The 72,089-nt window shown below is 32.4% G+C and overlaps 3 protein-coding genes and 2 pseudogenes across 6 annotated transcripts in view; all 5 read right to left on the bottom strand.

The window, feature by feature from the left end:
• LOC100803672 (uncharacterized) overlaps window positions 1–305 on the bottom strand; it is a 4,545-nt gene extending 4,240 nt beyond the window's left edge. Inside the window, exon 1 of the mRNA XM_006582072.4 lies at window positions 9–305. The gene's annotated coding sequence lies outside the window, so the exon portion shown is untranslated. The remainder of the gene's footprint in view (window positions 1–8) is intronic.
• Window positions 306–16,936: 16,631 nt separating this feature from the next.
• On the bottom strand, window positions 16,937–21,980 carry LOC100776220 (UBP1-associated protein 2C). 2 transcript variants are annotated; one of them, XM_006582071.3, is made up of 2 exons: window positions 20,488–21,980; window positions 16,937–17,383 (listed from the first exon to the last, which is right to left on the bottom strand). In XM_006582071.3, the coding sequence occupies exon 1, from the start codon at window positions 21,824–21,826 to the stop codon at window positions 20,492–20,494; it is 1,335 nt and encodes a 444-aa protein (XP_006582134.1). In that variant the 5' UTR covers window positions 21,827–21,980; the 3' UTR covers window positions 16,937–17,383; window positions 20,488–20,491. The 2 variants fall into 2 exon arrangements, with proteins under 2 accessions (XP_006582134.1, XP_006582133.1); XM_006582070.4 differs by lacking the exon at window positions 16,937–17,383 and adding an exon at window positions 18,438–18,763 and having other exon boundaries at window positions 20,488–21,962.
• Window positions 21,981–33,522: 11,542 nt separating this feature from the next.
• On the bottom strand, window positions 33,523–34,579 carry LOC106799064 (uncharacterized; annotated as a pseudogene).
• A 4,131-nt stretch (window positions 34,580–38,710) lies between these two features.
• Window positions 38,711–42,153, bottom strand: LOC106799063 (cytochrome P450 703A2-like; annotated as a pseudogene).
• A 3,803-nt stretch (window positions 42,154–45,956) lies between these two features.
• On the bottom strand, window positions 45,957–49,918 carry LOC100801735 (cold-responsive protein kinase 1). 3 transcript variants are annotated; one of them, XM_006582069.3, is made up of 7 exons: window positions 49,780–49,918; window positions 49,119–49,229; window positions 48,635–48,750; window positions 48,045–48,255; window positions 47,725–47,962; window positions 47,454–47,604; window positions 45,957–46,842 (listed from the first exon to the last, which is right to left on the bottom strand). In XM_006582069.3, the coding sequence occupies exons 2-7, from the start codon at window positions 49,189–49,191 to the stop codon at window positions 46,462–46,464; spliced, it is 1,170 nt and encodes a 389-aa protein (XP_006582132.1). In that variant the 5' UTR covers window positions 49,192–49,229; window positions 49,780–49,918; the 3' UTR covers window positions 45,957–46,461. The 3 variants fall into 3 exon arrangements, with proteins under 3 accessions (XP_006582132.1, XP_040871993.1, XP_006582131.1); XM_041016059.1 differs by having other exon boundaries at window positions 49,775–49,796; XM_006582068.4 differs by lacking the exon at window positions 49,780–49,918 and adding an exon at window positions 49,541–49,740.
• Window positions 49,919–72,089: the final 22,171 nt, after the last annotated feature.

The following is a 72,089-nucleotide window of genomic DNA, read 5'->3' as shown; positions in this document are numbered from 1 at the left end:
TAACCCACCCAGAAAAGCCGTGATCAGTTTTCAATGGAAACCGGTATATGGGTCGTGATCAAAGAAGAATATATATGGCCACAACCGAATTGAGGTGAATTATGGGATACGAAGCAAACAGAGAAACGGTGATCATCGACCGGCAACGTGGATAGCCAGTTAAAGGCCAAGCACAATTGAGAGAAGCAGGGAAAGGTGAAACTGTAAAAGGGTTATGAATTTGAGGATGAAGAGGAGTAGAATCAAGAGGGTTTTGAGAAACAAAGAAACCTTCAATCTAATGAATTTTTTATTGTTATTATTATAACCAACGGAGGACGTTCTTTTCAAGATAGAATGCTATATTTTTGGAAATATTCTGTTTAGTATTATCATAACTTCATGAGTATACTTAGTTAATATTTAGTAATTTTAGAAAATATTTAATTTGAAATGTGAAAAAATAAAAGGGGAAATATATAGAAAAATAATTTGAAAATCCTCTGTACCTATAGATTTTTTTAGACAGCTCTGTATAGATTAGTGACTTTTTTACGAAAATATACTAAAAACCAAAAAAAAAACAACTACACAATTAAACCATGTTCCAAATTATTTAACTGAATGACCCAAATTACTGTTTGCTCTGTGAAATCTGTTGCCACAAACCGATTACATACTTGTAAATATTTTTTTGTTTTTAACATTTGCCTATGAGAATCGGTTGGCCCAGACGGATTTCTCAACAAGTTTGTTTTTAAATTTCTGTTTTCTGTTTTTTTCTTTATTTTTAAAATAGTTTCATTATTTAATTTAAATTTAAGTCTTAAAATGTTAAAAATATTTTTGGAAATGGTAGTTAATTTGTTTTAAAATATTTAAATTTAAGTCTTAAAATGTTAACAATATTAATACAAAGAATTGAATTCTTAATAATATTTTTGTTTTAAATATTTTTGTTAACACCGTTTTATTAATATTTTTGTTTTAAAATATTAATAAAACGGTTTTAAATATTAACTAAGTTAATAATATTTTAAAACGGCAGAGCTAATATTTTTGTTAACAATATTTTAAAACAAAAATATTAACTAACATTTTATTGTTTTTGTTAACACCGTTTTATTAATATTTTTGTTTTAAAATGTTAGTTAATTTGTTTTAAAATGGTTAATTTAAATTAAATTTTTGTAAAGAATTTTTTTTTAAAATAGTTAAAATATAGTACACTAAAAATAAATAAATAACGTAATATAATATTAATATTAACTTTAATCAAAATAAATTATAAACAGTATGATGAAAATTACAAAGAACATGTTTTAACATTAAGTTAATGTTGTTGGCTTGTATTTGTGCGTTTATCATAATTTCTGGATATTTGTTTTTTAATGACGTAGAATTAAATAAATTAATGTGTATGGTAGTACATTATTTTTCAAACCAAAAATTCTATATATGAATAATTGAAAAACCGCTAAAACTTACCATAATATATAAAAAAAAAAAAACTTTAAACAACTTCAAAAACTTTAAATACTTAAAATTTAATTTAAATTAACTATTTTTTAAAATTAATTAATTAACATTTTAAAACAAAAATAATTAATAAACTATTTTAATTATGATTTAAATATAAATTAAATAATTAAAATATTTAAAAATAAAGCATAAACAAAAAATTAAAAAAAACTTTTTGAAAAATCAGTTTTGGGACAACATTTTCGCATGCAAATTTTAAAAAGAAAGAAAATATCTGCAAGAGAAATTGATTTTTGGCCATCCGATTTATCTAAGCAAACCGTAATTTGGGTCATCAATGTAAATAATTTGGAACTAGATTTAGTTGGGTAATTTTTTTCATTTTTGGTTTTATTCCGTAAAAAAGTCATAGATTAGTAGAATATAGCTTCATTTTTTCACTCTCCCACATTTGATTTATTTTTTATTTCTTCGCTTTCTTTTGAATGCTCACACTACCCTTCTATACAAATACTTAAAACTTCTGTTATTCTCTTTTATCTTTTGATTTAAATTTTTTTCAACTCTTACTCAATTACTTCATCCCTTCTTTGATAAACTATTCTGTTACTCTCATTTCCGATTTCTTGGAGTTAAATTATTTTAATATCTTTATGTCTTTTATCTTGCATACGGATAATAAAAATTCTCTCTTTTTTTTCTTCCTTTTTACTTAGCACTTCAGTTTTTTTCTCCGATTTCATGGAAACAGATTATTGTTCATCTGTTTGGTTTAGAAGCCGTTAATTGACTTAACTCATTTTTACTTTCATTATTTTCTAATATATAATTTTATTATTTGTTTTAAAAAATTAAATATTTTTATTATTAATTTGATTAATTTAAAATATTAATTTTATTATTTATATTTTTAATATGAATATTTTTACAGTCACATATTTTTTATTGAATTTAATTATTTTAATTTATAATGTTGATAATTGTTATGTTTAGTTATTTAATATTTTTTGTAAATAAATTTATTATTTCTTTTACTTTTATTATAACCAAAAATTCTAGATGTCTTCTCTCTGTGTATAAATGCCCAAGTCTATATGTTTTCTTAGGCATCACTCTCCCTTAAATTGGGACGCAAGCCATTATCATCTATGTCTTTGTATTTTATGAATATCTATTTTAAGATTTCAAATATCATTAGTTCTAACTTAAATTTGAATACTTTTAAAAAAGAAAATATCAATAATTAAAAATAAAAATATATAACATACATTATTTATTGTAGATCTAAAATATAATTTACATGTTAAAAAACATTTATTATATATTTAAAATATAATATAATTTATAACTTTAAAAATACCAATTTATTATAAATTATAAATTTTAGTAATGCAAAATAAACATTTATTATGTACAATGCACGCATAGGCATAGGTTGTGTGTTTAGGTGAGAGAAGGTCCATATTAAGTGCAACATGATAAGGCATTTTGAGGGATGTTTGGGTAAGTATGTATGATTTTTTGCAATTGAAAGAAATATGGCCATCCATATATTGGACACAACATATGAAAGCACAAAAATGCAATTGCAATGGACATAATTTCCATTGGACAATAAGTCCTTTGGATGAAGTTCCTATTGGATGCAAATATAACAAGCAATATTCACTGCCTTATCCCAAAAGTGTTGAAGAGATTAGTAATCATTTAATATGGTTCTAGTCATTTCTTTCAATGACATGTTCTTTTTCTCAACTACATCATCTTGTTGTAGTGTTCATGGTGTAGACAAGTTGGGGAAAATTCCATTCTCATTACAACACCTATGAAAAATTTTATTTTCAAACTCTCATTCATGGTCACTTTCCATTGAAGTAATACATACTCCTTTTTTCATTTTGAACATGTTTACAAAAGTTATAGAAGATCTTTAGTGACTCATCATTGTGAGTTAAGAACATAACTCATGTCCATCTAGTGTAATCATCATCAACAAGAAGTCCATATCTTTTAACACTAACAAAGGTTGTTCTAGTTGGATCAAACAAATCAATGTGTAGAAGTTTTAGAGGTATAGAAATGGTGTTAAATCAAAAATACATCTATGTCTTAAAACAAATCAAGACTCCTAATAATTTTGATTAGATGTAAATAAATACAAATATTAAAAGATGTGTCTGATGTGTTATCAGATTATGCTATGTGAGTCAGTGTCTAATTGTTCAGACGGTTGCAAGCTTAAGCCATCATCTGATACAAAATTTAAGAGTGACATTTAATACTTTGTGTCTAGATTCATTTTGCAGAAACGTTTTCCTAGGATTTTTTGAAATCCTATGAAGAATAAATGAAGCCCAAGATTTGAAAGTATTGATCTCCATCAAAATGTGTGCTTTGATGTGCAGACTTTCTCTGACGAATGAGAAGTGACGAATAAATGAAGTGACTTTTCTGACGAATGAGAAGTGACTTTGGGATGGGTGACCTTCCAGGAAGTTTCTCGGAAAGTGTGTGAATGAGGAGAAAGTATCCTAAAACGTCTTGCGTTGGTTTGTGGGATCAATCATTGATTCTGGAAACAGGTAGAGCTAATTTTCGAGGTCTTGGAAACCAACAAGAATGTTGAGTGAAGTGACACCATGTGAAGTATCGTAGAGTGCAAGCCATCGAGAAGTCGACAATCAAGGATGTTACACTACCCAAGTATTATCAAAAAGTCTTCTCAGGCTTCACCTGAGTATTCTTTAAGTCTTTGCAAGCTCTACCAAGTATTCTTTCAAAAAATTATATTCATGCTTCACCCTAGTATTATCTAGGTCTCTACAGGCACTACGAAAGTATTGTTTCAAAGATCTTTTCCAAGCTCACCCTCACTAGCACTTGTTGTTGGACACACACAACTACCTGTTGTGTTCCCACTTAACTTCAGAAGCAACAATTCCTTGACTACTCTCTTGAGTTCTTTCCCTTTAAACCTTAGGGGTGGAAAAATACTCTTTCCAATTTGGCTCTATTGGCTCCACATAAAGTGTTTTGGCTAAGGAAGTTCCTTTGGCTAGAGAGTTTGTCAACCTTGACCTTTACCTTCTACTTTGGCAACCATTCCTTGCAAGTTGCTCCTTTGAATTTGATAAATTTATAGACTTGATCAAGAGCTAACCATTGGAGGTTGAATTTGATTTTCAAATGTTGCATGAGTTATCGATGTTCTTATAGCTAGCCATTCTGCTTTGATTCAACCTCTCTCACACAACTCTTTTGAGTTGTCTTCTTCATCTTTGTTCTTGCTCCATTGTTAGTCAACTTGCACATTGTATTTGTTGAGATAGATCTATTAGGGATAGTTATTGTCCTTAGTGGCTTCCTCGTGATTTCAAATTTCTTATCATGGATTTTTTTGGAGTTGTTTTTGCAACATGTCTTTTGTAGATGCATTGGTACTGCAATGCAATGTGCTACAATCTCTATTCTACTTGGTTATTATTTCTTTGACTAGGACAATTGTCTCATTTGAGTTCCTATAACTTAGACTTTGTCAAGGATCACAAAGAGCATCAACTTCATAACAGTGTTGTCCAAGCACTGATGCATTCTTGACTGGTGTGTGCTTTTGGAGTGTAAGACATGTATGCTATCAGGTTCTAACTACAATGCAACTTTTAATGATCCTTAAGCCATGTGTAGCTTTTGATATCTACCCCTTGGCACAAGTTATCCTCATCATTGAAATACAATAAATCACACTAGAATAGGTGCTTAAATAGTGTGTTAGATAAACTTTTTAAAACCTTTTGCAATGAAAGTGATTGATAAACAACATAGTTTATAGAGACTATCCTCCATTGACAAAACTATTTTCTTAAGAAGAAATGAAATGTCATCTATTGGTTTTTAAAAAGCAATTTTAATGTAAAAACTCGTGTGCAAGGATGTATCAATAATATGCTTTGGAAATATTATGAAAAGCTAGAGGAGAGTAGTAGAAACACTTAGTTTTATACTGGTTCACTTAACATGAGTTACATTCAGTTCTCGTTTACCAACTAGTAAAGGGTTCTACTAATCAAATTTACTTACAACAAGTATTTTATCTTGTCACTCCTGGTTTACAAGTATTCTCTAAGCCACTACTGGCACAACCCTAAAACTTCCCCTAAATCTAAGAGCACCCAAGTATTATTTAGTCACTCCTAGTTTTCACAAACAATAGTTTGAAAATAGAATCAAATATTCTAACACTCACAAAGTGTGTTTATAATGAAGGTCCTAATCTCAGAACATAACTTTGTTAGACAAAGAATAAACTTTATAAGCTCAGTGTTTTTCTCAAAAATGATATTTTTTTTGTTTCTCGTTTGAATATATGATATCACCACTTTTCTCTACTTGTTTTTTTTTTTTGTGTGAGGCCTTGATGCATTCTTTATATTAAGAGATGAGTAAACCAATGAAGGATATTGAGCATTTGAAATATGACTATTGTCGATCTTTGATTTTTTGTTTTCAGCTAATGGCAAATGATGTGCGTCTGGACTAATTCTTGATCAATACTTTCTAAATTTGTCTTTCATATATCATATAAAAGGAAGTATAATATAGCTTATCAGATATATTCCTTTTAATAAGATCATTTTATTATAGCACAAATGGATTTTACTTTAATAAAGACGGATACTAAGATGTATGTTTGGATTGATTGGACGATAGCCAATTTATGGAGAACAAGTATGTGTTATACCGGTGGACAAGTTATGAAAAAATAGTGTAGATCTTACCTCGTGTTGCTTCCACGAATTAATCTTGTATACTTACACTTAAACAATTTGCTAACATAAAGTTATATCTTTGTTTTCATCAAAACCTTAAGAGATGAGTGGATCACCCAGTGATGGATTGTCCAATTCTTACAAACATCATGCTTTTTATCATATAAAATGTTTAATATCTAAACTTTGACTAGGAAAACATGATTGTCTTTCCAACTTCTAAATAACTCTCCTTCTAGTAGTCCTATTTCTGATTGCAAAATCTATCATGGAAAACTTCCATTGGAGGCATGTGCTTCACACATACGTTATGCTTCTGAATATGTATTGTCTTAATAAAGAATGCTCAAAGCAAGCATTCGTAGCTAAGTTAATTCACTTTTATTTTGCTTCATAGTGGTTTATCATCATTAAAAGATTAGCTTCTTGAAGGACTTTGTTTCAACATACCTATCTTACCTACTCCAGCTATCTTGCCTTTTTTATTCCCTCTGAAAGCAACTAACCCACCATTCATTATATGCATGTGTTGGAAGATTGACCTTTGTCTTATCATGTTTCATGAGCATCCACTTTCTAGATACCACAATTGGAGTTTTTTCCTATTGTTAAGTACATTTACAATAGGAATAATTTTCTTTAGATACCCAAATGGACTTGGGTCTTTTCTTGTTAAAAGAGGTCTTGGATAAACTTCTTTTAGGCATGTGTTTGCATTTAAACGTTGCATGTCCAAGTTTTCCACAGAAATATCATACATTGTAGGACTCATTATGAACAAATCTCTTTCCTCTATAAACATGACCATATTTGTCAAAAGGATTTATGTTGTATTTCAAAAACTTGTTGAGATGTTTGTATCCTTCAACAACTTTAGAAAGATTCTTTTTTAGAGATTAAATCTCCCTATGAAGTTGTATAACATCAACAGGTTGATCCTTTAAAGAGAATTAATTTTCTTTCTTTGAAAGTTCTTTCTTTAAGTTTTTTATTTCTCTTTCAAGTTTCAATATCTTAATTGGATTTTCATCCAATTTATATTATTTGAACAAAGGCTTAAAAGATTCATTTTCTAACCAGAGATCATGTTTTTATTTCTTTAAAACTTCATGCTCTTTGGTTAGTGTAGAAAAAAAATTTTAAAACTTTTATAAGCTTTCAAATTTAAGGATGAGTTAGAAAAAATTTCTTGATAAGCATTCTATAAATAAGACAAATTAGAGAAATCTACCTCATCTTCATCTTGGTCATCTTCTAAGAATTCTAAATTAGTGTCAACCATCAACATACATTGGCTTCTTCATCACCTTCCTCCTTTGAGGACATTGTTGCCATGTCTTCCCATGTTGACATAAGACCTTTCTTTTTCTTCATGAAGAAGGGCTTATTTTTCTTCTCTTTTGTCTTTTCAAGCTCAGGGCACTCAAACATGAAGGGTTTAGGTTTCTTACATTCATAACAAATCATTGGACTATGGTCTTTGTCTTTTTCCTTTAAAAAATATTTGTGATTTCTCCAACGAGAGTCATCTTTCTTTATCCACATTTGTATGAATCTTCCTTGAGATGAAAAAGGTTCCATTTTCTTTTGAATCATCTCATTCACTCTACTCATCAGAGGATTCATCCACTACGAGAGCTTTGGACAAATAAGCTTTTTTTACCTTCTAGATGTTAAGAGCAAGAGATTTTTATCTCTTTGTTCCTTCATCATGTTGTAGTTTTATCTCATAGGCTTTTAGAATGATAATAAGCTCTTCCAGGCATAGGTTATCTAGGTTTTTGGGTGCCCTTAAGGCTATAACCTACGGTCTCCATCATCTATGCAAAATTCTCATGATTTTGTCAATATAATCAAAGTTATCATAATGTCTACGTAGATATATGAGCTCATCTAGTATGGTCTGAAATTGTTCGAACATACATTGCATGTTTTCATTTTTGTCCATGTTAAACATCTTGTATTGTCTAACATGAAAAATGATTTTGTTACATTTTACCTCAATGGAACCCTTATATGTTAACAAAAGAGTGTCCCATATTTTATTGGTACTTGTGAAAATAGGCATCGTTGTCTATTCTTCTTCATACAAAGCACATATAATGGCATTGCGAGATTTTGAATTTAGCAAGTATCTTTGCTTCTGTTGATCAATTCATTTGCTATGAGATATTTTGTTTAGTTCTACATCGTAAAGTATGTGGTTGTCCTTCTCCACTAAATCCCATATGATAATGTGACATGGCTCAAAAAACAACTATTTGTTGTTTCCAGCGGTCATACTTGACACCTTTGAAATGTGGTGGTGTGTTCACAACTTGACCTTTGATTTCCATCTTTTCTTCAAAATCTTTGTTCCTTTGTAGTGCTAAGTACTCAACCTCAAGAGACCAAGCTCTAGTACCAAATGCAATAAGCAAAACACACTACATGTGTGGGTTGAATGGTGTATTTGTGACGAAGAAAACTTTTTTGAATTTTTTTTCAAAAAGACAAGTTTCAAAACTAAGTTCGAAATCATTTCGTCCAAGATGAAAACATGAGGGATAAAACAATGTTAAAAAGAAAGAATACTTGTTTTCATATCAATTCACTCGATATGAGTTATGTACAATTATCTTTCAACCTAAGAAGGATTTCACTAATGAAAATTGATTACAACAAGTATTCTTCATTGACAATTTTGGCTACAACAGGTATTATCAAGGCCACTTTTGGCACAACACCAATATCCCCATGAGATTGATACATCTAAGTATTTTAAATTACAAAGTCATTCTTGGATTTATCTAATAGGAAAGGTTTGAAATATTACAAGTGATCAACACACAGTAAAGATATGAAATTACAACACAAATGAAAAACATTGATCTTTGTATCATAGTGTTTTGTCCAATGAATTTTCAGCTATGTATCAGAGTGTTACTATTTTATTGATTTTCAGAATTTCACTTGTATGCTTGATAGTCTCACACATCTTCAAAGCTTCAATCTTGCAATATACTTGAAATATGAGAGGTGACTGTTGTGAGTGTGAGAGCATGTTGAAATCTTCTCATTTGGAAACATGGCATGTGTTGCTTTTGACATGTCCATTTCTATTGAGGAAAGAGAAATGAAAGGTATTGTCTTTTTTTTAGTAGTGTTTCCTTGTCTCCACTACTTGTATGAAAGCATATCGAATCAAAGCATATTCTATTAGTGATCATGCTTACACTACCTTGTTACAAATACTTGAAATTCAAATGTTAAGGCAATTCAAAAAGGTAAAGGGAATATAAGAGCATATGAAACTTTTCGAAGCAAACCATCATAGATAAGAAAGCATCTACAAGTACACCTTTTTGGACGAAGAAAACTTAAATATAAGTAGAAATAATAGTGTAGTTTTCCTCAACCAAGATGGATGAAACAAGAACAATACATTGAATGTTGGGTTTTCAAGTAGAAGCTTTGGATGCAATTCACTTATAAGCATGTTAGAGGCTATGTGTTGTTTGAAAACATTGGATTGAGTCCATTTTTTGTGTATTGGATGCATCTTCAATTAAAACAATTTTGGCATCTAAGTTAAGAGATATTTTACCTATAGCATCATTGGATGCAAGTAAACTTGTACAACGATCAACAAATTTCATTAGTCCATCAAACTTTATTATCATCATCATCAAAACTATGAGATTTTGATGTGTTAGACATCTTTCTCATCTTTAGTTTTAACATCAAAGCCTTAACCAGTTGTGCATCATCCTTTGAACTTAGGAGTTTCCTCAAGTTTCTCACCTAGCACAATAGGTTTCCTCCATGTTGCATAAGGAGCCCCAACATTTGGGATGAACATGATGCTAATAATGAAGAGTTAGATATTCATCTTTAATGCATTTTTAAGTGGAGATACATATGATTATATTTAGTCTTGGTAGGCTTGTAGATCCAAACATCATTTCTAGGTTTGAAACTTCTTATAGTGGGACGATATAGGCAGATAAGGTCATTCGATATTGTACAATAGATTAGTTTCCATTCATAAGGGTGATTAAAAGGCTCATAGTATAAAGTTCACTTTTTGTCCTTGGGATCAACATATCTTGAGACATAATTCATCATAGATTCAACAAATAAGATGCTTTATCCATAATCTTTATATAAGTTAGAAGAAAACAAAAAAGAAATGAGGTTAGTTTGCATTTTATAAATTTTTGCATTTTTTTTCCTTAAGAAGGTATTTCATCTTGAAATATTATAATGATGTTTCAACATTATATTTTGAGTTCAACTAAAAATTGTTTACTAGTTGAATTTTATAAACTTATTATAAAGAGCATAGAAAGACAAAAATACAAAAGGATTTTATATCTATCGTTTAAAACTAAGACTATTTTATTCCTTTGTATCCCACCAAAAAAAAAATACAAATGTTCTGTTTGATTCATTAAAATTATGGTATTAAACAAGATAAGAAAAATAATGCACGACAAAGATACAAATTATAGGATTTTTTATCATATACATTGTTTGACGAATAATGAACAACACAAATAAAAATAACATAAAATTTACTAAAATACCTAATATTAATTATCTTAATATAATTTATATGAAATTGAATGTGTTTATCAAAATAAAAAAAGAAATTAAAATAAAAAATGGTGTTTCTTTTTAAGATGATTACAATGATTAGTTTTTATTTTAGTTAGGGAGTTGCTAGGTGCACCCAACATTATTAAAAAATCTCACAACTGCCCCTGCCTTCTTTTCTTTTGCGGATCAAGTTGATCCGCAAAAGACTTACGGATCAAGTTGATTCGCAAAAGACTATATTTTTTATATTTTAACCTTTATTTCTTTAAATTTGAATAATAATTATTTTAACCAATTTTCATTATATTTAAACCAATTAGTTACTTCCATAATAAATTTAAACCAAATTATTTAAACCAATTTTCATTAATAATTTCGACGAATTTCAAATGAATTTCGAATCAAGTAATTTAAAAATAACATTTAAGCGTTAACACTAATATTATAAACTAATATTATTAACCAAAATAACTTAAAATATACAAAATTTTCAGTCAAATACATCGTCCAAAACTGATAATATCTAAAGTGTGAATAAACTATTGTTGATATGTGCGCCGCCTACGTCGAGACCTCACATACACATTGTCGTCTTCTGTGACACCCCTGGCAATCTTGAGGCATTTTAGGATGACCTCATGTGTCGATGTGCCTAGCGTGACTTCATTTAGGGTGAGATGATGCTCCAACGTCTTAGCGATCGCATGGCAAGCCTCCTGTTAAATAGAAAACAAACGAATTATACAAATTAGTGTTAAAATAATTGAAGTAAATGACATACATCTAACCAAATAGTAACACTTATCATTGCATGTCTAGCCTCGTCCACATCAGAACTGACAAGTGTCGATGTTGCTGCTGCCTTTGGGACCTGAGGGATATGTGGCTCTCGCGGAGGATCTGATGTTTGTGTCACGATCATGAATGGATGCGAAATGTTGAAGAACCAATCGATGTAGTCGACCGCACACTGACCTGGCACAAGACACATCTCACTTGCTGCCACAAGATGGTCTGAGTAGTGCGTCCACCTATCGTCTACGTCATCAAATGACACCCATGAATTGTCAGGGTGTGCAGGAATGCTCTGGACGTAGTAGAACTGGCGCATAACCCTCTCCAATCTGTACCTGACAGCAACGGGCCCCTAGCGGAGCTGTCCTAAAAAACATGAAATCAGATGAAAGTCCTGAACTGGACGGTGCTCCCCATATGGCATCCAACAGACATCTGGAATCCTGAGACGATCCAGACGCGACCTGTACATCGCTGTAAATATCTTCTTGACAGTCTTCTTCGTGGCAATCCAACGACACGCATGTGGTGACACCTTGTCGTACTTTGGATCAGTGTTGCACTCTGCAACTGACGAAAAGTACTCATATATCCAACACTACAGAGGTTACATGAAAATCCTACAAATTTCAAATGAACGTCTAAAATAAAATACCCTCATTAAAACATTTTTGTAATTAACTTCTGAAAAAAATGTTAATTACTTGTAACAACGTGACGTAACCAACAACCTGTTAGCTGGTGCTGATACTATCATCATTAAGGTGATCGTACATATGCACAAGCCCAGCAACTCCCCATGCATACCGCCTAGTCTGAGTGAGGTCACGCAGGGCGTCTAAGAACACCACATGAACATGGGTTGCACACTTATTAGCAAAAAGAGTGCAACCCAGAAGATGTAGAAGATAAGCACAAGTTGCAGCTGTCCAGTGCTGGGTCTAACATCTTCGCTGATATATGTCTCGTAGCCAAGACAGGCGTACGTATGGTCCACAACACTGTCTTGTCTCGGCCATGGCTACCTCTAGTGAGACCATCAGTAACTCAACCAACATCAGCACCGCCTCGTCGATGCGCAGAGGCTGGAATGCATGCAAGTCACCTACGATTGGTAGATGAAGATATGTGACATCGTCCAACATGATGGTAACCTCCCCCACAGGAAGATGGAAAGTACTCGTCTCCCGGTGTCACCTCTCGACAAACGAGGATATAAGTTTCTGATCGTCGGTGTCTACTGAACACACGATCAAAGGACTTAATCATGTCCCAGCAACCATGTCCTCAATTGCAGGAACAGGCTTGCCTAATTTATGCACCTTCCTCCCATGGGAGGATAACTTCAACTCAGAACATTCCTAAATTGAAGTATAAAGGAACAGACAATTTATTAAAATAATATCTTAAAGTAACCAAAAACTCAATAAAAAAGAATACTTAACAGATAACTTAAATTGAATATTATAAACACCTCTTCGGACCATATGCTAGATGCAAAATTCTTAACATACTCCCTAAGCACTGATAGGTCCCTAGGTCCACCAGGAAATCCCTCAGCCTCATCTGCAGCAGCCTCTGCACCAGTGTCCTGTGCGTCAGCCTCTACACCGGTGTTCTGTGCGTCAGCATCTACCATCGGCTCATCGATAGCTACAGCAGGCTCAACCGCAGGTACGACAGGCAAGTCCCCAGGTACCACAGGCACTTCATCGGCAACAGTGACAAGTACTTGTTGCCTGCGCGCCGATGCGGTCGACCTTCGACGCTGGGGAGCACCGTCAAAATCATCACAATCCCCTCTCCCCCAGACCTCTGTCAACAACCCTACCTAAGGCATGGCCTAATCCTCTAGTCTTAACCATGTCTACCACAAATTCCATCACTAAACCACACAATTTCAAAGGGTGTTTTTCATTTTCCCTTCTCAAGGAGAAATTTAGAAATTTTATGTATGTGTGTGTATGGTTTCGGAAATTTGATTTGGTTTGGTTTGGTTTGGGAGAGGTTTTGAAAGTAGGGATTTTATATTTAAGGGGAAGGTTGGAGAAATTTGGTGCTTTGTGTTTGGGTTTGGACTTTCGAATGATTGACCAGTTTGAAGAAGACTTGGTAATGGAATCGTTAGGTTTGGAGGAGTATCTAAATATATGGTGGCGAGTAGGAAGGAATGAGTGACCAAAATGTTTTATTTGCCCAATACTTATTTGGATATAGTTCAATGTGTGTTTCTGAACATTATTTGGATATAGTTTTTGCCTAAATGTCACTCTCGACATATTTCTTTGCTCATTTTCTCATGTGCCTAATGGTTGGGTTCAGTCTTAACTATGATCTATCGTACAACAATTTCAAAAAGTCTATAACCAAGGTTTCAGTCACTACTTTTGGGTATCTACAATCACAATTGTGGATATATTTGCTACTTTTGTCTGCAATTTTCCGCAATACCAAGAATTGCAACAAAGTCTCAAACAACAACCACAATTTAAAACCTTGTTTTACTTGTTCCTTAAGAGAGGACATACTTTCAAATCATTATTTAACCAGATTATAGGCATGTTATTCATGCATGGGATATGAAGTAGCACAGTGAATAGAATGTACAACATATGATAATGCTCAAATATCAAAGATGTGTGGTAAAATAGAAGGGAACGGATTCACTCAAAGCTTAGGGAAATAACATTATATTAAACATGAAAAGGACTCCACTAGAAATAGAATGAGGGACTTAATCCCTTGCAACTTCAAGTAAAGAGCAAACAGTATTTGGAGAAAAAAAAAACATAGAAAAGACGCCACGCCACATGAAATATTGTATCAATTACAAACAAAACAACTAAAACAAGCCTCAAAACCAAACCAAATAGCATTTTCCAAATTCAATCGTACTCTACTTCAACCTAAAAGCCTCAAAACTAACCCTAAACACTAATAAAAACCATTTTTCATAAATTATAAATTTTTTAAAATTAAAATAAACATTTACGGATCAAGTTGATCCCCAAGAAGCATGCAGATCAAGTTGATCCACAAGAAGCATGCGGATCAAGTTGATTCGCATGAAGCTTGCGGATCAACTTGATCCGCACAAACTTCACAACCAAAAATGCTTGCGGATCAACTTGATCTGCACGAACTTCACAGTCAAAACGCTTGCGGATCAACTCTTTCCTACTGCATATCATCTCACTCCTAACCTACACCACCTACGAAAGACCTAAATCCCCATGCGGATCAATACTACCCTACGAAGTACACTACAATACCAGAAATGGAGCAGAAAGGAGAACGCACTTACCTCGACGTCGCCAACAACGGTGAACAGAAGAACGCGCAAGGTGAACAACACCATCACCACCTCGCCAACAATGGTGAAGAACCAACAACCACTCCGCCAAAAGCAAGAACGTCCAGTGGTCGCGGAAGCAAGAACACGCAAAAGGAAGAAGAGGAACTAAGTTCGCGAAAGAGAAAAGGAACTGCACAGCTCGCAGAAGAGAATAAGAACAGACGCAAAATGTACTGCTGGGTGTACAATATTTTTAAAATATAACTAGAGATATTTGGGTATTTTCACCTTAAGTATTGGGTACACCAGCAATAATGTTGAGTGCACCTATCAATACCCTTTTAGTTATTAAAGAGATAAAAATAAAAATATATCATTTTAATATTTTTTATGAGACAAAAAATTGTCCCATTTTTGTGATGCCCTCATTTTATTATTTTAGTTTATCTATTTTTTTTTTCAAATCAAGTGTGAAATAAAATATTTGTCATGTTCAATTTTTAATGAATCAAACAATTCCAAATTATTACAAGTATTATTTACCTCCTCAAGTATCTTGGAATTCACGTGTTTGACTTACACTCCCAATTATTCTTTAAAACACCTTTAAGCATATGTAACATCCTCAAGTACACTTATGACAAAAGGTTAAAAATAAAACCCACTGACTTTAACGTCTTAATAAAATAAAATTAATGTAGACACTCTAATATTTTGCCTAGGTTCATTGCATTCTCTCAATATTTTACATTATTTAAATAAAAAATACCAAGTAATTGGACACAACCAAAGGTTTAAGACTAAAAAGAAAATAATAGGGAGTACTTATGTAACAGATTCACTAGCAATTTCGAACAATTTTAACTATCCTGCTACCGAAAATTTACACTTGTATCATCTGCCATTCGAAGAGAGTAATAAACTTATGCCGGTTATAATACAAAACAAGTTGTGTAATTTTTCAAAAGATTTGTAGTAGCAAGGCCTATCACAAGCTTAATGCTTCTTAAGTATTGTTATGTTTACGCTAATGTGAAACATACAAGGGTAATTAACACAACCATACGTAACTTTTTCCGTCAAATCATTTTAATTTTATCATAAATGTGGCTGTACTCTCATTAATTCTCTTAATGTCTTGTAACATATTAAGAAAAATAACATTTTTAAACCTTATCACAAAACTGACTTCACTGTACAAGTCGACACATGCATAGATACAAGTGCAGCACCAAAGTTGCGTTAAGTCAGTGGCATCGGGGTCCGTCATCTTGGTTTAAGCTTCCAAGTCAATTCTGCCATGGAAACCATGTTCGAAGACTCTGATACGAGGCCACCTTTTCTTACTTTAATTACTCGGTTATGCTCCACCACATCTTAAGCTCACGTTCAACCAGTGTACAAAACCAAGATGAAGTGGAAGAACATTTTACCAGAAATACAGCCAATGACAGTGATTAGTATAATAGCACTAATTTATTCTGATTTAGGTACCGACTATATATAGATAAATATTCTGATCTGTAGCCAAATTAATTATTAAAAACTAAAAACAAAATCTGCATAAGGGTTAAGATTAATATGGTTGAGATACCATTTGTCAATTGAACGCAAATGATGTTTAATAAGATAAAGTTATTCAAAGCATCGATATCCTCATGCAACAACTACAGAGAACATGAAATTTGACCAGAGTAAATCCAGCTTTAGTTTTTAACATGTCATTATTATCCTCTCGCGGGGTTAACAAAAAGTTCAATTTTACAAAAAGAATCGATCTCTAAGAAGCACAACCTACATAAGAAGATTTGGTAAAGCAAGCATCACCCAAAAGAGTGAAATATCGTAGAATAGAATACAGCCAAAATTAAAAAGCAACTAAACATCAGACAAATTCCACAAACGTGCATAATTAGGAGAGAAGGGTATAGAAGCAAAAGGAAAAAAGAAATCCAGATAACAAATTGTGGGGCAATCAAGGCTCAGTTCCAGAGAAAACAAAAAGAATCACTGAATTAATCCATATCCAAGATCAAACTAACATAAAATTGAGTATTTATAATCTCAGATTTAGGAGAGCCTTGTTTCAGTATGAAATCAAGGGTCACAAGTTTGACTCCGGAATCAGCCTCTTGCAAATGCAAGTTAAGGCTGCCTACATGGATCCATAAAGGGTACGACACTTGATCATGTCAAGGCAAGAGTTTAAAAGCACCAGGTTGCCCTTTCATCGTCTCATTAAATCTAAGAATGCATTATTTTTCAACTCTAAATACTAAAAGGATTTGGGTACAAGAAGCAGAAGGAAGCAAAGATGTCCATCAATCTTCTTTATCATTATAAACATAATGTCGAGCTCAAGTAAAGAGTGTTAGACAAAGTATGTTTCTCGTCCAGTCTCCATATTAGCAATCAACAATCTCAAGCCAAAACACTGAAGATGATGCAAAGGCCTTCGTCATCAACCAGCAAAACAAACTAAACCCTATCAGATTGAAATAACAGCATCAATTCATTGAAGTTTACAATTTCACAGCTATCTTTCACAAAACAGCCCCATGCCGGGACTTGTACAAAAAGGGTAAACTCGTACAAGGTGGTTTGACTCATACTCAAGGCGAGACTGAAAAAGACAATAATTCAACAATATTCAAGGAGCAAGAGAACTACAAATTAAATTAAAATTAAGTACAGCTCAAGAATATTAACAATCCATGCTAGTGAATAGCCATCTAGTGAAACAACTTGCCACTCAGCGTAGACAATAAATTCATACAGCACAAGCCTGATACAATTAAACAAAATAACTCATATTTGCTATCTTATCATACTCATATCTGCTATTCCCACAAAAGAAAGGACTAGATATGGAATGATTATATGCGAGAAGATATTGGTTTGGTACCTATCAAGGAAAAGATGGGAGAAAAACAATGAAGTTTTGCCACACCAAGAGGCCACTCAGGGAACCAGCTACAACTTTTAGCTATGTAAAAAGAGGTAAAAGGAGACCAAGAAGGATATAGAAGAAATTATCAAAAGGAACCTTAAGATAAATATAAAATTGGCTTTTAACCAACTCCAATGACATCGTGTAATCCTTGTAATTGACCTTATTCTAATGGGACAAGACTTTATATATTACAGTTAAAACACCTATAATCTATAATAAAAGAAATTAGTATAATCAATCTTGCACATAATGTTTTTTAAAAGATTAATCTTGATAAGTGTACCCAAAATGTATCTGTACTCAATAGGTGCTGAGTATGTATATTTTAACAAAATGAAATACCCAAGCTTAAAAGAATATCACCAATTCCCGTTGTCAAAAACCTTTTGCAAAGACAAGGATTTATGCATAGCATTAGGTAGTAAAATGGTCATTATGACAAATTACTTTCTAAGTTCTAACAGTGGAAAAAAAATCTTCGGTTTACCACTACATTAGAAAATTATTAGATAACCATGGCATCTAAATCAACAGCATATAACAATCAATTAGAAAATATTGACACACTAAATAAAACAACCACAACTTTGAACAAATTTTTGTGAACACTAAGCATAGGAAAATGTGACTAAATACAACAGCTAATAAAATTCACCAAAATCCAGGACTATATAATTTAAAACAGGAGGCTGTATCAGCCCAGAAGAACCAGCTAAAAGTACAAAACTAGTCTATCTCAACGGCTTTAACTAGCAACATCCATATGAATCAATGCTTAAAAAGGGGGCAGATGAAGTCAAGAGGCTGTAAAAGTACAGTCTAACAAATTCATTACACCAGAGCACATAGTCTGCAATTCACGCAATCACCAGAGGCACACAAAGCATCTGCGCCCAATAAGCGATGATACACCTGAATCAAACATTCATTCAGCTCAATTCATCATTTTACAACCATCATTCAAAGAACATTATTGTAAAAGCATAGGCTTATTGACAAAAGAAAAATAAACAAATTGTTGCTCACCCTTTCTTAGGAACTACATGAACAAACAGTCCATGTTTAGGCACAATGCACAAATAACCAGCAATACAATTTTCAAGATAATTTCAAGCAAGAAAAAAATATGAAATAAGAAGTGAAAAAAAAATACAAACACACACAACAAACATGAAATTAAATAGGCAAGCAGCTGGGGAAGACAAACAAAAAAATAAAACAAAATGAACAAAGAAATTGAGCGAATAAGCAAATTAAGCAAGGCACAATAACAGATCACAGAAGACAAAGACCAAATCACAGAGCCGCCACTCTCAAGTCAGCATCAATTAAATTCTATAAATTAGAAACCAAACAGACACAAAAACGCATATTCTATGCTTGATAATCACTGTACAAGATTTTTCATAAATCAGAAATTAACTCCAAGTTTCCACAAATGACACCAAAACATGAACACCCAAAGTAACTCCAGATTTTATGATCTCCATCATTCCATTGTATGATCCATGTAGCAGACCTCACCTAGTGGAATACAACTTTGTTGTTATTGTTTATCAGTTCACACGCTTCACCTCTGGCCTCACAATTCAAAAATACCCAATGACAACATACTCTCATCAATAGTTTCTATGTGTAGATTTGATTTAATAAAATGAATAAGCATTGTAATTATGAAATCTGTCCATGTAATTACTTACTTAACACATTAACTGTTGTCATTTTAGAAAAAAAAGAATCTAATGTCTAAGGCAATCCAAGTTATTTGGTACTTAACTCAGAGAGACCAGTATCTTGACAAACTACCAATAAGATAAATAAAATAAACCAGACTAACACGTGAACAATGACAGTTATAACATAATTCGAAATAAAATATAAAATAATATAGAAAAAACCAAAAGTTAGAAAGAAATTAACAAGCTCAATTGAATTTCACGCTGAAAGGATTCAATTAATATGCAACTTATCAAAAGCTCACCAACTACAACCAACTTCAACATATGATTTGTCAAGTTACTGTTGCATCAGAGAATAACATTCATTGATCAGGCTTACAAAACCACAGGTCAGCTATATGATCTCCAACAACAACACAAGCAATTGAGGATGTTCGTTTCAATTTAATAAACATTTTGTAATATCACAGCAAGAAGGTCAACAAATGGAGACAAGTAGAACATAGACCATTATCATTGAAAAAGAAAAAACACATCATGGCAAGAAACTCAAAAAAAACAGATCAAGACAAAGGGAGAACATCCCGTGCATGTTTGGAAACTCATTCAACATGCACATACACAGTAAAAACAGCTTCACACAAACAAAGTATCCATAACATAAAGTGAGTCAATTGTTCTCTTCAAAGGGCAATAAACCTCACGGCGCTAAATCAACTAATTACAAATAAAACCAACAGCATACAACCAACCCAACAACACTAAAAGTAAAAAAAGATAGAATAGCATAGTCAAAGGAACAACAGTACAGCCAGAAAAAACAGCGCACACACACAAAACAGATAAACACACTATCAATGCAGGGCAATCAAAACTTAACAGAACGAAAACAAATGAATTACTTAGACTTACACACAACCTACAAAAAGTACTCAATAACAGAACAACCTAAATTACCTCTTCAGTAGTAAGGGGGCATATTGGGATACATCGAACCAGGCGGAACCCTAGGCATAGGTGAAGTTCCAGAAGGAGGGTGATGCTGATTCTGGTACCCAGAGGAAGCTGATAAACCATAGTGTCCACTATCCGGATACCCTCCAGTACCACCAGCAGGCATTCCGCCCGAACCCGGCAATCTATACATAGAACTACCACCACCAGCACCACCAAGCCCGCCACCAGCGCCACCACCAACACCTCCACCACCTCCTCCCATCCCACCAGCACCGCCAAAGCCAGTCGACCCCGGTCCAGGTCCACCACCGTACCCACCATATGGCCCACCCATCCCACCACCATACCCACCAGCACCTGCCAAAGAACCCGGCACAGGATTCGTCGAATTAAGAGGATGGTTATGATTGCCCATCGGAGGCTGTCCGCCAAACCCACCATAAGAACCCATCCCAACCGGGGGCCCATACTGTCCAGGTCCACCATACTGCCCAGGCCCGGACCCCGCATTAGGAGGCATCCCCATTCCCGCCCCCACTCCATCTCCATGCCCGTGCTGAACATTCCCGTGATGGGCCTGGGCCGAGTCCGGCCCTACCCGCTTTCCCTGCTTCCCATCAGTAATCGCCAACTTACAACTCAACTGCCTCCCTTCCACAGTCTTCACAGGATCTATCAATGCGGCCTGAGCACCCTCGGGAGACTTATAAACAAATAAAGCAAACCCTTTCGACTTTCCTGTTTGTTTATCAAACCCTAACGGACCTTCTTCGATTTCGCCGTACACGGAGAAGTGCGCGAGAAGCTTGTCCGCGGGCAGGTCCGGCGGCACGTTGGCGACGTAGATCTTACGGAGAGCTACGTCAGCGGGGTTGACGTTCGACGCGGAGTTCCCGGCGGCGGCGAGCTGCGTGACCGTCACGCGGCCGTCGATGCGCTTGCTGGGCTCGCGGAGGGCGAGAAGCGCGCCGTCGACGTGGCGGAAGGTGACGAAGCCGTATCCCTTGGACTTGCCAGTGGCCTTGTCGAGGATGACAACGGCCTCCTCGAGGTCGCCGAAGGTGGAGAAGAGCGAGCGGAGGCCGTCGGTGGTGGTGTCCCAGCCGAGGCCGCGGATGAAGAGCTTGCGCTGGGAGACGTCAGGGTCCGCGACGGCGCGCACGGCGGCAAGGACGTCGAGGTGGCGCGCCACCGCGTCCTGGAGGATGTCGAGGAGCTGGTCGGAGGTGAAGCGCTCGATGAGCTTGCGGACTTCGGAGGGGGAGAGCTTGAGGGGGTCGGAAGAGTCGTTGTTGTTGAAGCCGTTCTCGTCGAGCTTGCGCTTCTTGGTTGGATCCATTGGGATTGGGAAGAGGTTGTTGATTATGGTAGAGGAAGAGGAGGAACGGTTAAACCCTGATAATCTAACCCTAATTTGGCGCTCTTCTCAGAAAGTGGAGACTGAGACTGAGAGTGAAGAGAGGTAGAAAAGAACAAAATATTTGGGGAATATATATCCATTACCCAATGTGGATGTTGGGCCTTTATTAAATATTGGTCCAGTAGGTATCGAAAGGGTTTGGGTTGCGGCTGTTGCTTCGTGCATCTCTCTAAGTTGCTTTTTTTCCGTGGGTAGAATTATACAAGTGTTCTTTAATTATATTTGATAATTACTATATTCACTTTTCCTATATTCTAATACACTCCCCTTTCTCAATTTTTCCCCCAACTACCCTTCTAAAAAATTTATACCCCCTCCCCCTTTCGTGAAACTCATTCTCCCCCAATTTAATTATCTATTTGCAGCAAACAACAATGGGATTCTTGCTTCCTTTTATGATTGGTTAGCCTCTGACTTCTCATTAGCTTGTGGGGAGGGATTCACTTGTGAGGAGGTCAACGTTGACGGACTAATATGTTGGGGACTCACTTTGGCAAGTTTGGGAAACATTTCCAATAGTTTCACAGTTTTGGCGATTGGTGATAGTGCCATATGTAGCGTTTTCAGCATTTTCAACTGCCAGACCTTAATTTCATCCGGGTATGATATTTTATCATTCACCTATGATGTTTTGATCATTACTGATCGAATTACGGTGTTTGGCACCAGTTACAGCGCGAAGTCAGGGATCACTCTGGGTTTTGACCAAGAAAACAAAAAAATACAAGGGAAAGGGGGCAAAAGGGTCATTTTGTGGACTTTTTTGGACCCAAGCTCGCCCAGGCTAGCATCTGACTCGCCTAGGTCATGAAATGCCTTCAGGCCTAAGCAACTAGCTCGCCTGGGCAAGCTTCCCCTGCACCAAATGGCTTTTTCTATAAATTGCCATGCAGAGGGAAGGGTTTAGGGACTAACATTTGAAGGAACAGAAGGAAAAATACAGGGACAAAGAGAAGAAGAAAAAAGCAAAGCTGAGGTGCCATTAAATCGAACCGTGGATCGTTTCCTACATCCTTTCTCTTGCTAGCCTTGTATCCTGTGCAATAGTCAGTTAGTTTTTCTTAAGATTTTGATGTAATCTATGTACCCTTATGGGTCCTCTGTGATATTATGTGTGCATTTATCTTCTCCACTTATCGTTGGTAATTTCATTTTATTCATAAGGCTTAATTCTAGTCGATTACTATTGTCATGGAAATTGTTTTTTTAGTGAGACTGGAAGGTAATAAACACAACAAAAATGAAAGAAAAAAAATCAATTCACAACCCAACTTCTTTTCATCAAATATCACTTGAGATCATTTCAAAGTTCAACGCCTTAACGACTCTTTTTGTTCGCAATTAAAATAAATCTTTCAAAAACATAAAATCAATTTAACACACAAACATTCAGACTTAAAGAACTATGTAGGTCTGATTTCTTCATCGCACCTGGGGATACGTAGGAGCAAGGGCAACACCCTTGTCGACTCGAAAAATATTAAAAAAAATAATGTAATAAAAGCAATTCACTACTCTTGAGAAAATAAATAATTTTGAAGTCACGTTGTGCACACTCGATTAAAGGTTGTCGTCTCTTGTGACGGACACGTGAGGTGTTAATACCTTCCCTATGCGTAAACAACTCCCAAACCTGTATTTTCAAAATTCGCAGACCTCTTTTTGGTTTTTCTAACGTTTTCCTTAAATAAACATTGGTGGTGAATCCCACTCGTTTTCTTTTTTTAGAAGATGCCTTCTTTTATTTTCTTTCATCTTCCCATCATGAGATAGGTTGCGACACCGACGAGTTAAAATGTTGGAGCGATCCAAATTTGTTTTTGGATCCTCCACTAGATTATGCTCGATTGGGACTAACCATTTATGCTATGTGAGAATGGATAACCATGAAGATGAATGTTGCAATGATTTGAATTCCTCAGTGATTATAGAAAAGGTATTGGCTTCATGGTTATTGCTTCTTCGAATTTCACCACGTGCATGATCAAGGAAGATGATCTTCTTCTAGATTGTTTGGTTGGTCAATGCTTCCAAACTTGATTTTGATCCTTATTTGGAGCTTTTGATTCCTAGGTTCTGCAAAGCTAGTTCGTGTAGGGTTGATGAGTTTGCTTTCAATGTGAGTGTTCTTAACGAGCTAGTTTTGACAAGCTTGTGTGTTAGAGAGGATTTGTTCGCCTTGTGGACCAAAGAGCTCCAAAGGGTTCTTCTTGTCTAATGAATGTACTAGGAATGCTGATATAGTTTGCATTGGTGTTTCTTTTTATCATAACAGTTATTGTTTTGGTGTTTGTGTACTTTTTTCCACAGTAAAAGGATTTATATTAATATTAAGTGAAGGTTATGCTTGTCACAAGAAGTGCCAGACCCAACCTCATAAATGCATCATGGAGTTCCTTCCAAAACACTACTACTCCTTTACATATATATTGATTCTACAACATTATAAGGAACAGATGGTATCAACAATATTCCATAGTACCCTACCATGCTTCCTAGTGTTCCCTTGGTCCTTATTTCTCACCTCTCCCAGTTGCAAACTCGATAGGCCTACCTAAATTACGCCAAACAATTTTGTGAGTCAATACACGATACATAAAGTGAGCAATCAAACCCTTTTATATTTCCACAACACCAGCACCATGACCTGAATATGAGTTCGTCCATAACCATGCCTAAACTACATCTAGCACAATTGAATTTGATGTCATTCTGGTGCTTCCAAATCATCTGAATTCGATGTCATTCTGATGTTTGTGGACTTCATTCATCAACCAGGTTGCATTTGCATTGACATTGACATCATTTGTGTAAATGGGAAATGTTGGAGTGTGGTTGCAAAATTTTAGAATTGCTTAAGAGGGGGTATACATTTTTTGGAAAATAATTATATTGGAAAAGAAAGAGAGAGCGAAGTGTATTTCAAGGATAGCTTGGGAAAAAATGACAAGAGGGGGTGTTTTAGCATATAAGGGGAGTGAATATAACAACTGTCTTATATTTTAAGGTTCAATATTTGCTCCCTTATTTGTTTAAAATAAAATAATTATAAAATTTCCGTCCAATTTTAACATTGACTCATACCTTCTTCCTTTCTTTCTTTTTAACCATTCCTATAAGTTTGTAACCCTTCTCACTAAAAAGAAAAGCAAGCCACCACACACCACCACTCAAAAGAAAAGCCAACATGCGCCGCCACCATGAGCCACCGCACACCGCCACTCACGGCATGTTCGCGCGTACTCCAGGACTTCCTCTCCCTCCACAATGTCATCTCTTTTTCTAATATGTTCCTCCTTCACCCCAAACTGTTTCTCCCTCATTTATGCTTTGTGTTTGATCTAGATCTTAGAATGAAGAGTGGCTTTGCAAAATGATCTCTTCGACAACAAGAGGCACAGAGAGCGACGTGGTGGGTTTCATCGGATCTAGATCTCGAGGTAAGGCACTGTTTGGATTTGCGAAACAACAGTGAGAGCTGCAAAAGGTTATACAATAAGGTCAAAGATGGTGACATGGTGGGTTGTAGTGGGGCCGGAGATGGCGACGTGGAGGGTTGCAACGGAGTCAAAGATGGTGATTTGGGGTCCACTAATTTGGGAATTTAGGATTAGGGTTCTGATTGTGTTGATTTGGAGAGATAGCTAAATCTTTCCTTTGCAAACTTCAATTATGCTTCTTCCCAATTCAATTCAAAGTCAATTTGGTTGCTTTGGATGGAACAAACAATGAACATGCAGTGGCTGCATGGTTATCAAACTCTCGAGTTAACTTGCTAACTTTTACGAGTTTGACGAGTCCACTTATCCTCTATGAGTTTACTCGTGTGTAAACTCTCTTTTTAGCAGACTCTAGGTAAACTCGATAAACTTTAAGTAAACTCGGTAGACTCTCAAGTTTACCACCGAGTTAGCAAGTTAAGAAAATTAGACCAAAACATAAGTCATTTGGGGTTATTTTTGTTTGTTTAGTGTTCAACATAATTCCATTTAGTGTGTTGTTCCCGAATTGAAAAATTCTTACATCTAATAACATCAAACCCTTGTTCTCTAATAACATCAAACCCTCAATAGGAATGCTCTACCACTACTATAACATCTGAAAGTTATTATCTAGTAGTGATACATTACTAGGCTTGGTTATTTATGTATTGTGAAATTTATGATTTATTATTTTGCTTTATTATATTGTTGAAATGTTTAATTAGTATATTATTTATAGATATTATGTTATTATTTTTATATGAAGTGAACTCTTACAAGTTCATGAGTCGAGTCTATGAAACTCTCAAGAGTCTATATAAACTCTCGAGTTTGACAACCTCAGTTGCATCGCCTAGTTAAACTAATTGAGTGAGTGAGCTTTACCCAAATTGAGTATTTTACATCAGTTGCTATAGAAACCGGTTTAAAACACAACATTTTACATCGGCTATATTGACAACCAATGTAAAAGTACCATTTTCTGTCAATTAAATTAACAAATCTGACAAAAAGGTATAATTGTTTCATTTTAAACAATTGAAGGATCAAATTAAATCTTTTAATAATTGAGGAATCAAATTGAATCTTAAAATATAATTAAGGGACCAATTGTATAATTAAACATTTCGCATCCTTTTTGGCTATCAGAATAGTCAATTTGTAATGTAAAATTACATTATGGAATGCACCTATTGTTAGGCTTCTTAAATGACCAATCCAGAAGGTAAAAAAAAAAACTCCAAAAAGGGTGCAAAAAGTAACAATCTTGGGTTGCGTGGAAGATGGAATGTAACGTTTTGAGTGTGGGGATTGTTAAAAGGCAGCCCTAAACTACTAAGGCGACTTCCACCTTTTAAAAATATCTTAAAATTATTTTAGTGCTCCTAACCCTTTCCCTACCCTCATATTTATCTACTTTCTCTATATAAATTCTTTAGGTTGGCAAAATTACTCAAACCACTTTTTTGAAATTTTGATACCTAACTAATTTTGGGGACAAATTAGTCTTAAACCATTACTCTCTTTTAGTAGAGATAGAAACTAGGCTAGTCTCTAAAAAAAAGAAAAAAAATATATACTTAAAAATTACTCGAAGCACCTTTATGAATTCGTGACAATAGTCTATTTTTGGGGGGAAACTAGTCTTAATACATTAGGCCAATCTCAAAGAAAAAAAAATTGAAAAAAGTTCGACTCAAAAAGAGCGGACCCAAACTCAAATGATAGGGGGCCAACAAAAAATAATAAAATTCATACAATAAATATATGCCTTCAATTTTTTATACAAGATATGTATAACTATCTCATTATAATTAATCTATTTCAAATAGTATTATGAATATTATAGTATATTGTATTATATTATACTATATATATACACACATATATATATATATATATAATTAATCAAATATATTTATTTTCTATAAATATAAAATATTGAAACATCAATTTTAAAATATAAAAAAAATAAAAATATTTTTTTGTATGATGAGGTGTCTTTTCGTCTTTGTCTCTTGCGATAAATGATACTTGTTTATATGAGATTTGGAAAATAAGACCTCCTTTAATTGAAAAAAAAAATAAAGTTTAACAAAGTGTAAGGAAAATAAAATTTGATTATATAATAACTAAATTTGAAAAAAAACATTTCGATAATATTTCTTAAAAAATATAAAATTACTATTAATTTTATAATTTAAAAAAGCAAAAGATAAAAACTGATTATATGATAACTAAAATTTGGTCAAATATATCCAAATAAGATTTCTTTAAATAAAATAATATTACTATTAAAATTATAATTTAAGAATAAATCATGAGATATAAACTTAATTCCTTCAAACTTTATTGTTGCCTTCATAAATTATAAACAAAAAAATTTAACCAAATCAATATCTATAATTGGCAGTTGTAATTTCTATATATTGTATTTTTTTACTCAATCCGTATTTAATGCATAATTATGTATGCATCAATCATATTCATGTAACTCTTATATATATATATATATATATATATATATATATATATATATATATAATCCCTATAATTATGTGTCGAACATATCCTAAATTAGTTTTGCATATATTAAATTAGCCATATAACTATGATTGTTCTTCAAGCAACAAGAAATTATAAATCTCATCACTCAAATATGTCCATACATTATCGAAAGAAAAATAAAAATTTGAGGGGGCCATGCCCCCCAACTCCCCCTCCATAACATGTGGGTGCACTCCTGCGACTTATTATATTTGCACTATATTGAAGCCTACCCATCTTCTATTTGGGTTGCTTAAAATCAGGTTTTCTCTTTTCGTTTGTCAGTTCGTTTGTTTTTCTTTTTAGCATTACTTTTTTATTCTCATTTTTGAATTTTCAACTTTTGTTAGGGTTTGACAAATCAAACTGATTAGCATTGATATCCCACAAGTCAACTTCCCAAAAGCGAAACAATAAGTTTCTCTTTTTTTTCATCGTTCCCTTTTCATATGCTCACATTTGTCAAATTGCATGTTAGGGTTTGAGGGGGTAAAAAAGGACTAGGCTTTCATTCTCCAATTATCATCTTAGTTTTTCAGATACAATAACCTCCTTTCTTTTTTCCACTTTATCTGATTATTTTGTCAATGGTTTATCTTGAAAGCTAGGTTTGAAAAATATTTCGTTCATGTTGGGTGTGTGTCTATTAGTCTTTGCAATTAGTCAATTTTTTTCATTATTGTGAATCTTTCTTTTCAATTAGTCTTACCAAATTGTGATTGTTCTTTACCTATTTCAATGCAATGTTGGGTTGGCACTCATTCCATTTATTTGTTTGATGAAATGTGTGATTGATACTTTCTATAAATTTTTGTTTTATTTTTAGTGTCTATAACTTCTCGTCAACTTTGGAAGTTTCTACTAAAACTTTTCTTAAATAGCAGTTCATGCTCTAAAAAAAATACTCTGATCTAAAAATAAAAGATTGGAATTGAACTATGTTATGTGTTTTTTTTACGTTAACACATATCTTTTACAATGTTTAGTTAACTATATTAACATTTTTTAATTTTACATAAATAATTAGAGTAAAAATAACATGTATATTAAAATCAATTTAAAAAAAAATTATGTAAATAATTTACATATTAAGTTATGAAATTTAAATATAAATTGGTAAAATAAAATTAAAAATATGTAAACTATTCAAAATATGATATAAAATAAAATTAAAAATATTTATATATTAAATATTTTTTAATTTATAAATTTGGATAATTTGAAAGGAAAAAAACTCTTGACTTATGATACATAGAAAATAATGTTAATGTATTTAACTAAACAAAACAAGTGTGTTAGTGGTTTATTGCATTGTCAATGAATAAAGGATTATGAGTTAAATTCCAATTAAGACACTTTTTATTTTTCACTTCATTTAATCTTATATCATATAAGCCTAATGTTAACCGCCTATATAAGCTCTACGTTAGCACCAATATGTCATCAAAGCCAACGTTTGACTTCGAATGGTCAATTGACGGAAGGATCAAAATGACTTATTTTAGAAAATATGGGGACTAAAGTCTTGATCTAGAAATAGGAGAACCAAAATTGCAACTTAACCTATAAATTATTTAGGCTAGGAAAATTACTCAAACCTCCTTTCTAAAATTTTGATACCTATATGATTTTGGGGGAAAATTACTCTTAAACCATTACTTTCTTTTAGTAAAAAGCTATGCCCGTCTTTAAAAAAAAGATGAAAAATTACTCAAAAATTTCTCAAAGCACCTTTATGAATTTGTGATAGTAATCCATTTTTTGGGGGAAAATTAGTCTTAATACACTAAGCCCATCTTATAAAAAAATCAACTAAGTGTTTGGGCATTCTAATGAAGCCTACTCATCTTCTATTTGGGTTGCTTGAAATCAGGTTTCCTCTTTACATTTGCCAATTCGTTTGTTTTCTTTTTAGCATTCCTTTTTTATTCTCATTTTGAGATTATTTTTTTTACTTTTGCTAGGGTTTGACAAATCAAACAGACTACTGTTGCTATCGCCCAAGTCATCTTCCCAAAAGTGAAATGATAAGTTTCTTTTTTTTTATTGTTCCATTTTCATACGCTCACATATGTCAAATTGCGTGTTAGGGTTTGAGGGGTAAAAAAGGAGTAGGCTTTCATTCTCTAGTTATCATCTTAGCTTTTCATGTACGGTAACCTTCTTTATTTTTCCCCCATTGTTTGGTTATTCTGTCAATGTTTTTTTAAAGTTGGATTTGAGAAATGTTTCATTCATGTTGGGTGCATGTCTATTAGTCTTTGTAATTTTTTTTTTCCATTTTTGTGAATCTTTCTTTACCTATTTCATTGCAATGTCGGATTCACACTCATTTCTTTTATTTGTTTGATTAAATGTGTGATTGACACTTTCTATAACTTTTTTGTTTTATTTGTAGTGTCTATGATCTCTTCAACTTTGGAAGTTTCTACTAAAACTTTTCTTGAATAGCAGTCTATGCTCAAATAAAATACTCTGGTCAATTAACAAAAAACTGATATTGAATTATATTGTCTATTTTTTATATGTTGATACATATCTCTTACAATGTTGCATTTTATAAGTAGTTTTTATTTTGATTCTTTCACCATGGTTTTAAATTGACTTTTTAAAATCATATTGGGTTTGACATTGACTGTTTGGGTTTACAATTTTATTTTGTTTTGTGCTAGGATCCATCCTATTTGTAGGCCATTTATGGCATGTGGGAAGAGCACGCGTTGTTGGTGCCTTTTTGGCTATTGGCTATCATGAATCCAATGTTGGATGTTAGAAACAAATTTTTTTTCCAAATTTTTTTTTATCATTTTTCTAACTCATTTTTTATAATAGAATGGGATAAGTATTGACATAACTTCTTAAAATGGTGGATTTTTTTTTTCCTTTTCATGTTTGTCCCTGATTTATTGTGCAAGATTATTGGGTTTAAGATTTGTAACTAAATGTGTGTTTAGTTTATGTATTGGGATTGCATGCCTATTTGTTGAGTCATAAGATGAATCAAGAACCTCAATAATTTATATTAGATGCAAATATTTACTAAGTCTTTAAGTTGCATCTTATACATCATCAAACGATAACATTGTATTTGCTCTAGTCTAAAGTAGATGTGACCATTGAAGCCAACTGTTGAAGTGTAGCTCAAGGAAGATAGGTAGAGCGGTGTATCATGGACTAAACATGCATTAATGCTCATTTAATGCACCAACGTACACCTTCTTCAAACACAAGATTAAACACAAAATGAAGACCGTTTAGAGACAACATCTACTTGTTGAAGAAGTCTATATATACCAACAACCTTGAAGAATTAAAGTTAGAAGAATATACTGATAGCTACAATTTGAAGCTGAGTAGAAATTAAATAATTCTTGTATGAAGGAGATGATGACTCCGCTAGGGTTTCCTTTGTGATCTTCTTCTTGCATACAAGCATGGTCGACATGACTAAGTTCATTCCTTGAGGGTTTCCTTATGGATGATGGCCCTCCTAAAACCACAACTCCGATTGTGGACCCTCTGAAATAGAAGTTCTTCACACAAGCACTAAGCATGACCTATAATATTCCCCTTAGTCAATTGCCACCTCGTGCTTGAAAGGAGATTCCCTAGCAATCTCGACCTTAGAGTGTGTTTGGATGAGGCAATTCAAAATTCCAAAGAATTTTAAATTCAGAAAATTTCAAATGCTTCAATTTAAATTCCTTCCTTTTTAAAATTCTGTTTGGATAAAAAATTAAATTTCTTCATTTTCAAAATTTTGTGTTTGGATAAAGAAATTGAATTTCTTCATTTTCAAAATTTCTTATTTTGATAAAATAATCAAATGCATGCTTTTTTTAAAATTTTATATTTGAATAAAAAAAATTAATAAAATAATTATTTTTTTCATTAATAAATTCTATATATTATTTGTCGAGTGTGGTATTCCAATAAATATGTACTATTTTAATCTATTTCAATTAAAAATATATTAATTTAACTATTTATATCATTATTCCATTTACGACCCACTACAAAACTCACAACATAAAAAATGTTTAGTACCATTTCACCTTGGAATGTTATTTAGAAGCCTATAGATAAAACTTGTTTTCTGTAGAAGTCATTGGCCAGTAATGCAATTACACCAAAAAAAGACTTGGACTGAAGCAAAATCTAGCACAAAATAAGTCCAATTTCCAAAATAATTCCAAATTTTCTAATTGCATTTGCTTTAGCATAGGAATTCCTTCACATCTTTTATGCAGAAGAAAACATAATGTTAAGTGCTATTGAACAAATCATATTTGTTAAAACATAATTTGTTATATAAAATGAGAGATATAAATGTAAAACATAATTATACAACATCAACATACTTGTCATGATATCAAATGTACCTATAATTTGGCATCAAGGCATAAAAGACGAGATGTAATCTTCTTCTCATCCAATGGAAGAGCTTTTATAATCACAAACTTAATGGGATTTTCTGTCAACCAATCGATTGCTCTATGTCGAAATGCACCATTAAAATTAGGTATATTATCTAGCTCATTCACCACTTCATGTGCCACTTCTTGAGCTTCTTTTATCTCCATCTTTTTTTGTTCTTCATCTTCTTCTTCATCACTTCAACAAATTCTTTCAATGACTCGACTACTTCTTTCATTGAGGAAATCATTTCTTCTTTCTCTCCATTCTTACTTGGGTGAATGTTTTTTCTTGTGGCAGAACTTGATCCCTCTAAGTCAATACTCACACTGTAAATTGCTTCCTCTTCATTTGCTTCTTTACTCATGATATCATCTGCATCTAATGCATTTACTGCTCTGAGTCCAGTAGCTCTATCCTTTGCACATAAGTCTACAATATCATCCCAATTAGGAATTACTTTGAATCGAAATCATTTGGTCTCTTCATGTGACTTGAAAAAAAAATAGAAACATGTTAATAACAACATAAATAATAACTACAATTGAATAATAAATAAAATTAAAAAGATGATTGACTACCTTAACATATTCATTCCATGCAATTTCATTTTCAACAGTAATCATGTACTTTGTGCTATCCCAGTCAAATACACTTTGACTAAGAATGTCACTCACAATTCCATACCATGTTCTCCAAAGCTTAAAACGGTTCTTAACATTATCTGCCATGAAGTGAACTCCAAAATGCTTGGACAAAATTTGAGTTGCAGTACTGTATGCTTTTGGTTTCCAATTTCCATCACCTTTATTGCCTAAATTTCTTTGATCTCTAAGCACATCAGCTAACACACGCTCTATTTCCAAATTCCATGTGAAGTAACTTCTTGTGTCCTCACTAGACATCTTTATTTTTCCACTTGACTTGTTCTTCACATTGCTTGATTCCATTTCTCTAGACAAAAAAAAATCTCACATATATAATTACATATATATATAAAGTTGAGACATGTCAAATTAGCATTCTATGAAAGTATAAAGTTAATTACACATAAAAAGAAAACAAAATTCAAAGTATTATGAAATACAAAAATCCAAAGTATCACGCATACATGAGCATAGAGTCAATTACACATAAGAAACAAAATCCAAATCCACTAAAAACATCTCTCTAATCAAAGTTTATTCTTATTTGATAGGTGGTAAACATATTCATTGCTAAAGTGTCACGAAATCTTATCCATTCCACAGTTGCTTGGATAGTTGTGACCTTATCTCCGATATTATTTGTGACTCTTTCCATTTGTTGATTAGTTAACTCATTGTCATTAGATAAAAGTTCCAAGTCTTGGGCTTCCAAAATTGGATCACTTTGTTGCTCATCTCTTATGAAATTATGTAGCATGAAACAAACATTAATAATTCTTATTTGTGTTTCTATATCAAAAAAAGAAGGAGTTCTTAATATACTTCATCTTTTCTTCAATACCCCAAATGACCTTTCAATAACATTCCTTGCACTTGCATGACGAAGATTAAATAACTCCTTGTAGTTTTGAGGGGTGTTTCCGATATCTAGTCCCTTGATAAGGTGCTAAAAATCCAGGGCCATTTGTATACCCTGCATCCACAAGAAAATATTTACCTACAATGGTGTAAAAAATATTATATATAAAAAATCATGCATATTTATTTTACATGTTAAATAAAGTATCATCATTTCATGATATTACCATTTGGAATATGGAGACGGTTTTGACGATGCAAGGCGTCTCGCAATACTCAAGAATCTCCTGCTGACCCTTCCCACCCAGGCAACACATATATAAACCTTAAATCTGGACCGCAAACTCCTAAAACATTTGTAGAGATATCACCTTTTCTATTACAATATCCAGGCCTATCTTCTCCAACAACTATTACTGGAATATGTATCCCATCAAGTGCTCCAATCGAATTCTAAAAACATTTCAAAATAAAAAATAAGTTATAATCACTTAAAGTACCTTATAATTACTAACAAATGACAAACTTACCTTAAATCATCTCCATTTGTTTTCCATCGAGCCCTCTAGATTATAGTCATGGAACTTCAAATATTCTTTGCTAACTTTCATTATAGCTCGCAGGACATTCTTGAATTGCCTACTTATTGTTTCCATGGATCTACAATAACTAAAGTGCACAACTCTATACTTTAGGTTGGAAGCAAGGATATGCAAAAACATTGCCACAACTTCAATTATAGGAACATTTCTTGTTTTTACCAATTGCCCTTTCTCTTGTAAAATTCTACAAAGCTTAAAAAATGCCTTTTTACTGACCCGTAATTGTTCAATGCAACCATTTTCTATTCCCCTATATAGACAATTGAGGAAGTTATGCCTTTCTAATTCCAAATTTCGAGCAGGTTCCTTAACAAAGTACTTGTCATGATACCAAGTCATTGCACCCAAAAGCATAGTGGCAACACTAATAATAATGAAAAATGCTTGTTCAAGTTTTTCTTCCTTTTTTTCATCTCTTCTACGTTTTTTGAAGCAGCTGAAGCATCAACTATACAACTTTCCATTTCTTGACTATCCACACTATATAACTAAAAGAAAAGTAATAAAATAACAAAAGGATATCATTAACTTTAATAAACCGTTCATAAAAGCACTCTAACAAAAGAGGAAAAAAAGGAAAAACTAACATTTTTATGTTTTAGAAATTAACTTGATAAAAATTATTTGTAAGAATAAGCAAAACAATCTTCCCTGATTAATAATAAAATAATAATAGGATAGAGAATATTAGTAGGGGTATGAACAATACTATATATTTATTTGCTAGGTGTCCTTGATTAACAAATGAGTGTTATTAATTAATTAAGTTGAACAAAGTTATGATAAATCATTAGCGTTCAACTTATTAAGTGTGTTTAATATTATATATATACTCCACTTTTAATTATTATGCTTCAAAAGTTAGAGTTGAAATAAAAATTTATGACACACAATGTACCACATGGGTAAAATTAATGTATAGAAGTGTAATTAATATTTGTTCATATTTGCTATGATAGTTCCAAAATGATTCAAACACTATATATCTCTTGGTATAGTACATAACATATATAAGGGTTAAAGGTGACAGTAGATTCAAGGGCCTTCGCATTTGATGAAGAGTGTGTGAGGTCCACCTAGTTCTGTAGAGGAGACATTATCATATGAATGATTTCAATGGCATTAATATATTGGAGTTAATGTGATAGTATTACTATTAAACATATATTACTCAAACACAAAACAATCTTAATATAGTCTTGAATTTATATTTTGAACTTTTGTAGCAAATGGAAATGGACTAGTCAAAAAGAAGACCTATTTGGAAGGCATCATTACCTCGATACCAACTTTGGGAGTTGGCCAATCTGCATCCAATATTCATTTTGAATGGGACAGAGACATGGGAATTCCTAGAGCATTTTTTATAAAAAAAAATTATATGCAAGTTGAGTTCTTCCTCGTGAGCTCTTGAAGACATTCCTAATCATGGAACAATGCACTTTGTTTGCAACTCATGGATTTACAATTCTAAAGATTATGAAAAGGATCGAATTTTCTTTGCTAGTGAGGTAAAACTATTTACACCTAGCACAATCATCATCACCTAATCTCAAGCAACCACTACCTAACAACATGGGCATTCATGCTTATTATCCACACACCAACCTTTATTTTCTTCCTTTTGCCATGTTAAACAATATTGTAACACTTACACAGAAACTGTATTTCACACTATTCAATTTGGAGATATATGTTCTTTATATAAACTAAAAAAAGTAAAACACATGCTTACTTATTCTGCGTTCGTGCAATCCAAGTTTTGCTCTTAAATTTTCTCCTACCTTCGTGAGATCTTCCACCTATATGCAATAATATAAAGTACATGAAAAACAACATGAAGGAAAGAAGATCCCATAATTAAGTGAAAAGAACATCAATAATTCTCCTAACAAGTGACATCTATGATAACAAAACAATCCACCAGTATTTTCACATATTTTATTGCAAGTTGCAATTTTTTATGATTATTAAAATTTTGGTACTGCTAGCTACCATCTATCTAATAAAATTATGTTCTTTATGTTGATTAAAAATAAAATAAGTATTAGAAATAAGATGGGGTACACGGTTGAGTCCTAAAGATCCATACTTCCAATCCAAATTAACTTTCCACCCAGTTGGAAAGTTAGTCATAGCATCCAAAGATACTTAAATAGTTAATTGAACAACGTTGGGATGAGTGTTGTGTTGTCATAGATGGCAGCTTAAAAAAGTAGCTTCAAAATCTTACTCCAAACAATATTTGTGCATTCATTAGAATAAATTATTTTAGAAATAAAAGCAAAATTATTAAGCAGAACATTACGCTTAAACCCCATTTCAACCTGTTATTTTATTTTATTTTAGAGGTTAATTAATGAACTCCACGAAGTTCGATAATAAGTGAAAGAAACAAAAAAAACAGCATGTGAAAGCAAATTGTAGAAAACAACAAGTTCAGGTTCTTAACATGGTTGGTAGAGAAAAAAGAAATCCAGGCTTCAGGCTTATTACATGCACATACTAAATCATAAATATGTAAAAAGAAATAGAAGAAAGAAAACTTAACAAATTAGCAATTAAAAGAAATATCGTCTTACATACATTTGCTTCAAAAAGTATTATACTATTAGTAGATAGGTTAATTTAACTTAATTTTTAGTAGCAACAATTTAAAATGTTCATTAAAGATCAAACTGTCATTAAACATGAAATTCAAGTACTTTAGTGCATGTGGGAATTAGGCAATAAAAGATGGCCAGTTATGATATTCACAAAATGTTTTGTGAATTATGCTTAGATTGTTGTGCAAATGCAAAAGAGTAAGGGATGTAGAAACCATGTTATGTGAGAGGTAGGAGGCAGGATTTAAGCCTGATCTTCAAATTTGAAATTCTATACTTAAATTATATTTAGCTGTTGAAGATTTTAAAAACATGGGTTTCATACTATCAATCATGAATTCCTTCTCCCATAAAAAATAAGCAAAAAATCAATGCTTCTTACCTATAGAAGCCATCTAAGCACTGTAAGGGGTTAATACACAAAGAAGAGAAGAACAAACCTAATTTGATAGTTTCAGAAGTTGACCATTGGAAAAGAAAACAGAGGAGAAATAAAGAAATAACATACAAGCCTCCTCAAGGAAGATGGGGACGCACAAATCTACTATTTCATATTTTTCCAGATAATAAGGAATTCTAATTATTCTGTAGGCTTCTAAAAGAAATACCTGAGTCACTAGTTTCAAAAATTGACCAATGTACATGACAAACATGTGAATGTATGAATACATGAATTTTGATGATGCCAAAGAAGAATCAAACAAGGTCGCTTCAAAGGATAAGCATTTGCTTCAAGATTAATTCAAGATTGCTTCAACAAACAAAGCCTTGTTTCAAGATTCACTAAAGATCAAGCCTTGCCTCAAAACAAATGGTTTCAAAGTCATGCAAGGCTCTGGTAATCGATTATCAGGAAGTGTAATCGATTACTAGAAGGGAAGAATGAAAAAGAACTGTTGAAAAGGGTTTTAAATTTGAATTTTGAACATGTAATCAATTATCATATGTCTGTAATCGATTACCAGCAACGAAATTCCTGAAATTCAAATTCAAAAGTCATGATCCTTCAAATTATAACTGTGTAATCGATTACACAAACATTGTAGTTGATTACCAGTGGAGAGTTTTCAGAAAATCTGTCAACAGTCACATCTTTTGATTGAATTTGTGAATGGCCATCAAAGGACTATAAATAGGTGACTTGGGCACGAATTTTGAAGAGAGAGTTTTGCTTGTTCAAAATGTCTTATCCTCTCTTAAGTTTTTCTTGGGCACAATAACTTTCTCTTCAAGAGAGAATTCTTCTTTCTTTCTTCTCATTCAAAGAGATTGATTAAGGGACGAGGGTCTCTTAAGTTGTAAGGATTCTGAACACAAGGGATGGGTTGTCCCTGTGTGGTTTAGACTTTGTAAACGGATTTTTACAAAGGAGTGGAAAATCTCAAGTGGGTTGCTTGAGTACTGGACGTAGGCACGAATTTGCCGAACCAGTATAAAACTGTGTTTGCATTCTCTCTTCCCTTATCTCATTTATTTTGTTGCAATCAATTTTGTCTTGCATGTTTAAAGAACATTATTAAATTGATTGTTGCTTCTTCTGCATTCTGAGCCTATCTCTTTTAGAAGGGGTTAAAAGTTTGTTAGTGGGAAATTAATTCACCCTTTCTTAAGATTTCTGAGGCCACATGTCCAACAAAAAAAAGATAGGAGTTTGATAAAAAGTTCCTGTATTTGGACAGTTTTAGGATTCTCATCAAGTTGGTCTAAAATTTGCTAAAAAGTAAAAAATTAAGTGTAAAATTTACCAAAAATAAAAATAAAAAGTTAGGGATAAAAAGCACAATTATGTCAAGAGTAAAATAACAAAGGATAAAGTCTTTAAATTTCTTTAAAATTGGAGTAAAATGTGCCAAATTAATTTATTGGGAGTAAAATTTGTCAAAAATTAAAAAATTAAGAATAAAAAGTGCAATTTAAACCTAAAATAACAGTGTCTTGGTGGGTATGTGGTAGCCGGTGATGTGGTTGTACAGAGAGTGGTTGTATAGAGAGATTCGTGCGGTATAAGAAAGGGCCGAGCTGGGTGCATGCGAAAAGTTTCACGTACGACACAACATAGGTAATTAAGGTGGGGTAGGTTGGATTCTAACACCATTCCATTTGGGCCAACGATTGTGTCAAGTTCTTGTTTGATTTTGTGGAGAACATGTGGATGTTTCATTACTTCTGCCATTGCCAATTCGTTGGTGACAACTAAAGTGTCTATTGTTGCGGCTATCATGTCCTAAACAACATTCTCAATCGTTATTTTCACAGTTAAACGTAATGATACCAATGATTAGAGTATATTACTAAGCCTTCCTTTGTTTGCAACGAAAGGAAGTTGAAGAGTAAAATGACCTGTAAAATAAGATGGAATTTACGTTCTTATATTCTGCTTTAATTTTTAATTTAGAACTAATAAAATATTTCGTGTCTTGCATAAGTATTAATTTTATAATTTATAATTTTTATATGTATTTAACTATTATATCTTGATTAATAAAAATTATGTTATTATTATTATTATAAATATTTACGACAATTTGGTAATAAAAAAGTTAGCATAATTATAAAAAAAAACTTATTAGTGTTAACTAAATTTAAATTTAAATTAGAATCAAAATATATATGTTACTAATTAATTTAAATTAGAACATATAATTATTTATTAGTTAGGATATTCTAACCATGTTTGGTTATAGTAACTAAAATAATTACCTTAATTAGAATAAAAATATATATTAGTGTTATTAATTAATTTTAATTATAATATATAATTATATTATTGATTAGAATATTATAATAATTAATTTTTATGTAATTATAATTTAGTGAGAATGAACATGGTGATGCTTTTATATAATAGAGTAGATTTTCATCTCAATTCACTTTCATTACATTTTATTTCACTATGTCAAACATAAGATATGTAATATTTTCTTCAATTAGTAATTAGAAAGATATTATTGGACTATTTAAAATTATTCATTAATGAGGACATAGGTTATAAGTTATACTTAGATTGTCAATAACCATCTACATGTTAAGAATTCACCAAAACAAAAAAAATACAAAGTCAAGAGAGAGATTTTTTTTTTATCATAATCCATTACCATTATGTGTATATAATTTTTTTATATATATGCAACAACATTAAAGCTAGAATTATAATTTCATGTCAACTATTTAAATTCCCTACTACTAAGTTGATCCTAGTGGATTTTCGTGTATATAAATAAATAAATAAATAAACCCATAAAAAGAGAAGAAAAAAATTAAAATAAAATTACTAATACCTGAATCAAGACTTTGATTTCTATTTCATTCATGTGCTCTTTTCCATCTTTGAGCAAATTGACTCAGGGGGTTAGTTTTACAAACTAATTCTGTAAGTGGAGCTATTTCGAAACAAATGACCGAGGGGGTCTCTTCCTACAAAGTAGTCAGTCATGCATACACGTGACTCACCATGCATGCTGGCGAAACAGGCTGGGACGAGGACACGTGGTTGTTTCGCCACTGCCACTGGCGAAACAGGTGGCAGAGCTATTTTCGCCATTTTGACTGGCGATACAGGTGAGGTAGCATTCAGCAGAGGTGCAAACGTAGGTGTGCAGAGGTGCAGACGTTCAACAGGTTTTGCAAATGGGAGTGGTGATTGATCATTTCATCATATTAAGGTAGTAGTTTCATCATATGATGAAATGATCAATCAGCCAAATATATTTGAAACATTTAATCAAATAAGGATTGTTTTTTGAAACGTATTATTAAACTAGAACACGCTAGTCAATGGAGTGTTTCCATAAATTATTTATCATATCTTATTCACGTAGGATATTGTGAATTTCCCCTAAAAAAAGGATATTGTGAATTTGTGATATCTTAAATGGACAACACGCTAGTCAATAGAGTGTTTCCATAATTATTTATTTATTTTTTTCTATATATAAACAACATGTTTCGCCACTCCCATTTTCAGAACCTGTTGAACGCCTGCACCTCTGCACACCTACGCTTGCACCTCTGTTGAACGCCTACCTCACCTGTATCGCCAGTCAAAATGACGAAAACAGCTCTGCCACCTATTTCGCTAGTGGCAGTGGCGAAACAACCACGTGTCCGCGTCCTAGCCTGTTTTGCCAGCATGCATGGTGAGTCACGTGTATGCATGGTTGACTACTTTGTAGGAAGAGACCCCCTCGGTCAATTGTTTCGAAACAGCCCTACTTAGGGAATTAGTTTGTAAAACTAACCCCCTAGGGTCAATTTGCTTCCATCTTCACATGCTAAGGATAGTAAAACATCCCCCAAAATCCATATCTCCATCACCCTCCTTTCTTGTCCCCTTCTTATCTTTCCTTGCCTTTCTATGCTCTTCAATAATCTCGGAATGAAAACCATCCACTCTTTTTTTCACTTCCCTTATTTTCTTTTCACACCCATATTATCCTTCCTTGCCTTTCTATGCATGAACTCTATAGCCTCTAAAGGGCCTAAAGATTCAAATACAAAATATTATTTTGCCAGCAACATTCTAGTGACATTGTTCATTGAAAAAGTGCCCAAAACCTCCCTTAAGTTAATGGGCTTTTCATCTTGGGCTCGGACCAAAACATCCTTGACAAGGTGTTGGACTTCATCTAGACGATGTTTTGAGAATGACTCAAGCCTCTTTCTTCTTAACAAATGTTTCATGCAAATTCTTCTCATGGGCTTCCAATGAGGGCCTAGGGGGGCCAATGCAACATCACCACACCCATATGCTAAATGAACAACAACAAGAGTATGTGGGCGAGAGGCAAAAACATCATCTTGGCTAAGAAGAATTTTGCGTATAATATCAAAATCATTGGTAGTGATGACATCAATTTTATCCAATTTTAGATAAACTATAGGTCCATATTTGTTACATAAAGATGCTAAGTCTCTGTATGAAAGTTGCCATAATTGGAGGAGGTTACCAACAATGATGGGCCACCTTGGTGGGCTCGAAGGAAGCTTGTTCTTATGAGAAGAAAGAAACCTTACAATGAGCCAATGTAAAATGATTTTAGAGGCTAGTGTAGCTAGGAATAAGGTTGAGATAAATGTTGTCAAATCCATGTTCTAATGCTAATAAGTGTTTGATCTAAACAAAGTTGTTTTGTTTCAAGCAAACCCTTTGTTTCCATTGATCTTGATATGCATTTTTGCAACAATTGGATTGAATGTTTGCCCTGTTTTCAATTATGATTTGATCCTTTTTATATCATATTTTAGATTAAATGGATAAAAATAGTTTTCTCTTAGACCTTTGTATAGTTTAATAGTTCACAATCTTTATGTGTTCTTATATTCTGTTATTTTTTCTCGTTAAAAACAGTTTTATAGTGATGCAAAGGTAGCTAGCCGGGGAGGATATCATGGGCATGATGATTGTTTACAAGTTTCTTTCTTATTGAAGGCATAAATTTTGCATTTCTCTTACTTCAATTTTTTCGTATAATTACAATGTGCGTGATCTCTTAATTAGGTAATGAAATAATATGTTTTAGCAACTTTAGGTTATTTTTTAAACAAATAAAAAAGTTATTGAAACTAAGTGAGAACATAAAAAATATGTCACTTAGCATAAACAACTATTGCTATACCGGAGGTAGGCCTATCTAACGTGATGGCATCAGACAAAATATGGGTAATATTGTCACAGTGCCACCTAATAAAAAATAGACATTTATTTTCAGCATTCTCACTATTGTATTGTATTTGACATCTCCCATTGCTGAAACCTGGAGCCAACACTGTAAAAAGGGGCTCTTATAATTTGAACGTGAGTCGTTATTTTTCTATTTTCTATGGTCTATTAAATTTCGAAAGAGTTTGAAGAAACTTACACTAGAGTGACTCGAATAGGATTGTTTGTCATGGAAAATATTTGTGATCTTCAAAAAATAGTGTTATAAATAAGCCTTCCTATTACCGTAATTAGCCTTCTTTAGCTGATATATACTTTCACTTAGTCACACTCACACCATGCAGTATGGTATGTTAGCCTATCTCCCTCTTTTTTTTTTTTTTTCTCTTCCTCACATATATCACGTATTACATTTTTTTCTTCTCTCACTTTGTATGAAAACAAACATACAATGAGGTCATCATTCGAGACAATTTCACGGACCCAAAATCCCTATATACATTAGAGACCAATAATTTGTCTAACAAACTGTGCAGCCAACTTTAATTATAACTACAAAAGTCTTTGTTTTGGCTCAAATTCAAAGAGAAGTGCTAAGCGTGTTGGAGAAGCTAAACTGTGATGCAAGCTGAAACACAAATTTTGAATTCTTGTCAGGATATATCTTCATGTAAAGTGTTTGGGTAGGGAGAAATTATTATTATATGATTTGAAACCATGTAATTTTGGCTAATCTTCACATGACTCATTATTAACACTTTTTCCTAAATTGAAAAATGTGGTTAAGTGTCATGTGGAGATTGACGGAAACATATGGTTGTGAATCATACAATAATTTCGCCTAGGCAAGTGGTCTTCAATCATAGTCCAATGACAAACCGTTTTAGAATAACATCTGGTCAGGTCACACAAGATCAAGAAGATTATTCTCATCAAAATTTGAGTTAAAAATAAATAAATAAATAGTAAGATAGATAACGCTTTGCTGGTTGATGAAGGAGCTTTGGATGGATTATACTGAAAATTCAAGAATTAGTAGTGATCAAACCAAGACATATCTGATGTTGACTTAGTTCATGACCCTGCAGTTATTTTGATTGAACCAACTTCTGGATGATTTTGAATTTTGCATAATGGGTCATTGAATCTTCTTGGGAGCAGACTCAAGTTTGTTGGGCATCATATTCCCAACCAGGCATGTCAATGTCCTTGAACTTGCTCTTGATGTAATGGAAAGTTTAGTTATTCAAACTCCAGAATCAGTGAACAACCAATTTCTTCTTAAAGGCCAAGAGGACCAGGGTTTTATTATGAGGATGCATTGCTTTAAAATTGTCAAAGAAAAGGCTCTATTACTCTCAAATTCTTTGGAAGATATTTTCATCCTAAGACCAATTTTTCTCTGTAACATTCAGAACCAAGCCTTGCTAGTTGGATTTGTAATGGGGCTATATTTTATAATATTGGGAGCCAATAAGGTCAAGTAGCATTACAGTTTACCAACTGAGTTTTTTTCTTGCAGGAAACTTGGATACAATACCTTGAGTGCTTTTAGTACTATTCTTCAATTATAAATGCATTAATACTCAGAATTTAACATAAAATAAATAAAGAGACAATCATGTTATTACTTCTGTGAAGCCATTGGACAGCTTAAGATAATTAAATAGACAATGAATGCAAATGAGTGAAAATATAAGACTGAGACTTAAAAGAAAGTTGAAAAGAGTAAGAATATCAAAAAAGTTACCCAACTACCAATCTAATTAAAAGATTGAGGTTCAAATTAGGATATTGCTAGGTGCACCCAGCATTTTTGATTAATGTTCAAAATGTCCCTGATTTGTTGTTTCTTTTTAAGTTGCTTTTTCTGGCTGAGTAGTGATCTGTAAGCAAATTTTTCACATACGGATCAACTTCATTAGTATGAATTATACGGATGAAGTTGATCCGTAAGTATGAAGTTCATCTATATAAAGCATACAAATCAAGTTCATCCATATGGTTTATACGGATAAAAGCTAATTTATTAATTAATCTCACCAAACACTTTCATGTATTTCATCCGTATAAACCATACGGATGAACTTGATCCATATGCTTTATACGGATGAACTTCATCCGTATTGGTTTTTTGGTTTTTTTTTTAATTCCTTAAAGTTTTATTTTTTTTAATTATTAATATGTTAAATTACTCATTTGTGCATTAAAAATTTTGTAATAGTAAATATTTTTTATTTATAAAAAAATATACAGATTAAATAATTCGTATGAGTTATATCAAAATTAATTGTCAAAAAATTTATTATTTAAATTTACATGCGCATTAAATATACATTAGAAATTTTAGTGTTATGTATATCAACATTATTTATTTTATAATGTAATTGACTCATTAACTCAGTTGGTTAGAGCGTTGTGCTAATAACTTGAAAGTAGGTTTGATTTTTGTTTGGGCCATTAATTTTAAATTAATTCGTCACAAATATTAAAAAAAACAAAAAAAAACTTGAATTAGACTTATATAGATCATCTCATATGGATCGAGATGATTCGTGTCGGATCATCTCATACGAAAGGGCAAAATTGGAAAAATACGAAATTGTTGGGTGTACCAACAATTTCGCTAGGTGCGCATAGTAGTGCCCTTCAAATTACTGAGATGACTTGCTTCTAAGCTAAGCTTTTATATATGATAAATGGATGAGTGTTTAGGAAAGTATGAAAAAATAGATACATAAATTAGGAATAGAGAATGCAGATTATAGTTAGAGATCTCGAGCCAGCTGAGTTTGAAAGAGTTGCAAATCTTAACAATGTGTGGTATAGAGCAATTTGCTTTTTGTTTCCTTGGTTCGGATGTTACAGAACAAGAAAATAGAACGGGTTGAGACAGCAATAAGCATTTGTTACACAGTTCTTGCTTGGATGTTTTCTTTAATTTGGTTTTTTACCATTGAATACTGATGAGCACACACAGTTCATGCTTACATGCAAATAAACAAGGCAACCCTGCTATTATTGTTCTGACCCTTCCTGTAAATAAGTACGATGGTCTCCACCATGTGCAAATTTTGTGTACAGTTACTATTAAATCAAGACATATGATGATAAGGAAAAGATCAATATTGAAGTTCTTATCCTCAAGTAGAACAAAAACGAGTTTACTTCCCATTAACTGCAACAAAACATTTTTTTGCATTACACAAATGTTGACAATAGAACACAGAAATCATGTCATAATCAAATATTAAACTAAAAACTCTGAGCATTATAATACAATGGTGGGAGAAAGTTTAGCAACAAAGAAAGCCACAAAAAGAAAAATAATGCAACTCTACATTTGAAAAGATTATTGAGAGGATTACAATTTGCATACTGTAGGCATGCATGTTGTATGAGCTGGCATTATTCTTAAGCAAAGACCAGCAAAAGATCCACAAAAAGACAAGCCAAAACTCAACAATCCCCTGACTCAAAATACTGTGATATATGGCCTAGACAGACCAACGACACTCCTTTCTTAAAAAAAGTTTGCTCGTATCTGTACGACTGAAGGATTCCAAAATTGAACTCATCACCATTGATTAATATAGTATGAGAAGAAGATATAAAACAAATTTACACTCTTGTATGTAACCAAGAAATGCAGCAAAGATTGGCAACTTTGATAGAGGGGAGGAGAGGGAGAAAAAATCATTGAGGGCCGAATACAAGGCTACCTAGTCACAGTCAAACTAATCGCTTCTATCATAAATTGCTGTGAAGGTCATGGTAGCAAAAGAGCTCATGGTTCCTGATGAAGATGAATCATCTTGCTTCCCTTCAGCCAACAAAGATTTACTATCCACTTCAGCTTTGCATTTTTGTTTACCTGCACTTTTGGCTTCCACAAATTCAAATATCATGCCCGGTTTTGTCACATTCTCCTCATTCACGTCTTTTTCACCTAAAAGCATCTCAAGCACACTGGACATAGAGGGCCGGAGCTGCGGAGAATCCTGCGTGCAAAGGAGACCAATCTTACAAAATCTGACTGCCTCCTCAATATTGAAGTCTCCTTCTAGAAAAGCATCCACCAATTTTTCTGCCTCCCCACTCTCATACAAATCCCAAGCCTGCAAGACACATTATTAACTTATCCACTTAATGGTAATGAGCATTAATATCCTACTCCTACCAGTAACACCACATTCATTTGCAATTTAAATTCAAGATATATATGAGAAGGTATCTACATGCAGTTTGCTGCAAGCCCTTGAAACCATATAAAGATTCAAAAGTTTGAGGAAAGAGGATTTCGCTCCTTGACACAAGGAAATTGTTCCCAGGTTAAGTATATCTTAGGTTCTACAAATTTTACATTACAAGAGCTAATTCTTTAGGATGGCTATGTTGCACCTTTTTGAAAATGTCTTATAGCAAGCTAGTAATAACTTTCTTGGCAAACAGTCATACTAATGAGCGCTTGCTTTATTAATAACAGTGGAAGATTCAACAGGTTAATTTACAGGAAGTCAAGATGGGAAATGGACCGCATCTTGTATGAATAGAGGAAAGAAGAAATTGAGATAGATTCGAAAGAGCACCAAGAATAAAATTCTCTATCTATGCAGGTCAATTTCATGGGATATTTCATTCACACTAAATACAAGTTAAATCCTCAACTACATCTAATTGCTTTTACTTTTTCAATATTTGCAAGAAAAAGAAAGTCCTTACTGCTTACCCTTGTGAGAAGATACTGTTCTTCAACAGGCAAACGTCTGTTTGTGTTAGGCCTCCTACTAACAATCTCTAATAGTAGAACTCCAAAACTATAGACATCTGATTTTCTAGTCACTTGATTTCGGATTGCATATTCAGGTGCTAGATACCCACTACAAAACCAAAACAGGAAAAAAAATTGATAATAAACTTTAAAATTCCAAAATTTGAAATTTCCCAATATGAACCAACTGAGAACTCTCCAGCAATTGAATACAAAATGGTGAACTTACACTGTTCCAGCAACACGAGTACTAATATGGGTCAGGTTTGGTGGAATAAGCTTTGCAAGGCCAAAATCTGAAATTTTGGGCTGGAGGTCTTTATCAAGTAGTACATTGCTTGCTTTTATGTCTCTATGGATAATGTGTGGCCGAACCTCCTCATGAAGGAATGCAAGGCCCCGAGCAACACCTATGCAAATGTTCCTCCTTACAGGCCAACTTAATTGGATGCTGCTATGGCCTGAACCTAAAAAATCATGAAGATTAATTCATTATTAAGATAGCTATTTTAACATCATACTCACATCACATGACAGCAATTCACTTACCAATAAGTGTTTGTGCTAGGCTGTTATTCTCAAGATAGCCATATACCAAAATTCTGTGGTTGTCTTCCACACAACATCCATGTAACTTGACTAGATTCTCATGCTCTATACTAGAGATCACCTTGATTTCTGTCAAGAACTCCCGGACCCCTTGTCTTGATTCAGCCGATAAAACCTTTATAGCTGCCAAAGAACCGTTTCTCAGCTTTCCCTGTACAGTGGAGGAAGTTATCTGTTACTCAAAAAGAAATATATAGAAAGAAACAAAACACATCTTTCTTAAGCTCACAGGATAAACTTCTCCATATGTACTTATAGGAGAAGAAATAAGGTAAAATACATCATTTTCTCAGTAACTTAAAATCAACTTAAGCACCTTAATCTTTGAGGAGTTAAATGAAAGAGCTTCTACAAAATTTAATTGGATAAGTTGATTTTAGCTTGTGGGAGAAGTTCAATTCATTTTACCTTCTTATTTTCTTTTCCAGTAAGTGTTTATGAAGAAGTTTATACAAAATTACAAATATAGCCTTAATAGGTATACCAATTCTTCGCAAATCTAGATAATACCATACTACTACTGCAATCACCTTATAGACTACTCCAAAACCTCCCTGCCCTATCTTGTTTGCATTGCTAAAACCTTCAGTGGCAATTCGCAATTCTCTGTAAGTGTAGATGTTGACATTCTGAATTTCTGAAACATCTGTTGCAGCATATACATAGTAACATGACTTAGACATAACATTTTGGTCATATCAAAGTTTTGTACATATCTGCTAATAAAACACAGCATATAAAAATTTGACTCATGCTTCTGAGAATATAAGCATGCCATCCTAGACTACTGTAACAACCTCACCTAACCAAACCTTCCCCCCAAAAGAAAGATTCAATTAATAAAAAAAAAAAAGGAATCATGTGGCTGACCCTAAAACTAAAACTGGATTATTAGGTTAAGTATTGTTGATTATGGAAATACCAACATGGACCTAGTCTTGGAACAATTCAATTGAATACATAACTTCACAAAACAAAGATAATTCATGGAACACTGATGATATTAAACTATACCTAAATCAACTCCGGTCAACTGTGTGCCTGAGGAAGATCCTTTCTTTCTGAAAAGATGAAAGCAACTAGTCATCAGAGTAACCCTGCTCCTCCAATTGATCAAACCTAGTGCTGTAAATGTAAAATAGGTAATTGAGAACCAACTTGAAATCACCCTATAGATCTGAAAAACTCACAACCACCCCCCCCCCCCCCCCCCAAAAAAAAAATTGCACTTTGCAGCAGTAGCAGGGAACTTCTGCTATCGACAAAAATAAGCAATTATACAAATATTATTTCCATACATACACTCCTATCAAAGAATATTGAACAACATTCAATCCAAAAAAAAAGTAATATTGAATATTATTCATTGTAACCAACACGGAAAATCAAGATTCAAAAAGTCAAGTCTATGGTTTCTTTTTTCATGAAAAGTCAACCCTGGCTTGTTTCTTTGCTGAACACAATGTAAAATAGAATTCCATAGCTGTCATTCATCAATTGGACCAAAAAGAAATCGAAAATGATAGCAGGGTATATCATATATGCAACAATTGTCTTGTTTCCTTTGTACATTTCTGCATTTTTTTCATGTTTATGGAAAGTAGGTGAGAAGAAATAAAAGATAAGATAAAATGAATAGAAAACTGAAGAATATATAGCCACGACTCAACCGTACATGAAGAAGAAACTCCCTTTTCTTAAACCAAATCTCCGACGGTGTCAATTAATAGAGAAAGAAGAGAGAGTATGCTCTGAACTTGTATTCTAAAGCATCGAAGTATAAAAAACGTCAATTGTTAGTTGCAAAAGTAGAATCTACACCTTTTAATAAGGGTATATACATTTTTTTTTTATATTTCTTTCGTGAATCTTAATGTAATTCTATTATATTCCTTAAAAGAAAATTGTTGTCATTATTTTTTTAATCATTCGTTTAAGAAATAAAAATAAAGATATAAAGTATCTCTTTTTCAACTAATAATAATGACGGGAAAACTCAAAGAAGACTCTGTCAGCTTAAAGCGTGTCTGTTTGTTCTACTAAGTTTCTTTCATGTTATTAATTAATGAAAGAAAATAGGATAGGGACAGAAAGTTATTAATGATTTTTACAATAATTAACTTATTTTACAACATGAAATAACTAACTTTTTTTTAGGGTAACATGCAATAATTAACTTAAAAATTTATATTGATGACGGTTTTTAATTAAATAGTAACAAAGAAAATGAAAAAAATGAGAGAACCTAATTAAGTCTCTAATTAAAAAATTTGTAATTGAGTATTTGATCTTCTATAATTTTTGTAATTATGTTTCCAAAGTTAGTAAAATTGTCATAAATTATTATTATTATTGTTAGTTTCAGAAGATTAAGAATTTAATTATATATATTTTAGTTTAGATACTTAATTAAAAATTTAAAAAGTTATGGGACTTATGTATTAAACCTTAGTATAACAATATGGAGAGAAATATGCATAAAATAATTATAACAATTTTTTTATTATTTATATAAAATTGTATACTTTTAGCTTTGTCTTTTTTGTCCTTTAAACATAATATTATTATATGAATGGAAATAAAAAAGTAGTGTATTTATATATTAAATTTTGTTAATTTATATAATAGACCCACCAGATCAAGTGATAAGATGTTTGAGTATTTTGTATGAGATTTTAAATTCAAATCTTAAGTTCAATGAACTATTTTCTCTATTTAATAACTCTTTTATATCAAATTTTATTAATTTAATTGTTAAATTAAAAATTTCGTTGAATAGATAAGTTTAAAAAAAATAATTTAATTATATATGTTTCTAAAGTATATAGAAATGTTTACTATAAGATTATCTAACTATAAATATTTGATTTATTTAAAATTCAATGCATGATCACTAAAACAATATAAAAACATTCAATGATTAGATTGATAAAATCTAGTATAAAAAAGTTATTAACAAGAGTAATTTTAGTGACAATTACTTTTAAAGTGAATAAATTCTAATTTTATGAAAAATTACTTGTTTTAATTTCCCCCTAGTAATGTACTGTTATTTTAGGGTTAAATATATTTATAATTCCTGTAAATTTTGAAAAAAATTTAGTTCAATTTTCATTAAAAAAGTTCATATTAATTTGGTCTCAATAATGAAATATAAGGTTGACTTAATGGTAAAGGATGAATGAAGAGAGGGAGGAATAAGTGGTGATAAGTTTGAATCTCTACATTAACAAAAACTAACAAATTAATAATTAATATTTATCCATAAAAACAAATTGATCACTAAAAAAATAAGCATATTTTTACTAGTCCTCAATGATAATTTCGTTAAACATTTCAAATTAATATAAAAAAATTTATAAGGTCGAAACTAATACTTTTCAAATTTTATAGAAACTCTAAACATGTTTTATCCATTATTTTATATTAAATCGTTAAATTAATAATATTTTATGAAACTAAGAATTAAAATAAATTTTTGTATTTTTCACTGTAGGTCAATAGCAATCTCTATCTCTGTAATCAAAATTAATGTTACTAGGTTGAGAGACATGATTGCTCTCTAACCAGAAAACAAAATATATAAAGATTTTCGTACATGTTTAAATATAAGTTAAGAAAACTCAAAAATAATTTTGCTTTTAAAATAATAATATTTTCCATCTTCATTTTATATTTTAAAATTCAGAAAGAGTATATTAGAATTTCTAAAAAAGTTTCAATGAGTAGAAAAGTTTAATCAGAGAAGGACTAACGTGGATTGAGAAGTTATGGCCAACTACCAATTGTCCCACCGGCCACTTTCTTTCAAGATTTCTTAATTTTTTTTTTATGTGAGGGGATTAATTTTAGAGGAAATTGAATTGAGTATCCGTTAAGGGACAATTTTTCTGCCTATGAATACTACTCTATTATTTACGCAACCAGAAATCCAACCCATTGTTATATTTAAAGAGCCGAAGTTGCACATAAGCTACACCTTGTGGGGTTTCCGAGATTCCTTGCCTCTTCTTAAGGTTTAACACAAGGTAATAAACAGACGGTGACCCGACGCCTGTGTGACAATATACAGGAAAAATTTATCACTAAAAATTGTTTCATATCACATCATTTTTAATTCATATGTTTTATTTTATTTTATTAATTTGAAATCACGTGTAATCTTATTTGAAGTCAATAGAATTTAAAAATAGAAAATAGTAAGAGAAAAACTTTCATTTCAAATATTTATACTCATTTTCTAGGGACCGTAAAATGAATTGAACTCATCAAATTAATTTTAAATCATTTTTTTATAGATTAAATCGAGATTTTTAATCCATTGATCCACTTCAATTCATCCCTTTTGGTCCGCCAAAAAATGCCTTAAGAGAAAATCAAAGTGGACTAATCCATCAACCCATATTTTTATTAAAAAAATTAATATTTTAACCATGTTTCACCAACCATTTCTTTTAGTAACTTTTGTCTCGTGATTAATAAGTTAACTATTTTTTACATGGAGGTGATTGCCTAGACCTTGGTCAGGGTCTAGGTGTCCTTTGTGACTTCTTTCTCATATGTGGACATTTCTGATTTTGCAAAAGAATCACTATATGAATCCTCAATGTTTTGAGAAATTTGTGAAAGATCTTAAGGATGGAGAAAAATATTTGTGAAAAGTTAGATATGTGATGGATAAGGGCTTATCTTCCAAAACTCATCACTCATCCTTTTATTGTGGCTGCTAATAAAGGAAAAGACTTAATAATTAATCATGTATCATGACATTCCACGACCTAGTGTCCATTTCCAGGCTTAGTGCCACCCTAGGCTTGGTGAGATCCCAGGCTTAGTGCCACCCCCAAGTCTTTGGGTTATTTCACGGCTTAGTGCCAAAGACACTATATAAATATTATCTTCGAGTACCCGTATGCATCATGCATTAATCACAAGATAATTACTAATTGAATATATGATCATGCATGGCATTCATACTAAAAGACTAATCCTCATTGGATGATTGGATATGTTTGCGCGTAATGGATGTATTTTGGATGGTATTATTCCATGTATTTGCTAAATGTAGTGATACTACTTGTCAAGTATTATTGGTATTATGTTTGGTGGAAATTTGAATGTGCTTTGAGAACTATGATTGTAATTAATAATAGTGACCCATGATTGAATTCTATATTGCATTATAACTGCTTGACTTGATGTTAATCCCTATGTGTTACTTTGAAGACTAATGTGTTATGCTCGAGGTAGATTTGGTTAAGACTGAGATGTGAGTTATGTATATATGTGACCTAAAGATGGGCGAAAAATGATTATAAGTATGTTGCCATAAATAGAATTATATTCTTGTTCTTAGTTATGTTTGTGCGTGGGGAATTTCTACCAGAGACAATGTCATTCCCTACTTTATCAGGTTATGTATATTGCATGCCCACTAGCTTCATATCTCATCCCCCCCCCCCCCTTGTTTCTTGATTGTGGCCCTGCTTGATCACAAGTAGTAATGAGTGATGTGGGCAAGGGATCACTCGCCGATCTAGAAGATAGAAAGCTCGAAGCGACTAGAAAGATGAGACATGTCATGTGAAGACTTTTCCAGTCAAGATTGGGAGAAGTTTATTATCAATGTTGGTTTGATGGGTTGGAATTGGTTAGTTCATATAGAGGATTGTATATTAATTATGATTATTCAAGTATTTCATTCCACAAGTATGCTATGTTTATTTTCCTACCTATGATCATGAATGAAAACCTTTATTTTAATGCATGTACATTTCTCTTTTCATACTTTTATAAACCGAAACACAACTTTTCAACTAAAATAAATCAATTATTTGTAGTTTTACCAGCTTTTATTAAACAAAGATCACTTTTACTATTTTCAAACTTAAAGTAGCTAAGTTTCAATCCTAATAAGCTACATCTTCTTAAGAGAATTACTTGATGATTTTCATCAAATGCATTTGATGAAGATTGAGAGACAACATAACAATAAAAATGTTGGTAAATCAGTTAGATATTATATATATATATATATATATATATATATATATATATATATATATATATATAGTGTAATCGATCAAAGAGTAATAAATCAAGGCTAAAATATGTTTGTGATCCCTTGTTGTATATACTTGACTTTTGTTTTTGATTCCAATAAATTTTTTCATTGCTTTTTAATATTTGAAATTTTTTATTTTTTATCCTTTCTTGTTAGGATTTCTCCGTTAACTTTTTAAAAATACAATTTGAGGCGGTTTTAAAATCGTGAGTATTCATTTCGAATTTTAATTTTTTTCTTGTGGTTAAAAACCGCTAGAATCAATTAAAGGAGGAAAAAAATATGGTATCCATTTCATTTTCCCTTTCCTTATATCGTCTCAATTCAAATCAAACATAAAATAAAGAACCAAAATCCGTATACAACATCATATGAAGGATTCAAGAAATTGTGTGCAAGATATCCTCACCATCATATTTCTGAGCAACTCCTTCTTCAATATTTCTATGAGGGACTTAGCAACATGGAGAGGAATATGATTGATGCTGCCAGTGATGGAGCTCTTGGTGATATGACCCCTGCTGAAGCTAGGAATTTGATTGAGAAGATGACTTTCAACTCCCAACAATTCAGTGCAATAAATGATGCTATTGTTCTTAGAGGAGTCCATGAGGTGGCCATGGATTCATCTTCATCTACTGAAAATAAAAAGCTTGAAGGAAAACTTGATGCCTTGGTCAACCTAGTAACTCAGCTTGCCATGAATCAGAAATCTACACCTGTTGCAAGAGTCTGTGGTCTTCTGCAGATCACCATACAGATCTCTATCCTTCTTTGCAGCAATCTGGAGTCAATGAGCAACCTGAAGCTTATGTTGCAAACATTTATAATAGACCTCCTCAGCAGCAAAACCAACAACAGCAGAATAATTATGACCTTTCTAGCAATAGATACAATCCAGGTTGGAGGAATCATCCAAATCTGAGATGGACAAGTCCTCCACAACAACAACAGCCTGTCCCTCATTTTCAGAATATTGCTGGTCCAAGCAAGCCATATGTTCCTCCTCCAATACAGTAGCAGCAACAACAACAGTCACAACAAAAACAACAAGCAACTGAGGTTCCTCCTCAACCTTCCTTAGAAGAGTTAGTGAGGCAGATGACCATCCAGAATATGCAATTTTAGCAAGAGACAAGAGCCTCCATTCAGAGTCTGACAAATCAGATGGGGCAGATGGCTACTCAGTTGAACCAAGCTCAGTCCCAAAATTCTGACAAATTGTCTTCACAAACTGTGCAAAATTCGAAAAATGTGAGTGCCATCACCTTGAGGCCTGACAACCAAATTCAAGTGCCTCCACCAGTAGCAGCACTTGCACCTGAACCTGTCAAGTTTCATTCTACACCTGAAAAGGAGGATGAGATAGTTGCACAAAAGAGAAAGCTTCCTAGCAAAAATTTTCATGCAGGTGGACCTTCGTCTAGTAATTTTGACTTACAACAGCCTCTTATCCCTCTTCCATTCCCACCTAGAGAAATTCCAAACAAAAAGATGGAAGAAGCGGAAAAGGAGATCTTGGAGACCTTCAAGAAAGTAGAGGTGAACATACCTTTGCTAGATGCCATCAAGCAGATTCCAAGATATGTCAAGTTTCTAAAGGAGCTGTGCACCCATAAAAGGAAGCTCAAAGGCAATGAAAGGATTAGTATGGACAGAAATGTGTCAGCATTGATAGGTAAATCTATTCCTCACATTCCTGAGAAATGTAAGGACCCAGGTACTTTCTGTAAACCTTGCATTATTGGGAACAGTAAATTTGAGAATGTCATGCTAAATCTAGGAGCATCTGTTAGTGTCATGCCTCTGTCCATTTTCAATTCTTTATCTCTTGGACCTTTGCAATCTACAAATGTGGTGATTCATTTGGCAAATAAAAGTATTGCTTACCCCGCAGGTTTCATAGAGGATGTGTTGGTTCGGGTTAGTGAACTTATTTTTCCTATTGATTTTTATGTTCTTAATATGGAAGAGGGATTTTCCCATGGTTCAGTCCCAATTATTTTAGGCAAGCCATTTATGAAAACAGCCTGAACCAAGATAAATGTTTATGTTGGCACATTGTCTATGGAATTTGGTGATATTGTTGTTCATTTTAACATTCTTAATGCCATGAAACATCCATCTGAGGATCATTCTGTTTTTCGTGCTGAGATAATTGATCAGATTGTTAATGATTATATGTTTAATTTTGATTCTGTTCTTCATGGTAGGAAACATCCATTTTTATCTGATTTGCATACGTGTCATTCCTTATGCATTAAATCTAAATCTGAGTTTGAATTTGATCTTGTGTCTGACTTTTATGTTGAGAGTGAATTTGAATTTAAGTCTGGTGTTGTACCTCTTGATGTCAAACTTTTAGAGTCAGAATGCACTAACCATGTTGCAGGAAGTACATATACTTCTGACTTTCTTTATGAGGTACAGGCTGAGGAACCTTCCTCTTCTCCTACCCTGGTTCCTCCCACTGTTCAGCCACCACCCACACCAGAGTTGAAGCCCTTACCAGCAACTCTCAAATATGCTTACTTGGAGGACAAGGAAAAAATTCTAGTGATCATCTCTGCCTCCCTTGCTGCTGAGCAAGAGAAGTTGTTGCTAGTGCTCAAGAAACACAAGAAAGCCATTGGATGGACTTTAGCAGACATTCCTGGTATTAGCTCATCTACCTGCATTCATAGGATACTTTTAGAGGATGGAGCTAAGCCAGTGAGGCAACCACAACGGCGACTCAACCCCGTCATTCTAGATGTGGTGAAAAAGGAAGTGACCAAGCTCTTACAAGCTGGAATCATCTACCCCACTTCTAACAGCCAGTGGGTGAGTCCAGTCCAAGTGGTTCCTAAGAAGATAGGCCTCATAGTGATTAACAATGAAAAGGATGAGCTTATCCCGACAAGAGTGCAAAACAACTGGCGAGTTTGCATTGATTATAGGAGGCTGAACCAGGTAACCAGAAAATATCATTTTCCCCTGCCTTTCATTGATCAAATGCTTGAGCGCTTGGCAGGTAAGTCTCATTACTGTTTTCTTGATGGTTTTTCTGGTTATTTACAAATTCATATTGCTCCTGAGGATCAAGAAAAGACCACATTCACCTGTCCCTTTGGCACTTTTGCGTATAGGAGGATGCCCTTTGGCCTATGCAACGCCCCCGGTACCTTCCAGCGGTGTATGCTTAGCATTTTCAGTGATTTTTTAGAGAGTTGCATAAAGGTATTTATGGATGATTTTACTGTTTATGGATCCTCTTTTGATACGTGTTTGGATAGTTTGGATAGAGTTCTTAGTAGATGCATTGAAACTAACCTTGTGTTGACTTTTGAAAAATGTCACTTCATGGTAGAACAAGGTATAGTTTTAGGGCATATCATTTCCAGTAGGGGCATAGAGGTAGACCTCTGGAGTTTCTGTAGCATGGTTCTACTGTAGCTAGTTGGCACATACCTCTTTTTCATAACCCCTTTCATCTTAGTCCATGTATCTATCTCTCGCCCTTCCTCTCTCATCTTTTCTCTTTGATTTTTATTCTTCCAAACAAGGGCATAATCTGAGAATTCAGCGGCTGCTAACTTCACTTTCTGTTCTTTAGTATAATCATTGCAGGAGAATACATACTCAATTTTCATTTCCCAGTCAAGGTAGGCATTTAGGTCACTCTTGCCTTTGAAAGGAGGTACATTGAATTTTACTCCCTCAATTATGTTCAGCCCCTTAATTCTGTTTTGCCTTGGTCCATCATTGCCTCTATTCCCACCATAAAGCATTCTGATTCAATTGTTTCTACAGTCCTTCTATTCGTCCATAGAACTCTTCATTGTTATGGTTCAGCAAACGTTGCATTTGTGTAGTCATCACGTCCAGTAACAAACGCTGAGATCCATCCAGTTGATGATATTCACCACCACCGTCACCAGCTCCTACCATAATTAAGGAACAAAGAAATTTGCAATAAATTAAACAAAGGTTTCAAGACCTTACCACACTCTACTCACGTGTTTCTCTCTTTGGTGAAAGTACAATCGTGTTTGATGCTCTCTATATAGGCTTTTGTGTGATGTTTTTCACACTTGTCATTTACCACTCACTCCCTCTTAAGTTCCTAGATGAATCAAATTGGATGCACAAGGTAATAGAATAGGAAAGACAACTTAATTATCACAGACAATAACAGATAACACAAAGTCAATAATAGATAATAACAGACAACACATACTCAATAACAGACAACTCAATTCATAAACAGAAGACAAAAAGACATGGACAACACAAAACAGGTTGAAGAAACAAAGAAACTACTCAATTACAGAGAAGAAGAAGAACAAAAATATTGAAAATGACATGTAAACTTCAAATGGTCATAACTTTTGCTACAGTTGTTCGTTTGAGGCCCACTATATATCAAAACGCTCAAAATTCCCAAAGGGAATTTGGCCCACTATTTTTGCCAAAAAAATGTCTGTAACTGCCTCAAATCCTCGTTCAAAGATCAAACACCCGATTATTTTCAAAATTTTTACTTTCTGCAATTGCTTTTTTTTTATATATATAATGCAATGCGCTCTTCACAATTCTTCTAGGATAATAGAATGTTCAATCAATCAATTCCACTAGTCCAAATTCAATAGGAAATTAGGAAATTTGACCCAAACCCTAATTTCATCTAATAAGCAAAATTCGTCCCAAACAAAATTCGAATAGAGCAAAATAGAATTCGAATATAACAAGGCACAAATAGACCATCCACAACAAGAACGAAAATAAGAACGAAAATGAAAACAGAAACGAAAATAAGAACAAAAACAACAAAGAGAATGAAAACGAAAATGAAAACAGGAATCAAAATAAGAACGAAAATAGGAATGCAAACAGGAACGTAAACAACAGGAACTCATATTATAGAACAAAACACAAACCTAAGACAAAATACGAAGGAAGAAAAAAAATATCAGATAGGATAGAACTTGTATCAAGAGTTGAAGCTCTGATACCAGATGATGTGATCCTTATTAGGAGCGAATCACTTGGTACAGGTCACAGAAACGAATGATGCCACTTCCAGAGATGAAAGATAAGTCAAGGGTAGACGCCACAAGGGTTCAACCTTGATAAGTCCGAGATTGGTTTAGCAAGGAACCCAGAGAGAAGCTCTCACAAAATACACACGTATTTTCTCAAAATGTCAAAAGTTCCTTTTCTTGAAAATGAGTTCAATACATATAGTGTAGCTGAAGTGCAGCTCAAAAGGCACTAATTTTATTTAATTAAAATTAAAAAAAAGAATAGAAAAATATTTTGTGAATGTATGAATACATGATTTTGATGATGCCAAAGAATAATCAAACAAGGTTTCTTTCAAGATTACTTCAACAAACATTCAAAGGTTAAACATTGCTTCAAGATTAATATAAGGTTGCTTCAACAAACAAGCGTTGCTTCAAGATTAATTCAAGATCAAGCTTTTGCCTCAAAACAATTTGTTTCCAAGAAATCAAGGCTCTGGTAATCGATTACCAGGCAGTGTAATCGATTACCAGAAGACAATTTTGAAAAACAACTTTTAAAAAGGGTTTTGAATTTGAATTTTTAATCATGTAATCGATTACCAGATGTTTGTAATCGATTACCAGCAATGACACTTCAGAAAATACTTTGAAAAGACATGACCCTTCAAAATATAACTGTGTAACCGATTACCAGAAACTTGTAATCGATTACCAGTGAAGAATTTCAGAAAAAGCTTTTTGAAAAGACACATCTCTTCAAACCATTTTTGAAAAGGCACGAATGGCCTATATATATGTGTGACTGACTTTGAAAAGCAAGAGAGAGATATTCTAAGAGAACTTAATTGCCAAATGCTCTCTTAATGACTCTTGGGCAAACACTTGTAAATCTATTAAGCATTCATCTAGGAACTTCAAATTGTATTATCATCTCTAAAAGAGAGAAATTCCTCTAGAATCTTCAATTTGTATCATCCACTCTAAAGGAGAGAAATCTTTCTATTCATCTCAGAAAGTTAGTTGTAATCAAGAGACTAGTTTTCTGTTGGATTGAGATAATCGTAATCAAGAGATGGGTTGTCTCTTGGAGAATCTTGAACACAAGGGTGAGGGATCCCAAGGTGTGTTCAAAGTCTGTAAAGGATTTACAGAGATAGTGGAAAATCTCAAGTGGGTTGCTCGAGGACTGGATGTAGGCACGGGAAGTGGCCGAACCAGTATAAATCGAGTTTGCATTTCTCTCTTCCCTTATCTCATTTATGTTATTACAATTAATTTTGTCTTGTATATTTAAAGAGCGTTATTAAATTGATTGGTGCTTCTTCTTCTGCATTTTGAGCTTATCATTTAGAAGGGGGTTAAAAGTTTGTTAGTGGAAAATTTTGAAACTTAATTCACCCCCCCCCCCTCTCTTAAGTTATTGAGGCCACTTGTCCAATAAGTGGTATCAGATCAAGATTCTTGTTTAAAGTTTAAAAACTTCAAGAATAATTATGGCCTCATCTAACTTTTCATTTCTTGAGGGAAATTCTATTAATATGACTCTTGTTTTCAATGACGAGGGTTATCACTATTGGAAAACTCAAATGCAGATCTTTATAGAAGCCATAGATTTAAATATATGGGAAACCATTGAAATTGGTCCCTTCTTTCTTACAATGGTAGTGGGAAATGCAACTATAGAAAAACCTAGAGAAGAATGGGATGATGATGAAAGAAGAAGGGTTCAATACAATTTAAAGGCCAAAAATATAATCACTTATGCATTAGGCATGGATGAATATTTTAGAGTCTCAAATTGTAAAAATGCAAAAGAAATGTGGGATACATTACAAGTAACCTATGAAGGCACAACTGATGTCAAGAGATCAAGAATAAACACTCTCACACATGAATATGAACTATTTAGAATGAATCAATATGAGACCATACAAGAAATGCAAGATAGATTTTTACTCATATAGTTAATCATCTTGCATCATTGGGAAAAATATTTCCTAATGAAGATCTCATTAACAAAATGTTGAGATGTTTAAGCAGGCAATGACAACCAAAAGTAACAGTAATTGCAGAATCAAGAGATCTCACTAATATGTCTCTTGCCACTCTCTTTGGAAAACTTCAAGAACATGAAATGGAACTTATGAGACTCCATTAACATGAAGAGAATGATAAAAAGAGGAAAGGAATAACACTCAAAGCCTTATCCTCTTCTATTCAAGAAGAAAGTGACAAAGAGGACTTGAATGAAATAGAAGAAGATGATGATTTCAGATTTTTTGTGAAGAGATTCAATAAATTTATGAGAAACAAAGGAAATCAAAGGAGATCAAACATTAATCCAAAGAAGAAAGGAGAAGATTCCTCCTTAGCCCAAATATGCTATGAATGTAATCAACCCGAGCATATGACATTTGATTGTCCTGTCTTTAAAAGAAGAATGGAAAAATTCGACAAGAGGAATTTCAAAGAAAAGAAAGCATACATCACTTGGGAAGATAATGACATGGATTCTTCAAGTGATTCAGAAAATGAAATCATAAATCTGAGTCTCATGGCCAAAGACTATGAAAGTGGAGAAGAGGTAATGTCTTCTAACTATGACTTATCTATTTCTTTTGATGAACTCCAAGATGCATTCAATGAATTGCATAAAGAATCTATCAAACTTGCCAAATTAGTTTCATATTCTAAGAAAACCATTTCAAGTTTAGAAAAGGAAATTTTGAAGTTAATTGTAGAGATAGAAAATCTTAAATCTGAAGTTAAAACATTAAAATCAGTAGATAAAGACCAATCATCTACAAAATGCTTAGTACAAGAAAACATTAAAGCATCTCATTCATGAGAATGTTGTGATAAATTCAAAGAAGAAATTGTAGATTTAAAAATTGCTCTTGCCAAAGTTACTCTTGGTAAAAATAGTTTAGATATTATATTAGGCAAATAAAGTTGTGTTTTGGATAAGGATGGATTAGGATATAATCCTAAATATCAACAAAATATGCATAAAAATTTCTTTGCCTCCATTCAAAAGGCTAGTTCTCCTTTGTTAACATGTTTTTATTATGGTAAGAAAGATCATAGTGCATCAACATGTTATATTAGAAAGAATGGTAGTACCATTGGAAAAATGGTATGGATTCCAAAAGGATTCTTGCTCAAAACTAGCATACAAGGACCCAAGAAAATTTGGGTACTAAAATCAAAATATGATTATATGAATGATGGACTCCTTGAAGCAAAGTTGATATTGATAGCGGCTGCTTCAAATACATGCGGGAGATGCATCAAAGTTTATTCATATTTCTCCCAATAATAGTGAACATGTGATCTATGGAGACAACAACAAAGGTAAAACTGTTGGAGTTGGAAAAATAGGTATGAATCCCTTTACCTCCACATAAAATGTTTTACTTGATGATGGTCTTAGCATAGTTTATTAAGTATTTATCAATTATGTGATAAAGGCCTTTTGATATCATTTTATTCTCATATATTCCAACAAGTGATATCATTTGATTCTCATATATTCCAACAAGTGATATCATTTGATTCTCATATATCAAGTTGTAAGACAAGCAGTAACATTTTCTTTTAGGCCAAGAAATGGTACTTTGAAAGGTATGACATGATCTACTCTTTTAATTCATTACAAATTGTTGAATGCTACTCCCCTCTCTGCTCATGATTTGTTTTTGATGTTGACAAAGGGAGATAGATAGATAAAAGATAAGATAGTAAGGGAATTATATATTCTTTATGAAACAACTTTTCATATATGAAATCTATGAAATCTTCTAGTGTTTCATATAAGCAATCATTGCAAAATCAAGGGGGAGTAAACTATACAGATAGATATTCTTTTGTTTTTACTCCTAACCTACAAATGATTATCATCATCAAAAAGGGGGAGAATGTGAATCATGCAGGTTTCAGGTTTTGATGATGCCGAAAAAGAATTTGCTTGATAATGATTCTCATCATAAAAAAGGCAAAAATGTGAATAATGCAAGTTTTGATGATGTTGAAAAGAATTCACTTGATAATGATTGTCATCATCAAAAAAAGGGAGAATGTAAATGTATGAATACATGATTTTGATGATGCCAAAGAATAATCAAACAAGGTTGCTTTCAAGATTACTTCAACAAACATTCAAGGTTAAGCATTGCTTCAAGATTAATACAAGGTTGCTTCAACAAACAAGCATTGCTTTAAGATTAATTCAAGATCAAGTTTTTGCCTCAAAACAAAGCGTTTCCTAGAAATCAAGGCTCTGGTAATCGATTACCAAGCAATGTAATCAATTACCAGAAGACAATTTTGAAAAACAACTTTTAAAAAGGGTTTTGAATTTGAATTTTGAATCATGTAATCGATTACCAGATGTTTGTAATCGATTACCAGTAACGACACTTCAGAAAATACTTTAAAAAGACATGACCCTTCAAAATATAATTGTGTAATCGTTTATCAAAAACTTGTAATCGATTACCAATGAAGAATTTCAGAAAAAAAAACCTTTTTGAAAAGACACATTTCTTCAAACTATTTTTGAAAAGGCACGAAGGGCCTATATATATGTGTGACCGACTTTGAAAGTTAAGAGAGAGATATTCTAAGAGAACTTAATTGTCAAATGCTATCTCAATGACTCTTGGGAAAACACTTGCAAATATATTGAGAATTCATCTAGGAACTTCAAATTGTATTATCATCTCTAAAAGAGAGAAATTCCTCTAAAATCTTCAATTTGTATCATCCACTCTAAATGAGAGAAATCTTTTTGTTCATCTTCGAAAGTCAGTTGTAATCAAGAGACTAGTTGTTTGTTGGATAGAGAGAATTGTAATCAAGAGACGGGTTGTCTCTTGGAGAATCTTGAACACGAGGGTGGGGGATCCCAAGGTGTGTTCAAAGTCTATAAAGGATTTACAGATATAGTGGAAAATTTCAAGTGGATTTCTTGAGGACTGGACGTAGGCACGAGAAGTGGCCGAACCAGTATAAATCGAGTTTGTATTTCTCTCTTCCCTTATCTCATTTATGTTATTGCAATCAATTTTTTCTTGCATGTTTAAAGAACATTATTAAATTGATTACTGTTTCTTCTTCTGCATTCTGAGCTTATCATTTAGAAAGAGGTTAAAAGTTTGTTCGTGAGAAATTTTGAAATTTAATTCACCCCCCTCTTAAGTTATCGAGACCACTTGTCTAACATATTTGACATGGGCCTTCAGCAACAATCAAGATGATTCTTGGTAGTGCCTTTGGGCCTTCATCCTTCTCCACTTGGGTCTTGTCAAGTATGGCTGATACCATTTCTTGGAGGGAATTCTCTAGCTGTTTGGTCCTACTCCTGGTCATAAGTCCCTGTATTTGGGCAACTTTGGGATTCTCATCACAATCTTAGCATATTTTATGTTTTTTGCTTATAGCATTTTTGATTTTTTTGTTCTGTAATTTTTTGGTTTTCAAATGTTGTTGATAGGAGGCTTTTAAGTAGCTTGAAGAAAACAAATTTAAATTTGAGTTTGATTTTGTATGATTGAGATTGAGAATATTTCACTGCATTTTTTTGTGCTTTAATTGATTCTAGTGGTTTTTAGCAGTAAAAAATTATAATTTTAATTTCAAAATGAATATTAACCGCCACAAATCACATTATCAAATATTTAACCAACTCGTCATCACTTAACTGATGACATGAACCTAAAATAAAACTTTTCAAATATCAAGAAGCAAATGTGAAGAAAATTTTTATCAAGGATAAAAAATAAAAGTCAAGTATATATCAGGGATCACAAACATATTTTAGCCATAAATCAATAATACATATAAGAGGAAAAGAACTTTATATAGATTTTCATTATGTAATATATATATATATATATATATATATATATATATATATATATATATATATATATAAAGATTTTCATTACTATATTAATAAGTTTGTGATTTTTGTTGATATTGTTAGACATGTGGCCTCAGAAATCTTAAGAAAGGAGAGTTGAATTAAGATTTTACAAACTATTCCCCAATTAAAATTTCTATACAGATTTTAACCCAAGTCCCAAGATTCCTTTTAAAATGAATTCCTTAATAATAATTCAAATTAAACTTACTGAATAGAAATAATAAGCAACAATAAATAAAAGAGTTTGAGGGAACAGAAAGTGCAAACACAGTTTTTATACTGGTTCGGCAAAGTCCGTTGCCTATGTCCAGCCCCCAAGAAACTCGCTTGGGAGTTTCACTATCTTGTAATCCTTTACAACTTTTGAAACACACAAGGACATCCCTTCCTTTGTGTTTAGATGCCATACAATAAGAGACTCTCAGTCTCTTAGCCCTTTAATCAGAAAGAGAGGAAGAAGAAATGATTTCTCTTGGAAGAGACAGATGTTACAATGAAGCGCTCAATTCCTTATTGAATGTCACAAGTGTTTGGCCAAGGAATTGTGAAGATAAGATGATTTGTATTTGAGAGGAGAAGAACTTTGAATTCAGTGAAAAACTCTGTTAATCAATTGAGAGGATAAAACCTTTTTTTGGGCAATCAAAAACTCTCTTAATCTCTTGAGAGGATATAACTTTTTGGGCAATGAAAAACTCTCATCATCTTTTGAGAGGATAAAAACATTTTACACAAGCAAAACTCTCATAATCTCTTGAGAGGATAAAACATTTTGAATAAGCAAAAATCTCAAAATATTTCATTCCCAAGTCACACATATATATAGGCCTTTGATGGCCATTCAAAATTCAAATGAAAAGATGTGACTGTTGGGAATATTTTTCGAAACTACTCACTGGTAATCGATTACAATCTTGGTGTAATCGATTACACAATTATTTTTCTTGAACAGTTGTGACTCTTAATTTAAAATTTGAATTTCTGATGTTCAGAGTCACTGGTAATCGATTACAAGGTTTGTGTATTCGATTACAAGATTTCAAAAATCTTTTAAAACGTTTTAAAGCACTGGTAATCGATTAAATGAACTGGTATTCGATTACAATTTAAAAAATCCTTTTTAAAATCTTTTTGAATGTATTTTAAATGTTTTAAGCCTTTGGTAATCGATTACAATATGTTGGTAATCGATTACACATTTTGAAAACCTTTGAAGAATGTTTGAAATGATTTTCAGAAAGCTTTTGTGCTTCTTGTAATCGATTACCAAAGAGAAAACTTTAAAATCATTTGTTTTGAAGGAAAAATAACTTGGCCAAATCTTTGTGCTCTCAAATCTAACTTGTAAATCTAACTTAAGAATCTATCTATTCAATCTTACTTGAATATCTTGGATTGCTTGATGTTTACTTGAATAATTCACGAAGACAAATCTTTCTTGAAATCATAATCTCCTTGAGTTGGTTTGGATATGCTTGACTATTGGCATCATCAAAAACTTCTTGAAGCCTTGCTTCTACAGATATAACTACCCTACAAGATCTTAAAAAAATTTAGTTGTAGGGACAACACTTACACATATATAAACTAATGGGGGCAAACTTAATATTGAATTTTTAATTATATTTTAAGTTTTAGTAATAATTTATAACCAAACACATATATTATGTTAAAGAAAAATAAATATCTACTTGTCCCCACTCTCTCTGAAATGCATTTGTCCTTGCTACTCACCTATGACAATTATGGATGCATGTTTCCATAATGGTCTTTCCCGAAATAGGTTTGATTTTGGGCTACTTCTTTGTTCAATTTTGTTACGCTAGTCATTAGTCATTGTTCATCAGAAACAATTATTTTAGCTATTAACTGTCAGAAACAAATCAAACAACTATTTTAGTCATTAGTCATTTCTAGCATTGGGTCAAGCTAGAAGCCATTTAGATTGAGCTGCGTTAGTCAATAGTCATCTACTGAATTAGCTAGCTAAATTAGTTGTTAGCTAATGATAAACAACTAGCCTCAATAACAAAGATTTTTAGCGCCAACACCTTTGAAGTTTTTTTTTTTTTTGTAGTATACGTCATTTTAATTTTTGTTGTCAAGTAGCAACATTAACTGATAAAGTAAAAATGACATTAGAAGTCTATTGACATACCAATCTCGAGGAGTCTAACAAGACAATTATATGTATAGTTTTTTTTTTTTTGGTAAACTATGCTTTTAAATTCTCATTTGTTCAAAATAATTGCTAACATCATACTAATTGATGAAGGATTTAAAAACACAATTTCCTAACAATATTAGTTTATTTTAGACGGAGGACCAAATTGAATCCAAAAGAAAATTAGATGACCAAATCAAACCTAATCAATAAATTAGAAGACAAAAAATATATTTAACTTTTTTTTTACTCTAATCTCTCTTTTTATTCTCTTTCTTTTTCAACTTTTCTAACCATTGTGTATAGCACAAACTCTCTTTGGTTACTTTAAAAATCATACTAACAATTTTTTTTATTAATTAACAATGTAAAGTCTTTTATACAAATAATATAAAAACATTGTTTGTGTAATACAATATATAGCCATTAAACTTTATTATTAAAGTGATAAAACAAAACTTACCATACACAACAATGGACACTATTTTATCAACAGTGTATACACTATTTTTTTTTATGGAAGTGTGTACACTATTTATTCACAAGATAACAAGAATGTAAGTAGAATTATTATTTTATTAGGGACTTAAACCAAAATAAAAGTTTATTAAAGAGTAAAAGCAAAAATTGGATATACATCAGGTATCAAAAACATGTTTAAGCAAAACAAAAATTTAAACATAGCATTAACAACATCCACACACAATATTAAAAACAAACAAACATAATATTGTTTTATCCAAACTTAACTCATAAATAAACAATATTACAAAGATAATTAAGTCATTCAATAGATACAAATCTATATTACTAATTTGAAGCACCAAACAACACAAAATATCCATTTATAGTTAGAAGTCAATCTTAAAACTTAAAAGAACTTATTAACAAAGTCATAAACTTATACATAAAAATAAATAATTATAATTCAATATTCTTAAATAAAATATAAAATAAATTTAATATGAGATATGTTAAATTATGATTCACTATTCTATATTATATGTTATTGGTAGTCATAAAATTAGAAAAATATTAGTATTATTTTTTATAAAAAAAAATATAATATAAATTATTTACTTCAATAACATATTTTAATTATATTAATATATATTATATATGATATGTGCAAAACGAGTTCTATAATATCCTTATCAGCATCCATCTCAAAAAAATAATGCAACTAAATATCTATCCCATTTCCAATTTCATTAAACACATAACTACTTTGTCTATTTGTAAATCACTTTATAAATACTCATAAGATTTGAGTCTATTTTGCGATGCCTAGTCAGTAGTTCCTAACAACACCTACTAGAACATTTTTTACATGATTACGCTAACTGACGAAGACGCTAATTGCATTTATATTTTTTCTGCTCCGGGACGCATAATGCCCTGCACAACCTCGAATGCACAATTGAACAATCATATGATTATAGCAATTACGTATAAAAGCATAAAAAAATATAGTGATATATTGTCATGCTCAATGCCAAATACAGAATTGAACAATCATATAAATAAGCAATAGCAATTAATTAACCCGAAAAAAAAAGTAAGAAACAATTTTTTACATGATTGCATGAAAACACGTAGGATTGGAAGAAAGAGATGCCCGAGTAGTCTATCATGTACAAGCGTTCCCGCCTTCAAGGAAGCAAGAATTTTGAAAAATTATTCGTAAGGGGAAAAAGAAAAAAACTCTGGAATGAGAGAAAACAAAAGTCTCAAGGATTTAGGCAGAATTATTGCTTGATAAATGTTATATTTATAATTATAAAAAGTCACAAAATTTGTCCAAATCTCATCTTTAAAACAATTCATCAAAATCTCTATCATTTTAAATATCATACCACTTTTTAAAGTTGACATTTAAATACCATTAAATTTTATTGTTATAAGAAAAATCTTGAAAGTCTTGATTAAATACAATAATTTTTTTTATCATCTTTCCAAATTTTACACAATGCTTTTTTTTCTATAAAAATCTTTTAAAATAATTTCAAATCATAATTAAATACTTAGTAGAGAGAATTTTGTCGTTGAGAGTCTACTCAAATAAGATTATCTCCAATGAAAGATCGTCTAAACCAAAAATACACCTTAGACCCAGGGACGGATCCAGACAATAAATTTCAGTGTGGCTAAAATATAAAAGAAATTATAGACTAAAATATATTGAAAATAAGAAATAATGTTGTTTAAGAAAATGTATTTACAATAAAATTCGTCTACTATCCATTTTTTGAAGATGGGCTAAAATAACATCATTGTTGATTGTTCCAAGAACATCTCTTTCTATAAAAGTTACAAGATGATCATTTAACCATTGATCATCCATTTTGTTACATAGCTGACTCTTCACAAACTTCATAGCTGAAAAAACACGTTTCACACTTGCAGTTGCTACCGGCAAGACTAACGTTTCAAATGTGTTGCACTTTTTTGTTTTCACAAGCTTTGCATAAAGGTCTGAAAGTCCTTTTAACTTTACAAATTTTGGATCACATCGAACATTTCTAACATAATTCTAAAATTGATGTCGCACCACCACTTTCGGCACATCTACAAAATCATTTGGATAAAGTTCAACCATCCTCAACAATTTTTTCACATCAAAAGCTTCAAATGATGATGAGGGACTCAAACTTGAAACACATTGTAAAAGTTCAGTATTATCTTCATCAAACCTATCATTGAGCTCCTGCAACTACAAATCTAAAACACTAAATAAATAATCATGCTTATAATGATGCAAATCAGAAACACTAGAAGTGATAGCATGTCATCTAGGTTTCTTCCCTTGCACATTCAGTGCATCCAAATCAGGCACATCAATATCATGCTTATTGCAAATTTCCATAACCTTAGATATAAGTTCTTCCCATTCATCATTCCTCATTTCTTGTAATTCTTCTTTGGTGGCTTTGACAAGTGATAAAGCATTCAAAAGATCTTGATCACGCTTTTGTAGCACTACACTTAAATCATTTGTAAATCCTAAAATCTCAACCATCAGGTATAACATGAAAATAAAATCAAAGGACTGAAGCACATCTAGCAAAAGCATAGTTTCACCATATTTTTCAAATGACGTATCTTTCCTGACTTCTTCAAGTACCTCAATAATGGAACCATATATAGTCATCAAACTAGTGAAAGTCCTAAAGTGGGAACCCCAATGAGTGTCACCCACTTTAGTAATAGATGATTCTTGATTTAATCCACTACCAGTCTCTATCTGACTCTCTTCAAATTGAGATACTTGTTTGTCCCGAAGCAATTCTTGTCTCTATCCTTTTGAATCGTAGGAGCAGTCATAAAGTTATTGCCCGAAGCACAACCTATTACATTAGCTATCTCTGGGTTATATATTTATTTCATTAAAATTTTATTTTAATACTATATGTTTATTATTTTAATATCATAACTTAGTGTTGATTTATAACTACAAACATGTAGCCTTTGTAAAAAAAACAAACTAAGAACATGTAATTATAAAAAAAAACGTTATTTTTAACATTATATTATTTAACATTAGTAAATATTTAATATTTAAACAAAAATAATAAGTATAAAAAATTATCTTAAAAATTAAAACTAATGATTTTTGTTATAATTACATGTTCTTTAGGTTATTTTTTTATTTATCAATTAGCATAATAGTTAATTTTACTAAATATCTTTAATTTAATAAATTAACTTAAAAAGTTTTAAGTTAAAATTATAATTTCAAAAATTCTGGTGTGGCTATAGCCACACTCTGCCTCAACATACGTCCGCCCCTGCTTAGACCCAATAAATAACTATTATAAAATTAAAGTTAAAATATGCTTGTAATTTTTAATAAATATTCGAATTTTGTGTTTAAGCTTTTCTTCGATCTTGTTCCTTGATAAAACTAAAAAAAAATTGATCCTTGACACTCTTTTTAATTCCTGATAAAATAACGAATTTTGTGTTTGTTCTCTAATAAGTTTTTCATTTGTTAAAAATTATAGATAATAAAAACAGAATTTATTGATTTATCAGAGATTAAAAAAATGGTCAAAGATTAAAAATAAAATTATTGTTTTATTAGGAACTAGTTTCGGGCTCATGCATACGCACAAGCCATGGTTTTTTTTTCTTATTTGGTTGTTTAAATTTTTAAAAAATAGTTGGAACACATAAAAGCAAAAACAAATAAAAGAATAAAATTGGAAAATGATAGAAAAGGAAAGAAACTCCGGAGAGAAAGTTGAGAGAAAGAATTTGAAAACTAAATGAATTAGCCTAGTCATCTAAGTGTAGCTATAAAAATATAGGAATGTATGGAATATTGTTGCAACTGAATTAGTTAAGTTGTAACCAAATTATTGAGCCGAATTATTAGTGATAATATGATATTATTATAATACTGAATCATCTAGCTAACTGCATCAACCTAACCATATTCAACATCAATATAAAGGGGTGTTTTCCCATCTTGATCCTGCTTGTCTAATAACTAATGCAATTCAATTTCATCGGTTTCCAAAATGGTATCTTTCATCACAGCCAACTTCCCTGCTCTTGCTGCAGCATGCAAAGGTGTATCATCCCTTTTTTCTGTCAATTGTTTTGTCATTTTTTTTCCTTGGGGTGTTTCCTGCCTACATCCTTGGTGTTGTCATATTTGGCTTCTTTACCTACCCATCAAATTCTACTCTTTTATGCTCTAATCTATCAAAACCTTCCTTTCTTCCTTCCTCAAAAATCCCATATCAACTCTAGTGTATTTCATTCCACAACATCTCAACGGAGAGGATCATCCCAATCATTGTGAAATGTAATTTTT

Source organism: Glycine max, chromosome 6 (genome assembly GCF_000004515.6).
Source record: "Glycine max cultivar Williams 82 chromosome 6, Glycine_max_v4.0, whole genome shotgun sequence".
Lineage (NCBI taxonomy): Eukaryota > Viridiplantae > Streptophyta > Magnoliopsida > Fabales > Fabaceae > Glycine > Glycine max.
Note: the sequence above shows the minus strand (reverse complement) of the source record. Positions and strands in the feature narration are given on the sequence as shown.

What these genes read in the sequence shown, in the direction of transcription:
- LOC100776220 (XM_006582071.3), bottom strand. Translation starts at nt 21,826, where the DNA reads ATGGATCCAACCAAGAAGCGCAAGCTCGACGAGAACGGCTTCAACAAC.
- LOC100801735 (XM_006582068.4), bottom strand. Translation starts at nt 49,676, where the DNA reads ATGTACAAAGGAAACAAGACAATTGTTGCATATATGATATACCCTGCT. An exon ending in GTTGACCGGAGTTGATTTAG is followed by an intron (nt 48,751 to 49,118) that starts GTATAGTTTAAT and finishes ATGCTGCAACAG; the next exon opens with ATGTTTCAGAAATTCAGAAT. An exon ending in GTTTTGGAGTAGTCTATAAG is followed by an intron (nt 48,256 to 48,634) that starts GTGATTGCAGTA and finishes TCCACTGTACAG; the next exon opens with GGAAAGCTGAGAAACGGTTC.